Below are 72,089 nucleotides of genomic sequence, written 5' to 3' on the forward strand. Positions count from 1 at the left end.
CCCTTGACATCTTTACTCGCCTAAGTAGTATTAACTGAGCTGTTCTTGCAGCAACCATTTAAACCATCATCTTGCGAATAGCAAAGCACTGCCCAGAGACGTCGGTTTAGGTCATCATGAGGGGTTCAGCGCTACAAATGAAATCCTCTGAATCAAGCAGCATATCAAGCGGGTATAAAAAGCACTCACTGTGATATGGTAGCGAAAGCGGTCAACAGCTGCCGAATGAATTCAGTGTATGGAGACCATCTGCCGTCCATAGCACCCGATAAAGTTAATCGCTCTCGACAAACCAAAGTAGTTCTTGCTAAACTAAATTTCGGCAGATGCAGCAGCCTTAAATCCTAGTGAGCTAGCATCTGCATCTGTCACCTTTTCATCTGCCCCACCAATCATAGTCAAAATACTACCAGACCACTCGGAACCCACCCCTCTTAAAATTTAAAATTAATTTCAATCAAATTGAGGTTTTTCTTCACATTACATTTTTATTTCAATACAATTGCATGCATATAAGATGTGTTTATAAAACATCATATCGTTTTCTACAATATATAAAAAGTAATAAGAGCGCAACATTTGCCAACATTTCGAATGAAATCAATAAAGATTTCCCATTTGAATACCCTTTCAAGTAGATTGTGACAGTGTGTGGGCGTGGCATGGGCGTTTTAAACAAATACTGGTGCATAGATACATATGTATATAGATAAGAACTAGTTACTACAAATGTACGAGTATACGGTTACTTTGTAATTGCGACCATAAAGAAGATTAGACAAGATTTATGGCTAAATTAAGTTTTGTGTGTATCACTGTTTCTGAGGATTTGCTAACGACACTCACTCACTAAAGAGGTCCTTGAGGTTCTGCCCCCCGAATAATAGGGACCATGAGGGTGTTGAGGTACTACAAACTAATAAGAGGTAATTTGTACATAAAATAAATACTTGGTGCATACATAGAGTGGGTGGGATATATTTGTATATATATATATAGATATGCGGGGGCTAGTAGGAGGTAGGATAACACACAGATACCCAAGAAATGCATAGGTCTATGTGTTAACCACAATCGACTACTATAAATTCTACTAAACGTTGGTTAGCTATGGAGTAAAGAGTTGACTAAGTTATTGCTCATCATCCAAACGTATGGCATGATTGACATGGCCACCACCAGCGGCTTCGGTCGGAACTACCATTAGTTCAGGTGTATGCATAGCAGAGGAGTTGTTAATGTTCTCCTTGGGTAAATTGGTCTCAGTATTCATGCTGATATTGTTGGTGGTCTTGCTGGAATTGATCTTCAAAACGCGATGTTTTTGAACAGCATTGACAATGGCTGAGATGATAATGCCCAAGGCAAGAGTCAATAAACAGCCAAGCATGGAATACCACATATAGCTAAGTTTAAATATGGGCCAATCACTGCAACAAAATTGAAATTAGTTTACATTTTCTTAAGCCAAAATCCAAACTTTGGTTACTTACGTAAAGCCACTTTCAACCGTCTCCACCGCTTCTCTACGCACTGCCGACAATATCAACGAAGTTTCAGTGGTATTAACCAAACAATCACAATTTTCCACCGACAATGGCAAATCTTCAGGATCCACATTCGAAATCTGAGCCACTACACCAATGAAAATCACAATGACCAAGGCTGAGATGCCACCGTAGAAAGCACCTTTGGTATTGGCATTCTTAAATGCAATGCCCAAGACAAAAAGGCCCAAAGTAACACCTCCAATCAGGCCATTGAGCGTAAGCGTAGCTTGTAGAACTCCACCCAAACGTTCGACAATGAAGACCAAACCAAAAGACAAAATGCCATAGCCCAAGGACATCCATTTGGCATAGAGAGCACCCTTGTCGGGTGAGATTTTGATGTTCAAGCCATTCACCAATAAATCCTCACAGGTTACAGCCGATAAGGAATTCAAGGCAGAGGCCACAGTTCTAAAAACAATTAAAATTATTATTGAATAAAAAATGCCAATTCACTTAGTCTTAAAACTCACCCCAAACTTGCTGCAAAAATACCCGCCACAAATATACCTGCCATGGTATAAATATGCTCATACGTACTGATGATATAGTAGGGTAATAGCTGATCAGTAGCTGTAATGCGCCCTGCAGTCAAGGGATCGCAATCGGCATAGTGATTGAACACCATTAGACCTGTGTAGAAGTTCAGCAGGAACACCACCACCAAACCCAAAATGGCAAAACCCAAAGCAATGCGTGCCAATTTCAATGATTTCAGCGACATACATTTCTGCACCGAAGCCTGATTGGTACAGAACAACGAGGTCCAATAGAAGAAGCCACCAATGACCACCGACCAGACTGTATGACGGGTTGTGGGATCCATGTTGAAACTATAAATTACAGAAAATGTTAGGGGTATTAAAAAAAATTCTTCCCAACTCAAAAAAAAAAGTGCTAAGTTCGTCCGGTCGACTCTTTTATACCCTCTGCTATGGATCGCATTGGTCAAGTTTTTTCCCCGATAGCTCTTTATAGGAGACAAAAGATAATGGATAATATTTTCTATGCTATTGGAGCTATACCAAGTTTTGAACCAATTGGGGCCATACTTGGTTTGACTGTTGAAGACTAAAGTAAAAGTCATTATGCAATATTTCAGCCCAAACAGAAAAGAATTGCCACCTACCAGGGCTAAGGAATCGAGAGATCGGTTTATATGACAGCTATATCAGGTTATGAACCAATTCAGACCATATTTGTAGCGTATGCTGAAGGTCACAGCAGAAGTCGTTTTTTTTCACGTAACCAACACGCAGGGCATGTCCCCTATATATGCAGTGCATTGCGTTGGCATTTAAGGAAAGTTAAGGGTAGGAGGGGGGGAGAAAGTGAGTAGTGTTTGTTGATATTCGTCTTAAATTTCTGAACGTCAATGTCGGTGGAAAAGACATTAGCCGGAAGTCGGTTCCACATACGAATGGTTCGGGCGAAAAATGAATTTTATCGGTAGTGCTAGTTCGCTCGACTGGCCAAACGATTGCAAACGGGTGTGAGTTCCTGGCAAGTCTTGTATTTCTGGTGAACATCCGAACGTCAGGGATAAGAAGACGAATATCCATGGAACACACGCCATGAAAATTACGATAGAGCAATAGAATGCTACCCACATGCCGACGAGGTTCAAGCAAAGCAATAGAGTTGGATACTCTACTGTCCCCAATCAACACCATCGCTCTCCGTTGAACACGGTCAAGTAGCTCCAAGTATGATTTTGGAGCTACTGCCCATATATGAGAGTTATATTCCATCCTCACCCTGATGTAGGTAATATAGATATTGAGAAGATCAGAAGAGGTGAAATATTTCTTGTACCGCTTAAAAAAACCCCAAACACTTGAATGCTTCTTTCGACACTTCGAATCATGTTTTGACCAACGGGCATTACATTGTATCTTTATGCCCAGAACATCAAGAGAATCTGATTGCTCAATATCTATACCGTCGATAGATATCGACGATTGTAGTGGGTTAGTGAATCGCTTGTGAGATAAGAAACAGCACTGCGTCTTCTGTGCGCTAAAGTCTACTCCATTCATTCTACCCCACTCGGAAATGGCCAACACATCCTGGGAGAGCGTCTCATCCATAATGCGCCTCCTGTCCACAATTTCTTGAGGACTGGGCCTATGGTCGAATGAATATGAATGACACTGACTACTGTCATCGGCAAATAAGTAGACTGGATTCGAAGTCTGACCCAATAGATCGTCAATGAAAATAAGAAAAAGGGAAGGGAAAGGACAGAGCCTTGTGGCACACCTGCCGTCAATATATACTTATCGGATGAGAACCCATCTACAACAACTCGTATAGTGCGATCTCTGAAAAAGCTCGATATAAATCGAACGAAGTTATTACCGACTCCAAAAGCGATAAGCTTTGATAAAAGTGCACCGTGCCAGACCCTATCAAATGCCTTGCAGATATCCAGAGCCACGACATTAATCTCACCAAACTAATGGATAGAGCGACTCCATCGTTCCGACAGAAGTGCCATGAGGTCACCCGTAGAGCGATTTCTGCGGAACCCATACTATCTGTCGCTAAGAAGGCCATTGGACCCTAAGTATCTGACAAGATGATGGTTAACCATACTCTCCATAATCTTGGAGAGCGCAGAGCATATCGCAATTGGCCGGTAAATCGCAGGGATGTTCGCCCTACCTTTTTTGGGGAAGGGCTGACCGTTCGCAACCTTCGAAGGCGCTGGGAAAACTCCCGCACGGTAAGCAAGGTTGAAAAGGTTGCGTGGTGGACGAGCAAGCGTCGAAGAACACTTACAAAGGACAAGTGTTGATATATCGTCCGGGCCCGGAGATGAATTAACGTCGAGATCCGCAAGGACCCTTTTAACTCCACGTGTTCGAAAGAATATCTGAGGCATCGAACTAAGTACACTATCAATCAAGGGGAGTGGTTGATTGCTAAATGGCAAGGAAAAATCTCCTACAAACATTTCAGCCAGTAGATTAGCCTTATCAACCGGGTCAGTGAACACCTGATCATCCTTAAGAAGAGTTGGGATTGCCGATGGGTTGCCCTTTACTCTTTTTACGAATGACGAAAAGCTTTTGCTTCGGAGAAGCAATAACTTTGGCACGAAGACCCTGTTCGTAAAGAAACTTTTCGTGTCTAAGTACTCTGGCACAGCATTCGGTATTGGCGTTTTTTTTTTTCAGACGCCAAATCCTAAATGCATCCTGTTTTGATCTGACAGCATCTCTGCAAGCCCGGTTAAACCAAATTTTATCTTTTGATTTAACCGATCAATTTTTAGTCGGAATGAACGATCTCATTCCTATTAATATTACTTCCTGCACCATTCCGGCGGCAGCATTTACGACACCATCGCACAGTAGAAGATATCGAAAGAAACCAGTAAAAATATGCCGTGTGAAAACGGGTAGAGATATATCTTTGAAATTTGTAAGGGTTAGAGCTGAGGTGTTAGTGTGATCGTGTGCAAAACTTCAAGGTCCGGTGGCCTTTTGGCAGGCCCTTAAAATTGTTGACCTCGGTATTTAAAAAATTTGTTGGGGCTGTCAAATCTTTGATCAATAACCTGATATAGCTCCCATATAGACCGTTCTCCCGATTTTACTTCTTGAACCTTTACAAGCCGCAATTTTTGTCCGATTTGGATGAAATTTGGAAGTAGTGTTTTGTTATGTTACTTGTTCTCGCTAACACCTCAGTTCTAACCATTCCAAATTTCAAAGAGAAATCTCTAGCCGTTCTCACACGGCATATTATTTACTAGTTTTTTTTTCGATTTTGTCCCATTGTGCGATGTTACATTGCAGCAATGCATTTGTTTTAGACAGATGGCATGAATAGAGAAAAATTTGACATTTGCAGGCTTTTATTAAATATCCCTCCGTCTGATCCATCGGTGGGATTGTTTTTACCATAAGACTTACTTGAAAAATTCCAAACGATCTCTTTCGGCAGCAGTCTTGAAGATCTCAGCAGGTGTGCCACTATAAAAGCTACCCAAGGCAACAACCAAAATCAAAGACAAAGCCAAAACTGCAGCCTGACAAAAGCAAAAAAAAAGTTTTAGATTAAATGCATTTTCATTCGAAATGTAGAAAATTTTACCTGGAAAGAATCAGCAATGACAACAGCTTTCATGCCACCCTGCGATGAATAGAATACACAAACAACATAGATAAGCACAACAGCAATTTTTGTATCCAAACCAGTTGCCTTGGAGAGGGCAATGGCGGGTGCCAAGACAGCAACTGCTGTGTAGAAGCACATCTGAAAAGAAAAACAAAAACGAAACCGGATTAAATTTTAACAAAAGGAAAATTAACGAAAAGGCCTTAAAATCCTTTCATCCTGTACAAAATTTTCAAAAAACTGTTAATGTATATATAATAAGTTCCTAAAAATATGCTACATTTTATGTTAAATATATAAAATGTTTACCAACACTGAAAAGTATAACAGTCACAGAGAGTGTGATTGCAATTTTCACCAACAGATGGCATAAGTGAATCACATCAATGGGAAATAATAAGCTCCTAAAAATATGCTAAATTTTATGTTAAACGTTTACCAACACTGAAAAGTATAACAGTCGCGGAAAGTGGTATGTTGCAATATTTGCCAACAGATGGCATATGTAAATCACATAAATGTACACAGTGATGTTTTTTTTAAATTTTCCCATTTAAAGCGTGGAAGCTTAAAACATCAGTTCGGTTTTTAAAAACCGGATTTTAATTAAGCTTAATTAAGTTCCTTAAATTCGCATTTTTCGGGTTTTTGATAAATCGATTTCTAACCAAAATTAACCGGTTTCTTATTACACAGAAACAACATTTGGCCCAAAATTTTATTCATAGGATTTTAGCAATGAAAATGCGCCAAATAGCCAAAAGTTTAAAATAAAGAAGATTTCTTCAAATTTTATTTCAGATTTATTTACGGACGCGACTATTCGTTTAAAATTTCGATCGAAGATTGATTTTTATTTTACTTCACAGTAGACTCTCCAATTATTATTTTTTAAAAAATTATGTTTTTAGACTTGGCATTAAAATGTACAAAAACTAAACATTGAAAGAAGCTCCTATTTATAAGTCTACCTTGTATCTTTAACTCAGGTACATGGTCAAATTCCTAACTTTAACGATATTTTGACTTTCATTTTTGACTTTTGTCTTTAACAGGTTAGGTTAGGCTGAAACGAGGGTGCGGATATTAATTCACCACCTCTTTTCAGCCTACAAAACCCCTTTATCCATGCCACGCCACTAAGTTACTTCATGTCTGGTACTTTGTCCCCACCTAAGTACCTGTATCTGTTAACCGCGAAAGCCGGGCAATGACGTAGGAAATGCTCAAAGGTCTGATCATCTACTCCACAGTCTCTACACATGCTATCACTTGCCGCGAGCTCGTAGTCTTATGTGTACCATTATGATACCGAGAGCTAGATTGACCTCCTTCTTACCTCCTTTCAGTAATAGCCTCGTCTTCTCACGAGCCGAATCCCCCCCAAAGATTTTCGTCGTCCTACCGAGCTTTTGTCACCCACGCCCTAAACAGGGACTGCATCGAACCGAAAGGTTTCAGGTTAACCAAGTTTATTAATGGCAGTCTCTCTCTCTCTCTCTCTCTCTCTGAGGACCGACTTACCGGATTTATTTTAGATTATTTAAGTATATCTTACCTGCAGCACATATAATACAGCGCCCAAAACGCGAATTTCCTTGCCAAAACGTATACCCAGATATTCATAACAACTGGTCAATTCCATTTTGAAATAAATCGGGTAGAAAACTTTGACAGCAACCGGTATGACAAAAACCATGGGAATAACTGCATACAAAAAAAATTAAGTTTATCTTATTGTTCTGCCATGTCCACACTGCTTACTTACCAATCAATACAAATTGTGATCCCTGAAAGTACATTTCCGATGGATTGCCCAACAACTCAATAGCTGTTATGAAGCTTGTGGTCAAACTCAAAGTAACCGGAAATATGGACATTTCGGAACCAAGCAAAAATTCATTCGATGAACTGCCCGATTTCTTACAGAATCCATAGAAAATGCCAATACCCAGCGATATGACTAACATGGCCAATAACACAGTGTAGTCATAGGGTGAAAATGTGGCCTTATGCGAGGGATTACTGCATTCCTCCAATGGCTCATCAACCAGCGGCAGTATTTCGGCAGTCTCTTGTTGCAAACTTTTCAACAACATTGAAGCGGCCAATTTAAAGTGGGGATTTTCATTCGAAGAATCTTCACCACGCACTATAACATATTCGGAAATCTTAGGTGGATCAGTAGCCGTTTCAAATGTTTTCACCACACTCGATGTTGGCAGAGCCAAACACCCAGCTGTGTGGGCCAAGGCGCACAGAAACAAAAGTTTCAATATGGCCACCATGGAAGCAGACATTTCAAGAGTTTTAAAGGGGAAAAATGGTCTTAATTGATATTCAGTTTTTGCAACACAAAATTTGTGTATTATATCTTGGGTGGTGATTATGCTTTGGATTTCCCTGAATTTGTTGTGCTGATAGTTCTGGCGTTGTTTTGATTTTTTTGTATCGGTTAGTGGGGGCGAGTTATTTACATCTCCGTTAAAGCTTCGATTAGGAATGACAAGTTCAAGTTATTTTGCGATAAATAGTTCAGTATGCTGCAAAGAAAAGAGAAAATGATCATTTTCAAATTAGTTAAAAAAATGAGAAATTTTTTCTTTAAATAAATTGAACACCTTTTAATTAAAAAAAAATCACTTGAACTACATGATTTTAATGTCTTTTTAACACATTTCACTCCGCCTAATTGATATGCCGGTTAATCGAAAAATCGCTTAATTGAAATACAAATTTATGCCAAAAAAGTCACAATTCAAAGAGATTAAATCCGCTTAGTTTGACCAATGTTGCGATTTAACTAATAGCACTAGTTACAGCAAATATTCCCCATAATTTTTTTAATTCCAGATTTTTCAATTACAAATCCTTTAACTTACTGAAGTTCTGCTAATGGAAAACATTTTTAATTCTTCAAACTACTTGAACCGTCTTCCAATTACCCGGACTTCGCATTATTGAAAACGTCGGGTAATTGAAACATATTTCTTGTATTTTGCTGTTGCCAATTAACCGGATTCGATTGTATTTACTTTGCTTCTACAAAAAGAGAATGCTACATGCAAAACCCACCACTTAATTCACCACGATATCCTAACAAAACATATGAGTTGGTAACTCTGTTACCTCAGTTCGTGTACATTTCTAATCTCTGTCGGTCGTAACTTAAAGCAGTCTTTGAATTTCGTTGAAACTAACTATTTAAAATTCAGCAAATATTAAATTTTTTTTAAACCGCAGCGTTTTAATTAGCCCATTAAAATATGTTAAAAAATGGTTTCGAAAGTTTAGTTTTATTAAAAGATGTTAAAGTTGTTGCAAATCATCAACAAAAATTTGTGTGTGCATGTGCTTAAGGCAGATCGTGGTGTATTTAAAAACGTAAACAAACAAAAACATTGGCGAGAGAGCATAAAAAGGTGAACTGCGAAATGCAGTGGGAAAAAAACCCTTAACGTGAGCCGATAAACCGCAGCACGAAAAAAAGGAATGTGAAAAGTGTGGGTGACATCAGGAGGCATTTTTTAATGAGCAAAATGTTTAAAATGACCATGGTAGGTTAGGATAGAGTGGTAGACTATTTTCAAAAGATAGTCAATTAAACTATTTTGGTCCATTGTGGTACCAAAGTAGCAATAGACTAGGCCTCTAATGGGAACCGAACCCATGTCCCACAATAGTAATCCCAGCACGCTACTAGGTTAGGTTAGGTTGAAAAGAGGGTGCAGATATTAAGCTGCCTCATGCCACTATATACATATACCTAAGCCAGTAAACGGCTTGTTATGCGCTCTAAAAACTATAAAGTAAAAAGAAAATTTTTAGTTAGGGGTTCCGTGCTACTTACAAAATCCCTGCAAGCCCTACACATGCTATCACTTGCCGCACCGATTTTACATAAGTGAGCTCGTTGTCCTATGTGTCCCGTTATGATAGCAATAGCTATACTGACCTCCTTCTTACGTCCTTTCAGTAATAGCCTCGTCTTCTTACGATCTGGATCCCCCCATAGGATTTTCGCAGTCCTACCGACCGTTTCGCTGTTCCACAGTGTTGCTTGCACATTTGTCGCCCACGCCCTTAACTTAGACTGTGTCCACCCGAAAGGCTTAGGGTTCACCAAGTTTTATAACGACAGTCCTCTGGCCTTCACCGCCAATTCATCTACCATTTCATTCCTCCTTACTCCGTTATTGACCGGCACCAAAACGATGCCGATTTTGCCATCCTCAGAGAAGACGTTTATCTCCTTCTTACACTGCAAGACCGTTCGTGACCTTACCGTCCTAGTTGTTATTGCCTTATGGCAATTTTACTGTCCGTAAAGATGTTCACACTCGACGTCCTCGCGTAAGCACTACACCACTTCACGCATTCCATGATCGCCCGGATCTCCGCCTGCAGGACCGTATTATGGTCAGGCAGACTAAAACAGATCTCATTCCCTGTGTTCTCAATGGAGACCCCGAGGCCCACTCTGTCTTCGAGCTTAAATCCATTCGTGCAACAGATGTTCCAGATGGCAATACTAGGGTTCAGTCAATTCAAGACTGTGCCGCTGGCAGCAGTGCCTCGCACTCGACTTGAAGGTTCATCTCAGGTATCCGATTGGAAACCTCTTACCTGGAAGGGAAGGAAACCTGCCATCCTCAATCCATTCTCCCATAGCCTTAAGTCTCATAGCCACAGTGGCTGCCTTACACTTAATCTGTATGTCAATGGGTCGGATATCTAGAGTAGTCTCCAGTGCCCTGGTGGGCGTGGTCCTCATTGCTCCGCCTATACCAAGACAACATGTTCTCTGAACTTGTTGTATGGTCCTTATGTTGCACTTTTTCTCCATAGCAGTCCACCAAACTAAAGAGGCGTAAGTAAGTATTGGTCTTATCACGCTCCTGTAGAGCCTGTGGACTATCCTAGGATTCAAGTCTCATTTTGAGCCTTCGGCCCTTCTACATAGCACCCAACATCTATGAGCCTTTTCAATACACTCCTGAATGTGATACTTCCAAATTCAGTTTCCTGTCCAAGATCACACCTAAGTATTTGACCTTGTCAGATATCGAAATCGTCTTAATGAGGAAACGTGGTGTGTTAAATTGGTCCACCTTCGTCTTCCTCATGAACAGGCATATTTCAGTCTTCACTGGGTTAACATTGAGACCTCTGGGTCTAGCCCAGTCATATGCAATATGCAAGACCCTTTCCGCCCTTCTGCATAGCTGGTTCGGATCCTGACCCCTTAAATGTATTATAACATCGTCTGCCTAGCAGACGTGTTCAAATCCTCCCTCAATCAGCATCCGTAATAGGTCATTTATGGTGATCAACCATAAAAGTGGTCCCCCTGTGGCGTGCACTGTGCAACTTTCTCCCTTGCATTTATGCCATGGGACACACAATGTATCCAACTGTTCCTTAGCATATGGTTTATCCAGTCTCTAAGGACCGGGTCCACCCGGTACTGGTCTAAGGATTGGATCAGTATGTCAGTCCGCATATTATTAAAAGCCCCCTCGATGTCAATGCATACCGCCAGTGTGTACATTTTGGCATCGAAGGATTCTTCTATTTTATGCACAACCTCGTTCAGGGCAGTCTTCACTGACCTTCCCTTGATATAGGCTTGCTCTTTGTATTTGAGCAGTTCGCTGGATGTCCTATTATTTATCATGGTGTCCACAATATGTTCCATGGTTTTGAGTAGAAAGGACATATAGCTTATGGGTCTGTAGGCCTTTGGTGTCGCATAACTTGCCTTGCCGGGTTTGGGTATAAATACCACCCTTTCCCTCTGCTAGGCTTTCGAAGTAAACGCAAGTCCCAGGCACGCTGTGATAATATTGGCCAGGTGGGGCTCCAGATACTTTGTCTCCTTCTGTAGTAATGCCGGAAATATTCCATCAGGTCCGGGAGACTTAAATGGTTTGAAGCTCCTCAAAGATTCCTTCAACATAAATTCCAGTATTATAAACCTTTGATCAACATCATTATTCCAAGATTCCGGTGTCCCTGTGAGTACCGTCGTATCCTGTGGAAAATGGGTTTTCATCAAAAGCCTCAACATGTCCTCCGTTGTCTCTGCTCTCACTTCCATGTCGTCTACTAAAGTTTCAGTTTGGACATGGGTTTTTGAGAGAAACTTTTTATCTTGGCTGCGTCATTAACGCCATCGACCTGTTCGCGAAAAGCTTCCAGGATTCATGTTTTGTCGCTCTAGGAACCTTAATGTATTCCTTGAGCCGTGTTTAATACACATCCTAAGAAACTTCGGTGTTTTTACGGCGTGCTCTGTTATAAAGCCTGCGGACCTCTTTCCCATTATTGCGAATCTTTCCGTTCATCCAGGGTTTTTCTTGGGCTGATTTCCTTTCCTGAAGAGGACAACTATCTTCGAAGGACCCCACCAGTGCAGTCGTAATCCAGTTAATATTTTCGTCAGTGTCTTCTATGCTTGGACAATCTAAATTATCTTGCCCAAGTCTTCTTCTGAGTAGCCTTCCGATTTTTGTCCAATTGGTTTTCAACTTATTCCGGAAGCTTATCAGATTCGGCGCTGGCCGTGCTATTCCAAACCTAATGTGGCGATGATCAGAGAAAGAGTGTTCCATGGAGACCCTCCAATCCTGAACCTCATCGATTAGACTTTCCGAACATATCGTCACATCTAAAACCTCCTCCCCAATCCTATTAACAAAGGTAGCGGTGTTACCAATATTAAGTGTTGCTAGGTCGTTTGCATTCAAGAATTCTGCCAGGGCCTGGCCTTGCTTATTAATGTTGGTACTACCCCACGAAATGTGGTAGGAGTTCGCATCGCACCCTATTAGTACCCCGTTTTCTCTTTGTTTTGCTTTCCTCACCAGTCGTTGCAGTTCCGACGTGGGTGGCGGTGTCGGAGAGTCGAAAGGCAGATAAAGTAACAAGTTTCTGGACTGAACCATATCTACTTGCAAGTATTGTATGCTAAAACTGGTACTCGGCGGAGGACTTGCGTTATTTGAAATATGGTTCAGTGCAGAAACTTTGTTGCGGGTTGTCCATGGCTCCTGCGTTATTTGAAATATATCTTTTCCCCAGAGATGTCAACGTCGGATGCAACAGTGGTGAGACAGGGAGACGGTGGAGCATACCTGGCCGTCTCTCTGTCTCACCACTGTTGCATCCGACGTTGACATCTCTGGGGAAAAGATATATTTCAAATAACGCAGGAGCCATGGACGACCCGAAACAAAGTTTCTGGACTGAACCATATCAACTTGCAAGTATTGTATATGTATGCTAATGAAAAGATATATTTCAAATAACGCAGGTCCTCCGCCGAGTACCAGTTTTAGCATACAATACTTGCAAGTTGATATGGTTCAGTCCAGAAACTTTGTTCCGGGTCGTCCATGGCTTCTGAATTAAGGCATTATGTGTATATGGCAGCTAAATCTGGTTACGAACCGATTTTGACCATTTTTGACACAGTTATTGAAAGTCAAAATAAAACAAACCAGATAATAATTGCGCCCTCTACTGACCCAATGAGTTAAGTTCCGAGATCGATTTATATGGCAGCTATATCAGAACGTAGACCAATATGGCCCATTTATAGTCCTAACTGACTTACACTTGTGGAAAATTTTGCATCCTTTCGACAGACGGACATGGCTAGATCTACTTTACGGTATACCCCTCATCCAATGGTGGAGAGTATAAAAATGTTTCGATATTTACACTTTGTTGAAAATTTCCTAGCAATCAAGACCATTTGTTTGTTTTGAAAATTGAGTCGTTTTCATTAATGAATTGATGTTGTTCCTATTTCAGGTTCCTAGCTGACCTAATAAGAGAAATTGTCATTTATTCCCAACTAGCCACAGACAAACAAATAAAAATAAAGAAATATTTTATCTCAATAGCATCAATTTCTTTTATCGTTTTTGATAATTCCCTGTTTAATTGGCCGGATCATTAATTAATTGAAAAAGAAAATAAAAATACAGCACCTCACCCCACCCACCCCACAAATTAAGTATTGAGTGACCAAAGAATCGGTAGAGCAAAGTAAGTGCGATAGTGATGATGATGTCGTTTGGATTTAATGGGATTTCGAGCAATTTTAATTAATTTCAGCAAAATATTTTCAAGTTCAATATTATTTCCTTACAAATAGTGGCTTCGCATTTTGTCGAAGTGCGACATATTTTCATACAATACATGCATGGCGGGGTGCTTAAGATGGTCGCGCGTATTTATGTAAGTCAATGATCTTCAATTAATTAATTGTCACTTTGCGAAAATGAAAAACGAAACAAACAAACACTAAAGGCGACATGAGTTCATGCATTGATGCTCCAAACAAGCAGCGACTAGCAATTTCATAGAATTTATATGAGAGACGCTGAAATTCTAATTGCCAAGCGGCTACAGGCGCTTGGATCTGCAATAAGTCTGAAATAATTCTATACTGCCACCACCAATTATCGAACTCCTATGGACATCTTTGGCGAATGGATTAAATTAAGAACATGAAAGTCAAAAAATTAAAACAATTTAATAAAATTCAATAGAATGAAGAATGAATGAATGAATCTATGTATGTGTCACAACTTGGTGATACTTATCGGCTGTTATTGTCCATAACCGACATTTATTGATTGTAATATGATACTGATAGCTAAACGGAAGATCGATCGATGGTGGCTTCCAAAGTGGCAAGACCAACAGCCTGTATTTCAGCGTTGGTTATGCCCTTATTAATTACGTCGACATTTCTGAGTATGAGATGCTGGATTGATGTCAATAGACTTTGAGGGACAAATAAATTCTGGAAATTGAGATGGTGCTTCGCAAATTAAATGATAAAAAGGACTGTACAAAAGCTAGTGAAACCAAAGGAATTTAATAACTACAAAAGTTTTTATGGCGAAGTATTTGAGTCGTTATGCCCAGGCTACATGTCGCACAGTGGAATAATGCAAAACGTCTGTCATTGACTTTAGGGTAATATCGGCAAAATGTATTTTCATTTTACAAAAACTTTTATCTAAAAATGTAAAGCGCATTAAGTTTGTCCGGGCCGAATATAATATATCCTCTTCCATGGATAGCGTGGGCCAAGTTTTTTGTACGATTTATCTTAACAAGAAGATGGGCAATAAATAGATAAGAATTGCTTTTCGCAGTCTCCGGCTAACAACAAATCCACAGCCAAATTCATGGCTAGTTTCATGACACTTTTCGGTGTCGTTGAGACGCCAATACCGATCCATCGCACTTCCTGTCAGGCGGTAATATCAGCCTTGTAAAGAGTGGTTTTTTAAGAGCTATATATAAAATTCAGAAAAATGCCTGAAATCTTTATTTTAATCTATAGCACGGTCCTATTCAGCAGGAGATACAAGTTGCCTAGAGTGGAACCTGTCTCCTTGGGAGGAGAGAATGTTCCATTTACAGAAAGCGCATAATACCTGAGTGTTTTGCTGGACGGTAAATTAAACTTCAATTCCAACATTTTGGAAAGGCAAGAAAGGTAACTCTTGCCCTATACACCTGCAACAGAGCCATTGGCAAAAGTTGAGGGGGGTTTAGACCGCGCGTCATGCATTGGGTTTGTACTGCAGTTGTCCGACCTATATTGCTATATGGTTTTGTGGTCTGGTGGACGGCGCTTCAAAAGTCCACCTACTGCTCAATACTCTACTGAATCCAAAGGATGGCTTATATGTGCATCACAGCAGCACTGAGGACGACAACATCGGATACACTGAATTTAATGCTACATCTAATTCTACATGTACATCTAATGCTACATCTGGACATTGTGGCTAGAAAATCGCTGCTACCACTGCCGTGAGTCTAAGGGAACTTTCTCATGTGGCGGCTACGGACACTGTGTTATCCTTGATACAATGTCCGATGTTCCAGGGTGTGTGGATTGCACCCTACCTGAGCCGCTTTGAATAAAAAGTACTGTCAGCTATACCTGATAGAACCGATTGGAACTTCGATATCCCTGGTAATAGAAGTTACATAGACTTCTATGCGGATAGTTCTAAACAAGACGACCAGGTGGACTTTGATGTTTACTCCAACTAGAACTAGAACTAGAACGACCACTGCAGTGTATATCAAGCGGAGATCCTTGCAATTAAGGAAGTGGAGGAATGACTAAGATATATTGTCATAACGGCGATTAGCATAAATATCTTCTCAGACAGCCATTATTTCCCTGGAGAAGGTATTTCTGTCGCAGATCTCTAACGAGATGGCTGAACAGTTCTAAATTCACCTGTTCTCGGTGCCGGGTCACAGAGATATCCCAGGGAATTGTAAAGCAGACGAGCTTGCGAGACTAGGAACTACCCTACACATTCCAGGGAAACTGGAATCTGTGGGTATGCCTCTAGCGACATAGTAAAGATAGTCTAAAGGCGGCAAATTGACCGATCCCGAACGTGAAATAAAATGTTCACCGTGTTCGCCTCTTAACAAGTTCATTGTTACGCGTGCTGTGTGGCATGTGGCACCGTCTTGTTGAAACCACATGTCATGCAAGTCAAGCTCTTGCATTTTGGGCAAAAAAAATTTGAACAGCATCTCACGATAGCTCTCACCATTCACAGTTAAGTTACGAATTGCATCATCTTTGAAGAAGTACGGTCCAATGATGCCACCAGCCCATAAACCGTACCAAACTGTGACTTTTTCTGGATGCATTGGTAGCTCTTGCAATGCTTCTGGCTGATCTTCACGCCAAAATCGACAATTCTGCTAATTTACGTACCCATTGAGCCAAAAATGAGTTTCAATGGAAGAAGCGCGCGATGAACTTTTATAACAGAGCACGCATTTTGATAAGAAAATTTAATAATTTTCAAACGTTGTTCGTTTGTAAGACGATTCATGATAAAATTAAAAACACGAAACGTGCGTAAGCTCTTTAAACCAGTGTTGCCAAAGGATAATAGCTAAAAAATCACCCTTCAAAAGAACAAAAGATCACCATCTATTCTTTTCTTCTTTTGAACGAAATGAATTTGTGAGTTAAAAAGATTCGATCAAAAGTAGCTTATATAAAGCAAAATAAAGAAGGACATACTACTTTAGTTTGACTCAAATCGGTCCAGATTTGGATATAGCTGCCATATAGATCGACCTCTCGATTTAAGGTCTTGGGCCCGTAAACTACTTTAGTTTGACTCAAATCGGTCCAGATTTGGATATAGCTGCCATATAGATCGACCTCTCGATTTAAGGTCTTGGGCCCATAAAAACCGCATAAATTGTCCGATTTCGCTGAAATTGAGGACAGTGAGCTGTGTTAGGCCCCTCGATAAACTTTTGAAGATGGCCCAGATTCGGATATAGCTTAAGCCCGTAAAAAGAGCATTTATTTTCCGATTTCGCTGTAATTTGGGACAGTGAATTGTGTTATGCAATTGGACATCTGTTTCCAATTTGGCCTAGAAAGGTTCTGATTTGGATATAACTGCCATATAGTCCGCTCTCGCTTAACGGTCTTGTGCCCATAGAATGTTTTGTTCGATTTCGCTGTAATTTGGGACAGTTGGTTTTGTTAGGTCTTTCGATATCCTTCTTGAAGACGGTCCAGATCGGTCCAAATTTGGATATAGCTGCCATATAGACCAATCTCTTGATTTATGGTTTTGGCCCCATAAAAGGCGCATTTATTGTACACATTAATTTGACACAGTGACTTATGTAAGGCTTTTCGACATCCGTGTCGTATATGGTTCAGATGAGCCCATATTTGGATACAGCTGCCAAAAAACCAATATTGAACCAATCTTGAACAGTGACTGGTATTTATTAGACCACTCAATGTCCGTCACGAATTTGGTCCAACTCGGACCATATTCGGATATAGCTGTTATGGGTGCATAAAAATGCATTTTTCAACGGATTATGACTAAAGGCGGTTCACATATATACCCGAGGTGGTGGGTATCTAAAGTTCGTCCCGGCCGACTTAATGCCTTTTTATACCCGCCACCAAAGGATGGGGGTATACTAATCTAGTCATTCCGTTTGTAACACCTCGAAATATTCATCAAAGACCCAATAAAACATATATATTCTTAATCGTCTCGACGTTCTAAGTCGATCTAGCCATGTCCGTCCGTCCGTCTGTCGAAATCACGATAGAGGTTGAACTCGTAAAGCAATCTGATTGAAATTTTGCACAAATACTTAACATCGATGTAGATCGTTGGGGAATGCAAATGGGCCATATCGGTTCAGATATAGATTGAGCCCATATAAACCGATCTCCCGATTTGACTTCTTGAGCCCCTGGAAGCCGCAATTTTTATCCGATTTGCCTGAAATTTTGCATGAAGTGTACCGTTATGACTTCCAATAACTGTGTTAAGTACGGTCTAAACCGGTCTATAATCTGAATTAGCTCCTATATAAACCGATCTCCCGATTTGATTTCTTGAGCCCCAGGAAGCTTTAATTTTCATCCGATTTGGCTGAAATTTTGCACAAAGTGTTCCGTTATGACTTCGAATAGCTGTACCAAGTACGGTTTAAATTGTTCCATAACCTGATATAGCTCCCATATAAACCGATCTTGGGTCTTGACTTCTTGAGCCCCTAGAGGGCGCAATTCCTATCCGAATTGGCTGAAAATTGGTATGACGTGTTTCGTTACGACTTTCAATAACTGTGCTATGTTTGGTTCAAATCGGTCGAAAACCTGATATAGCTGCCATATAAACCGATCTAGGATCTTGCCTTCCTGAGCCTTCAATTCTCATCCGGTTTGGCTGAAATTTTGCATGAGTAGTTTTGTTATAATTGCCAACAATTGTGTTAAATATGGTTGAAATCGGTCCATAACCTAATATAACTGTCATATAAACCGATCTGGGGTCTTGACTTCTTGAGCCTCTAGAGGCCGCAATTCCTATCCGAATTGACTAAAATTCGGCGTGACGTGTTTTGTTCGGACTTCCAAAAAATGTGCCAAATATTCTTCAAATCGGTCCATAAACTGATATAGCCGCCACATAAACCGATCTGGGATCTTGACTTTTTGAGCCTCTAGAGGGCGTAATTATTATCCGATTTGGCTGAAATTTTGTACAACGGCTTCTCCCATCACCTTTAATAAACTTGTCAAATATGATCTGAATCGGTCTATAGCCTGATACAGCTCCCATATATACCTATATACCTATTTTACTTCTTAAGCCCCTAAAGGGCTCAATTCTTATTTGAATTGGCTGAATTTTACAAAACGACTTCTACAAGGGTCTTCAACATTCAATTCAATTGTGGTCCGAATTGGACCATAACATGATGTAGCTCCAATCGCATTGCAATTCTTTTCTTTTATCCTTTGTTTGCCTAAAAGAAATACCGGGATCCATACGATCCATGGTGGAGGGTATATAAGATTCGGCCCGTCCAAACTTAGCAAGCTTTTCCTTTTTGTTTTTGCTTCTAACGAAGATTGGTGAGTTGAAAAAATTGCAAACAATTTTTTGATTATTTTATCAAATTTTCCATTATCACAAGCACCGAATAATAAAGGGCAAATAACAAAATTTCCAAAGATCCTTTCACGTATTACAATAATCGAAGAACTGAAGAAATTTTGCAAGTAACACAAAGCTAAATGACCATCAATACCAAAAAATTTACCACGTTATGGTAATGCTTAAGAAAATTCATAACAAATATGTATTTCAAACGGAGACTTGAAGACAAGTGAACAGCTTTGGCTGCTTAATGCAATGGGCGGTATGTCATCAAGCCGTAATGTGGGCCAACACTCCCTAGTGCGGTGTGTCTTCCATAATTGAAAGGTTGACCCATTTGCGCAAGCGATGACTTACTTTAAAAACACAATACAGAAGAATGTTATTTAAGGTATGGAACACTACCGTTAAGATTTTCTGCTTCAAAATAATGACCATTTTATGCACTCCTTCTGTAGCCTCGAACTGAAATAAATGATACCAAATTTATGGACGACTGCAACCATACCATGAGAAGGCCTGTCTGCGAAGAGTTGCTCTTCTCCATCTTAAATTGACGTCAAAATATTTGGTCAGTCTGCGCCAATGGAATCACTTAACATGCATTCGACTGCACTAGCAGTAAAACATTTAAGAAACAAATCGCAGCAGAATGCCAACAATTTATGTCGCCTCCATGCAAGATTTTGAGATACTCTTTTGTTTCCAAGAGTCAAAGTCGCCCAACGCCAAGATTCTCTTTCTCTGTGTCTTGTACATGGGTAGCCACAGTCGGCTGCTTGGCTGCCTGCATTTGCTTGCTGGTGGTGCCCATTGCTTCTCTTTGCAGGCAAGGCAAAGCGAATTTATCTGGTTTATGGCAGATACTACCAGACATACTGGCACGAGCCAGTTTGGGTAAGAAAGCGGAAAGATACTCTAACACACATGCATATACAAAGATTGGAGGCCTCAAATGCGACTGGCATCCATTAACCAATCATCCCACCAATGAGCTACCCATTTGGCGCCCGCTTCCACACAAGACCAAGTCAACCGGCAAACAACACACTACCATTGAATTCCAAATGTGGCGCGACCGTAGAAACACAAATTTCACACCGCAGAAGAATATCAACAAAAATTGCTGATCGTTCATTCATTTCATGTTCACCGATATTAAGAGGCCAAAAATCAAATAATGGGGGGAGGGAGCTCAAATGATGCTCTGGCACGTGAGGTGGTCGTGTGAACCTTTGTTTTGCTTTTGGCTGTCTGTTGACTTTTTGTGGTGTGCGGATGGACAGACAGATGTGTATTTGGACGCCTTAGATGACATTTAGCATGGCTTTATGAAATTCTTAAAAGGAAAAATATGGCTAACTGCTCAAATACTTCAACAGTGTCAAATGAAATCAATTTCACGTTATGCATAGAAGAATATTAGGATCTGCCTATAATTGATAATTTCCGATGACTCATAAAGCACCATTGGGGAACATCATCAAACTAATTGGCCTTATTATTCATTACGTTTATGTTACGTTTAACTAATTATTCATAATCATAGTATTCCGCTATTTGCCAATTTTGAAGCGTCTTTGTGGTAAGGTAGACTGCGCATCAATAGTCCAGTACTCAGCCGGATCCAAAGGATGGCTCGTTTTTACATCACAGTTGCACAGAGGACGACAAAATCTGATACACTAATGCCTTAGGACATTGTGGCTCGACAAATTGCTACGACATCTGCGATGAGGCTAAGGGGGCTTTCTCTTTGGACATGCGACGGCTACGGACACTTTGTTATCCTTTATACATTGCCCGATGTTCCAGGCAATGTACAATAGATTACATATTGCCGAGCCGCTTAAACAAGCTTTTGCTTGTTTAAGCGTTAAGTTCGACCGAGCCGAATCGTATATACCCTCCCCCATGGATTGCATATGACACGTTCTTTGAATAACTTTTTCAAATACAACGGAGAAACATCTGCAGAGACAGATCGAACGTACTGGTGCTAAACTACCACATTTAAAATTTCAGCCAATTAATTGCATCCCTTAGAGACCCAAGAAGTCAATTCAAGTGATCCGTTTATGACAGCTATGTCAGGTTATAAACGAATTTGGACCATACTTGGCACGGCTATTGGAAGCGATAGCAAAACTTAAAGTACTTAATTTCAGCCAAATCGGTTGGTAATTGCGCCCTCTAGAGGCTCAAGAAGTCAAGATCCGAGATCAGTTTATAAGTTTATAGCTGCATCAGGCTATGAACCGATTTGAACCATTCCTGACGCCGCTATTGGAAGTCTTAACAAACCATCTCATGTTAAATTTCAGCCAAATCAGATACGAATTGCGTCCCCTTGAGCTTCAATAAGTCAAGATCCGAGATCAGCTTATGGGGCAGCTTTATCAGGTTCTGAAACGATTTGGACCATTCTTGGCCCAGCTATTGGAAGTCAAAACAAAACACCTCATGCAAAATTTCAGCCAAATGGGATAAGAGTTGCGCCCTCTAGAGGCTCTCGAAACTCAAGAAGCCAAGATCCGATATCAGTTTATATGGTAGCTATATCGAAACATGGACCGATATGCCCCATTTACAATCCCAACTGACCTACACTAACAGGATGTATTTGTGCAAAATTTCATGCGCCTAGCTTTATTACTTCGAATGTTAGCGGACATGGCTAAATCGACTTGAAATGACAAGACAGTTTGCGGATAGTGGAATGCCCCATACGGAGTAGCTGCAACGGCAGTCGCGGACAATCAGCGGTATTGAGCGGAAAGTCTCACTGAGAGGTCGAGCGGCACCGGCTCTTGATCAAATACTGGCTACAACTACAACAACAACATAGTCCCATCTGGAGCGTATAAAAATTGTGCACTACTATTCCTGAAAGGACCGATTGGAACTACAAATCACAATGTCTTTCGAACGCGTAAAGCTAGCCGTCATATCGTTTCAGATTTGAGCCCCTACAAGCCGCACTTGTCATCCGATAGGGCTGACATTTTTGCACAGAGTGTTCTTTTACGACTTTCAACAACCGTGCCAAATACGCTTCAAATCGGTCAATAATCTGATATAGCTCCAATATAAACCGGTCTCCCGATTTGACATCGTAAGCTTCTGGAAGCCGTTGCATGCAGAATCGAAGTTCTGAAGCCATTATATATTTACAAAATTAAATTTATTACAAAATACCAGCGCATTTGGAAAATAAAGGATGTCAAAATTTCGATTTTGCCTAAAAATCCGAACTCTAGTTATGACCAACAACTGTGCCAAGTACGGTCCAAATCGGTTTATGCTTATTTAGCCCCCATATAAACCAATAATCCTAGTTGGGCTCATAAAAGCTTTCATTTTTGCCTGGTTTGGCAGAAATTTTGTACATAAAGTAAAACTATGCCCTTCAGCTAAAGCCGACTCCAAGATGGTTGAAGGAAGACAGGTGCGGTCGCAGTTCCATTCTGGATGCTATTGATGCCGTGGGTAGACTGAGAAGTATCTCCGACTATCTGGCACCGGTACCTATTGGGACTAAGGCATTCAGAATTCGTTTTCCCGCGAGGAACGAATGGAGAATCGGGGGATGAGACCTCTATCTTCACTGATGGCAGCAAGATGGATTCAAGGACTGGATTGGGTGTCTACTCCGACGCACTTAGCATCGGTATATCTCTGATACTACCGGACAAGTGTACGGCCTTTCAGGCAGAGGTCTGTGCCATTACAGAAGCCGCAAGAGAAATTCTGGTAAGAGATCTACCGCCCTCAAAACACAGGATTTATGTGAATAGAATGATGCTGCTCAAGGCCTCGGGTTCGAAGGCGGTGAGTTCGTGGTGTGTGGCTATCCCTGGATAGGTTCCGGATTCACGATGTGACGCTTATATGGGTTCCCGGATATGAGGGGATTCCGAGGAATGAAGGGGTTGATGATGCGTCGGGCGAACCAGGAGACTATCGAAAATTTGATCTATTCATGCCGGATCTGCTCACCTGCCTAAGAAGGCTGTTCTTCTGCGATCTGGGTGACCTTGCTAACGTAGCAAGATTTGTGAACAGAACGGAATGGTTCCGACGGCGGGTGCGATAAATTCCGGCGAAGATACATACGCGCTTGCGTGAGTGATAGGCGTTTCACCTCCCGCTCTGGTTCTTCATTCTTCTAACTCTTTTAATCGTGTGTAACCTCTGGAAATGGTCCGAGGTCTCACTTTTTTCTCTTCTCTTTCTTTGGGCCAAACTGGACTCCGTATGAACTCACCTATGGTGGGCAACCCATTCAACCTTACCTAACCATAGTGGTTGGTTCCCAAGATTCCTCCCGGCTGAACTTAGAACGAATCTGAATAAGAATTACCTCATTTTAATACTCAAGGCTTCACATCAAGACAGAGCTACCATATAAACGGTAGCTATATCCGGTTATAGATTCATTCGGGCCGTAATTGGCACAGTTGTTGGAAGTCGTAAAAAAATGCCAGCCATTGTGCAAAATTTCAGCCAAATCGGATAAGAATTGCGGCATGTAGAAGCTCAATAAGTCGGTTTATTTGGCAGCTTTATCAGGTTATGGAACAATTCGGACCATACCAGGCACAGTTGTTACACATCATAACACAGAGACTTAAGACATGTAATCTGGATGTCGGTTTATATGGCATATATATCAAAACATGGACCGATTTGATAAGAAGTATTTTTGCAAAATTCAAGCGCCTAGCTTTTCTCCTTCGAAAGTTCGCGTGTTTCCAACAAGCAGAAAGATGAACGAACGTGGCTAAATTGACTCAGAATGTCAAGAGTATCAAGAAATTATACACTTTGTTGGGCATCAGATCAATATTTCGATGAGTTACAATTCCGCTTGTAACCGTTTGGAATAAGTACACCCCCATCCTATGGTGGAGGGCACTTCATATGACACTTGCGTGCCATAGCTCGTAATTGTCATATATCGTACTCGTAAATGTTGTCTGTTGCTTACAAACAACAAGTCATTATCGAGCAACAAATGGATCGACCAGCCGGCCAATCAGTCAACCAATCCAGCAATTCTTCAAGACGCCGACGCTGAGGCCTCATCAATTCATGTTTAACTACAATTTAATTGTGTCTGATTGTTTTGCATTGTTACTGTGTTTCTGTTACTGTTACTGATTTTGATTTGTTTGTGTTGATATAAATTCAATTTCAAGCAATAAAAAATGAACAGAACTAATTCCTTAAAAGGAAAATTTTCCATGGGCTCGCGCTTGATGTAAATGTCACAGATAAATAGTGAAAAATGGCAAAATTTCACCCAAGCAATGGGACACATTGAAGGAAGCAACTGAATAGTTTCTTACAAGAAAAAAAAACATGCTAAGTTCGGCCAGGTCAAATCTTGGGAACCCACCTCCATGGTGGGTTCATGTGTACCGTACGTACAAAATTTCTGCCAAAAATTGAAGCTTCATGGGAACGTAGAAGACTAATCAGTAAATCGGTTTATATGGGAGCTATATCACGTTAAACACTGCTTTGGATCATACTTAACACACATGTTTGAAGTCATAACAAAACACACCATGCAACATTTCACCCAAATAGGATAAAAATTGCATTTCCCAAGGGCTCAAGATGTCAAATAGGGCGATCGGTTTATATGGGAGCTATATCAGGTTATTGACCGATTTGAGCCATACTTGGCACGAACGTTGGAAGTCATAACAAAACACAACATGCAAAATGTCAGCCAAATCGGATACCAATTGCGGCCTCAAGGGGCTCAAGATGTCTAATCGGGAGATCGGTTGATATGGGACCTATATCAGATTATAGACCGAATTTGACCGTACTTTGCATGGTTGTTGGAAGTCACAAGAGAATACTACATGCAAAATTTCAGCCAAATGGAATAACAATTGCGGCTTCCAGGGGCACAAGATTTCAAATCGAGAGATTGGTTTATATGGAAGCTATATCCAAACCAAACCGATATGGCCCATTTGCAGTCCCCTACGGCTTACATCCATAAGAAGTATCTGTGCAATATTTCAAGTAGATATCTCTATACGTTCGATCGCTATTGCGATTTCGACAGACGGATGGACATGGCTATATAGACTAAGAACGCCAAGGTGATCAAAAATACTTTATGGGGTCGCAGATCAATATTTCGGGGTATTACAAACGGAATGACTGGATAAGTATATCCCAATCCCGTGGTGGTGGGTATGAAAAGAGTTCGGGACAAGAAATTAATATAGTTGTCGTTTTTTGTCCCATTTTAATGGTATGTGCCTAAGAAATTCTTGTACCTGGCAGCCATTTGTATGTTGCTCTAAAGATTTTTGTCATTAGACATGAAAGTATTTTTGTACTTAACTTTAAAAATTGTCACTTTCCAAGGTTAGCTTAAGCATTCTACGTAGTAGTCAACGACAGGGAAGTCAACGAACATAAGCAGAATTTGTGGCTGGAACACTTGGACCAATGTAACTTAGTTACCAGCGTAGGCAAGTTGTGGTCTACTTTTAACTCACCCTCGAACGCCGGTAGGTGGGATGAGAGGATTTCAGTTACTTTTGGCGATGTGACTGTGACTAATCTGAAGAGCTGCACCACGTTGTTCAACCGCCATTTAATTGTGCATTTGCAGAGTGACAGGGCTAGGAGAAGAGCCATTCGTTGTATCGGTGGTCCTGAGCCGATGCATAGCCATCACAATTTACTGTGGACGAAGTTACGAATATCATTTGTGACGCGAAGTCATCCAAGGCATTGGGCCCCGACAGAATTTCTATATTGATGCTGAAGAATCTGGATTTGCCTTACAACTGTCCTCATCCTGTCTTTGAAAACTCTTATAGTACCCGATGTCTGGAATATGGGAATAGTGGTCCCGCTTCTGAAGCCTCGAAAGGTCCGGAGTAAGGGGGAGTTGTACAGACCGGTCTCCCTTCTCTCACCAGTAGCCAAAACGCTTGAGGGACTACTCCTCCCGAGCCTCGTTGGAGAATTTCCATTCGCATCAGCATGCTTTTCGAAGACTGCATAGCACTACAATTGCTTTGCATGTCAGCAAAGCACACATTTGCCGTGGCTTCAATCAGCACAGGCCATGTGATAGGATGGTCCTCGCAGAACTGGACCTATGGAAGGCATGAGTCCCGAATTGTCTACGTCGTTGCCCGTCTTTGTGCAATTAAGGGATAAGAAAACACAACACCGTAGAGTAAAACAGGGAGTTCACCAACGCGGTATGATACAACCGGCACTGTTTAACCTCTACCTATCCTCCATTCCACCCCCTCCAGACGCCAAGGGGATAATGTCAAATGCGGACCATTGTACGATCATGGCATCAGAACCCCCAACCAAACCATTGATGAGCTCTGCGATAGGTTAAACGACTACCTCAATGAACTTGCCACTATTTTCGCTGCAAGAGATTTGAATATATCTGCCACCAAATCTTCAGCCACATTACTCACAACAGATACGCGTGAGGTGAATAATGAGGTGAATGCGAAAGACGATGGAGAAACGATTCCGACCGCCAAGTGTCCCAAAATACTTGGTGTCACAATTGATATGGCACAGCAATTTGCGATAAGGTCAAAAATTGAAACAAGGTCCTCAATTCACTTGCCGGCAGCACTTGTGGTGCTGAAAAAGAAATCTTGTTTACCATGTACAAAGCCATTGGCCGGTCAGTGGTTAGCTATGCAGCGCCAGTGTGGTCTCGTCAGCTCTGTGACACGCATTGGAATAATATTCAGATCTGTCAGAATGCCGCCTTTCGAATTGCGACAGGCTATCTCATCAGTTCTCACGTACACCACCTCCATCATGAGACAAAGACCGTTCCCCTGCAAAGACATAACTGCACGTTATCTAAGCAATGCCTTCTGGCCTGTTATAGCAGGGACCAGCCGAATCATCATCTCATGGATAGGTACCCGAAGCCCAATAGCTTTTAGGTGGATCTACATGATCTAGAGCGTAAGGTTCAGTGCTACAAAAGAGAACCTCTAGATCTAACGGCATATCAAGCCAGTCTAGACAACATTTATGCAGACACAGTAGCGTTAAATAGCTATCGGGTGAATGTTATCCTTGAAGAACGGCCTTCCTTATTGCACCTGAAGAAATTTACCTACCCCGGTTAACCCAGAGTAGTTCTGGCTCAATTACGATCCAGCAGATGCAGCCGACTCAACTCCTACACAGCAAGTATTGATGCCACATGACACACGTCACCTGTTTAACTGTCCAACCAGATCCATTCGTCTCGGACCTAGATACCTCTGGACGCACCCCACCTTAGTCGCAGAGTTCTGGATCTGGATATTCAACAGAATTAAGCAGACGAAAGATTGCATACAACTCACTGCTACAACAACAGCAACAACCTAGCAGCTTAACATACTGACTGCTCTTTGCTCGGTCAAAAAAAAAGGAAAAATGTTGTGTGGAGAATGTGTCTATAGCAGTGACAAACACACAATTGCAATTATGTGTAAACCCATGGACTTGCTTGGGATTATTTGCTTTTGTACGTACACAATAATGTGCAATATTGTGAGTATTTTTGCCCATCACTGGTCTATGCGCTCAAATACTCAACCTTTCTCCCTAGTGGGAGAGACACAAGAGAATAATTATTGGTTCGGTAAACGAACAATCGTTTGTAGCTATCGAAACACTTTTGCCAATAAAGATTTTTGGTTTTGGAACAAAAGAATTGTGCTCTTACAGTAAGCGAAGCTGCTAAAGGATTTACAATAAACAAAGTTAGTTACGATTATTAAAGCTACATTTATAGCCAACGTTTGATATGTTAAAGCGAAAAGTTACACAGTTACTATAAAAGAAAAACTTCCCAATAAAAGTATTTTGTTTGTGGTAAAAATGTTCCAAACGTTTATTTTTTTCGTGTGCAGGAATTTGCTGCCAAAATTGTATTTCTATAGAAAAGTTTTTAAATACATCTTAAGATATTGAATCATCTTAGTACACAGTGCACAAATAATATAAAATGTATTATAAATATAAAAATGTTCGTTAGGAAAAGGTTGTCGTCCAGCACCTTTGATATATTAACTGAAAACCTCAAAATGTTTAAACAACTCAAACTGTCATGTGACAACATAATAACTATAATTAATGCTTAGCATTCTATACACACATAATAGTATATAAACTGATTTATATAAGGACTTGTTATACCCACCTCCATGGGATGGGGGTATACTAATCTAGTCATTCCGTTTGTAACACCTCGAAATATTCGTCTAAGATCCCATAAAGTAGGTAGGTATCTTGATCGTCTCGACGTTCTGATTCGAAATATGTCCATGTCCGTCCGTCCGTCTGTCGAAATCACGTTAGCGGTCGAACACGTATAGCTAGCCGCTTGAAATTTTGCACAGATACTTAATATTGATGTCGCTGCAGATTGCAAATGGGCCTTATCGGTTCAGATTTAGATGTAGCTCCCATATAAACCGATCTCCGATTTGGCTGAAATTTTGCATATAGTGTTCTGTTATGACTTCCAACAACTGTGCTAGGTACGGTTCAAATCGGGGTATAACCTGATATAGCCCCCATATAAACCGATCGCCCGATTTGACTTCTTGAGCCCTTACAAGCCGCAATTTTTGCCCTATTTGGCTGAAATTTTGCATGTAGTGTTTTGTTATGACTATCAATACCTGTGTCAAGTACGGCCAAAATCAGTCTTTAGCCTGATATAGCTCCCATATTAACCGGTCTCCCGATCATCCTTGTTCGGTTCCTAGAAGCTTTAATTTTTGTTGATTTGACAGAAGTTTGGTATGTAGAATAAAATGTTGCCCTCCACCTTAATTTATTTTGTATAAATTTTTAGCAGAATCCATGGTGGCGGGTTCCCAAGTTCCCAAATAAAAATGATTAAGGTAGTAAAGTATCAACGCAAGATTATCGAGTAAATTGCTCAGTTGGGCCGTAACAACCCCAAGGCGGTAAGGTCATGGATGCTCTTGAAGTGTAAGAAGGCAACTGGTACCATCTCTAATGACATACATGCATCACATGCTTTGGTTACGTGGCCATAGCAGAGTAATGTGGAATAAAAGGTCAGAAGTCTTGGCTGTAAGAGTCTAAGGACTGCTTCCATGAAATTGTAGCACTGTAGAGCCAACTTAGGGACCTAGACAGGAATGGGTTTGGGGACTAAATGAGAAGCACGAAATTTATAGCATAGATTATTTTCGACGTAACTTTTCATTGTTTAAAACACGCAGAAAGCCTATTACCCGTATTGTCTTAGGTGTATACCAATAGTCACAAACCTAACATTTTTGAAAAAAATCCTATCAGCCACCATCAATAACTTGAAAAAAATTCTGTTCTATTTTAATTAACAATTTATCATTGTCAAAGGAAACATCCAAAAATTCTAAAAATGTTTAATAGTTATTTGAGCGTTTTTATGTGTTTTTATATAGGAATTTTTAAAACAAGTTTATTTAGCAAAAAAAACAGACTTCAAACCCATCATAAATACATGAATGCGGCCGTTATTAATTATCATCATTATTAATCATTATACCCTACACCACTACTGTGGTAAAGTGTAGTATAACTTAGTGCATTTGTTTGCAACAGCCAGAAGAGTGATAGAACCATTGATAAGTACTCGCAATGACTCAAGTCATTTTCGATTGAGATATGTCTGTTTCTCAGTCGGTCCAGCCTGACGTCAGTCCAAGGTCAAATCAATCACCCAAATAGGATTGTAATAGCGCCCTCAAGAACCTAAAGAAGTGACAGACCGATTTAGACCACACCTACCACAATTGCCATACCAAAACATTATGTGTAAAATTTCAGTAAAATCGGATAAAAACCGATTCCTCTAGAGGCTCAAGAAGTCTAATCTGAAGTTCGGTTTATGCAAAACATTATGTGTAATATTTCAGTATAATCGGATAAAAATCGAGTCCTCCAGAGACTGAAGAAGTCAAATCTGAAGTTCGGTTTATGTGGCAGATATATCACGTAATTCATCGATTTGGACCATACATGACACAGTTGTTTGAAGTCAAAACAAAACATATCGTGCAAAATTTCAGCCTCCCTTTAGAGGCTCAAAAAGTCTATCTAATGATTGGTTTATATGTTAGCTATATAAAAACATGGACCGATTTGGCCTATTTACAATCGCAACCGAGCTTCACTAATAAGAAGTATTTCTATAAAATTTCAAGAGGATAACTTTATTTGTAGGCGTGCTTTTCACAGACAAATAGACAGACGTGCGGACATGGCTAAATCGACTGAGAACTCCAAGACGATCAAGAATATATGTATGTACTTTGTTGGTACAAACGGTATGACGATATAAGAATACTCCCATCCTATGGTGAAGGCTATAAAAACAAAACGAAAACCTCGAACACCATTTCTGATTCTTCAGACCGCTCAAAAAAGTTCGGCCGGGCCGAATCTTGGGAGCCCACCACCATGGATTCTGCTAAACATTTATACAAAATAAATTTAATTGAAAGGCAAAATTTTATTCAACATACCAAACTTCTGTCAAACCAGCAAGAATTAAAGCTTCTAGAAACCGAACAAGTTTACTTGGGCGCTATATCAGGTTATGAACTGATTTGGACCGTATTTGGCACAGTGGAAGTCGTAACAGAACACCGCAAGCAAAATTTCAGGCAAATCGGACAAAAATTGCAGCTTGTAATGGCTCAAGAAGTCAAATCGGGAGATCGGTTTATATGGGAGCTATATCAGGTTATTAATCGATTTGAACCATACTAAAGAGAGTTATTGGAAGTCATAAAAGAACACAACATGCAAAATTTCAGCCAAATCGGACATAATTTGCGACTTCCAGGGGCTCAAGAAGTCAAATTGGGAAATCGGTTTATATGGGAGCTATATCAGGTTATAAAAGGATTTGAACTATACTAGATACAGTTTTTGGAAGTCATAACAGAACACTACATGCAAAATTTCAGCCAAATCGGCCAAAAATTCCAGCTTGTAAGGGCTCAAGAAGTCAAATCGGGAGATCGGTTTATATGGGAGCTATATCTGGTTATAAACCGATTTGGTTTGTATTTAGCACATTTATTGGAAGTCATAACAGAACACTGTGTGGAAAATTTCAGCCAAATCGGCCAAAAATTGCGGCTTGTAAGACCTCAAGAAGTGAAATCGGGAGATCGGTTTATATGTGAGCTATATCAGGTTATAGACCGATTTGGACCGTACTAGGCACAGGTTTTGAAAGTTTTAACAAAACACATGGGTAGATCGACTTAGAATTTGAAGTCGATCAAGAATATATATACTTTGTTGGGTCTCGCATTAATATTTCGTTGAATTACAAACGGTATGACGAAGTAAATACACCCCCATCCTATGGTAGAGGGAGGGTATAAAAACAAAAAGAAAAGCTCGAACACCATTTCTGATTCTCCAGACCGCTCAAAAAAATTCCATTGTTTACTTTTATCACTTAAAATAAAAAACCATTGAATGATAGACAGGATTTCTTACTCTAGACACAATGAGGCATGAAGGTGTTAGAGTAAAGGCATAACCAACAGAAATGAAATTATCAAACAGCTATTGCAACTTGTACTACTTTGGCAAATTAACGAGAGGTAATGTTAAGCTTCAACAATGATTATTTCATTTCGTTATCATTTCACCAGAAATGTGTCAAATCTTGCTAATTTTTAACAAATTAATAAATGATAATAACTGTTGGTGTTTGAATTGACTACGTCAAATCCTATGTTGACTGCTGATTGATGTGCTAATTTATAAAGTCTATAAAATCTGATAAAATAATTTGGTTATGCGGTATACATTTACCTTCAATGCTCAATTTGAGTTAATAAAAACTGAATGGAAAAAGAGACAAAATCCGTCATTCATTGATTCATAGAAGCTTTATAACTAAATATAGTGAAAGCTCTAATTGTCTGTGGTATTTCATGTTCTCCATAAACATACAGAGAATCTGCCTTGACTGTGGTATCCATTAAAACCCATCTTGTAATGATCACTTTATCGAACTGGGGCCTTTCTTTGCAAATCATGAAAAAATATTCCCTAAGGGTAAAATTTACATTTTCTTATTGAAGTTTGTACATTGTTTTAACAGTTTTTTTTTTATACAATTAAAATTTGCCGACTCATTTCAATAACCAAACCTGTCTGCTAACATGCATGTATAGCCCAACTTGATAGGGCCATATGTTATGAGCACATATGGTTATTTGCTTAAGGCTAATCCAAAGTATCCACAAACATTTGTATACCCTCCACTATGAGATGAGGGGTAAACTAATATCTTCACTCTGTTTGTAACAGCTTGGTCTAAGATCCCCTAGAGAATATGTATTCTTGATCGTCATGCCATTTTAACTCAATCAAGCAATGAGTTAAAAGGTTTTCTGTTATTTCTTCCGTTAGTCTGTCTGTCGTAAGCACACTAAAGGTACGTTCAGATTAGTCAAATATTTTACCCAGCTTGCTTTATCATTTTGGCCCAAAATATGTCAAATTCACACTCTCTTGGTTTGTATTCACCTGAGTCACATTTATCATATACTAGAAGGAAGATGCCTTCTAGTACCTACCGTTGAACCATCCAGATTCCTTTAAAAGCCCAACAACTTGCGAATGTTCACATCCGCTAAATCAGACAGGTTCTCAAAAAAATGAGAACCTAAAGTGGAACTCCTTCTAACATCTAGTGCGGGACACGCACAGAAGGTTTTCTATAGTCTCTTCTTCCTCGATATCCCTACAGCTTCTGCAAAAGTCGTTGCTGGCAACCTTCAGTCTGTCAGCATGCTTTCCGATTAGACAGTGACCTGTCATGACGGACACAATGATTGAGACGTCTGTTCTAGCCAATGACAGCAAAGCAGTAGACCTCTTCAGGTCTAGGTTAGGACACATAGTTTTGAAATGCTCACAGCCCCTTCTCTGTGACCATCTATCACTCGTTGTCCTTAGGGCCTGGTTCTGAAAACTTAGCTTACATGTTGCTAGAGGCATACCCACAGATTCCAGTGTCCCTGGAGTGTGTAAGGTAGTTCCTAGTCTCGCAAGCTCATCCGCATTACACTTCCCTGGAATATCTGTGGGGCACCCAGAACAGGTGAATTTTGAACTGTTCAGGCATTTCGTTGAGAGATCTGCGACAGTCGAGGGCGGTTTTTGTGTTCAGAAATATTGTACGTTCTCCAGGGATTTAATGGCTGCCTGGCTGTGTGAGAAGCTATTTATGCCAATCGTCGTAATGACATTATATCTTAGCCATTCCACCACTTCCTTAATTGCGAGGATCTCTGCTTGATACACACTGCAGTGGTCGGGTAACCTTTAAGATATGACCGGTTCTAGATCTTTAGAGTACACCCGAAAGCCCACCTGGTCGTCTAGTTTGGAGCCATCCGTATAGAAGTCTATGTAACTTCTGTTACCTGAAACATCGGATATTGTATCAAGGATAACACAGTGTTCGTAGCCGCCACATGGGATATCGTAGTTCCAAACGGTTCTATCAGGAATAATGGTACAGTAATAGTAATTTTTATGAAAAAGCGCCTCAGGTAGGGTATAATCCACACTGCCTGGAACATCGGATATTGTATCAAGGATAACACAGTGTCCGTAGTCACCACATGACCAATGAGAAAGCTCCCTTAACCTCACGCCAGTGGTCGCTGCAACTTGGGTAGCCACAATGTCCGGAGGCATAAGATGCAGCATTAAATTCAGTGCATCAGATGGTGTCGTCCTCAGTGCGGCTGTGATGCAAAACAAGCCTTCCTTTGTATCCGGTTAAGTATTGAGCAGTAGGTGAATTTTTCAAGCGCCGTTCACCAGACCACAACACCATTTAGCATAATAAGTCTGACAACACACATTTATCTAATATGAATACAAAATCAAGAATGTACGAATTTGCCATATTTTGGGGGAAAATGAAAACAAGCAGGGTCAAATATTTGACAAATCTAAACGTACCTTTAGTAAGAATTTCATTACATTTTGTCTTTAAGAAAAATAATAATTTGAGGCAGCCCTAACATGAAAACATTTTTTATACCCACCACCATAGGATGGGGGTGTACTAATCTGAACATTCCGTTTGTAACACCTCGAAATATTGATCTAGGACCCCATAAAGTATATATATTTTTGATCGTCTCGACATTTTGAACAAATTTTTTATACCCACCACCATAGGATGGGGGTATACTAATCTGAACATTCCCTTTGAAACACATCGAAATATTGATCTAGGACCCCATAAAGTATATATATTTTCGATCGTCTCGACATTCTGAGTCGAACCAGCCATGTCTGCCCGTCTGTCTGTCGAAATCACGATAGCGGTCGAACGCGTAAAGCTATCCGCTTGAAATGTGGTATCCCAAGTGGTAGCTTTGAAATATGATTTTATGTGTAAAAAAAAAATTACAACTGTGGATCTGAAGGAGACCCGTTGCCTTGAGCATATTGATAGCCACCTTCAAAATGCTTGATATTATGGGGCAAAACAAAATCGTGCTCTAGCACAATGCTGATATTATTTCACGGTCCGCCCCTTAAACTACCTTTAAACCGGCCATGTTTGCCTACTATGGCAATAAATAATGGGTATTTGATAGTAGAAAATGAATTTGATATCCAATTTTGAGGCCCACTGTTGGGGGGTCGTCTCACCCCATAAACTCCCCCTAAACCAATGGCTTTTGGGGCTCAAATGAAAGAAATTTAAGAGTAGAGCACGATGCTGATATGCAACCAATAATGACAACATGGGGCTCAAATTAAAGGTATTTGAGACTGATATATGACGGTCCACCTCACCCCGAGTGGGAGTAGAGCACCAATATGACATCCACATTGGGCCGAAATATCTAAAATGCCGATGATCGTCGTGATACTATACATCAGGAAAACCGAGTCCTTTCATTTGTCCGTCGAAATCTCGCTAACTTTCGAAGGAGTAAATGTAGACGCTTGAAGGTTCACTTGAAATGGTCCAAATCAGTCCATGTGTTGAGCTTTGGAGGGACACAATTTTTACCGATATAGATGAAATTTTACATATGCATATGTTTTTCTGTTGTGACTTACACATAACACGACTTACACTTACATAACTGCCCTAGAAACCGTTTTCCTGATTTTACTTTTTTCAACAAATTCAAAGCTCAAGTTTATCCAGATTTTAGAGAAGTTTGCATCTATTATAGCTTCCAACTACACTAGTTTTAGTTTAAACCTAATGAACTTAACGATTATTAATTAAGTTCCATGATTAGGGCACATGCGTTTTTTTCTACTTAAATATTCTAACCATATTCCATTAGTGCCTCAATATTATTTTAAAAATCAATAAACTTTCACATTGTGTAACATTTTAAAACACACACCTACATATGATACATTATTTTGTCGTCACAGCCAAAGTCGCCATTGCGTTGTGATTTCGTTCGCAAAATGTGAAATAGCCACAAACGCAATTTGTTTATTTCTATCCCTATTAAATCCAAAAAATGTCTATGTCGCCACTAATAGTCTTGACATGATGTTTTGTGTCAGCCTAATTATTGAGGTAGTAAGTCGGAAATAAATGTTTGATATTTTGCAATTAATACCCTGGTTAAGGTGATTGCATGGCGCTACGCCAATGACTATGACTATTGTGAGATAAGATGCTTCTGCCGTTGTTTGTATGGAAGCCCATTATTACAAAATGATAAAGCAAAAACAACAAGTAAGAGCGAAATAAGTTCTGGCCCGTCGGATCCTATATACCCTACAATATGGACTGCATAAGTCAAGTCTTTTGAACAGGTTTTCATAGGCAGATATGGGAGCAATATGAGATTATAGGCTAAATGTCATAGATGTTTGAGGTCATAACTTAACACTACGTGGTTAACCATTCCGCTGTCTATGGGCTCAAGAAGTCAAATCGGGAGATGAAAACTGTAGTAACTGCACCATAAAATGTGTAAATCGGGCGATCTTTATACATATATGGAAGCTGTATCTAAATCTGAGCCGAAATTGATAGCTTTTGTCTTTGGGCTAAAACAAGTGGTATATGCAATTGTTGGCGATGATTGGATAACAAATGCCATCTCCACTTTACTTACAAACAAGTAAAAGCGCGCTAAGTTCAGCCGGGCGGAATCTTTGAAACCCACCACCATGGATTTTGCTAAAATGTGGGAGCTATATCTGGTACCTCTCGACAGACGAAGATTACACTACCTACCTACCTGATACTACCCGCGCTGTTATATGGTTCTGAAGCATGGGTACGTGTGAAACCAGATGAGGCAGTGCTTGGAGTATTTGAGAGAAAGATTCTTCGTTAAATATATGGACCAGTTTGCGTTAGTGGAGAATGTAGGCGACGTATGAACCACGAGCTGTATGAGCTGATTAAAATACAATGGCTGCGTTAGCTAGGTCTTGTTATCAGAATGGATGGCGAAGCAAAGAAGTCTTTTGAAGGCAAACACGATGGTACATGCAAACCGCGAAGACCATAAGCTCGATGGAAAGATCAAGTTGTGGGAGACACCTCGAAACTTGGTGTCATAGATTTTATTGGGTTGCCCAAAAAGTAATTGCTGATTTTTCATATAGTCGGCGTTGACAAATTTTTTCACAGCTTGTGACTCTGTAATTGCATTCTTTCTTCTGTCAGTTATCAGCTGTTACTTTTAGCTTGCTTTAGAAAAAAAGTATATTTGATTAAAGTTCATTCTAAGTTTTATTACGAATGCATTTACTTTCTTTTAAAAAATCCGCAATTACTTTTTGGGCAACCCAATAGAATGAGCACAGAACATCAAGGCGCTTAAAACGCTATTCTACGTTCGGCTAGAGGAACAAATATTCTGTCATAGCAAATTAAAGTAAGTAAGTATATCTGGTTATAGACCGATTTGGACCGTACTTGGCGCAGTTGTTGAGATTCATAACAGAACACTATGTGCAAAATTTCAGCCAAATCGGACAAAAATTGCGGCTTGCAAGGGCTCAAGAAGTCAAATCGGGAAATCGGCAATTCTCACAGTTGTTGGAAGTCATAACAGAACACTATGTTCAACATTTCAGCCAAATCGGATGAAAATTGAGGCTTTCAGGGGCTCAAGAAGTCAAATCGAGAGATCGGTTTATATGGGAGCTATATCAGGTTCTTGACCGATTTGCGGCGGGTTGGTAGATGGTTTTTTGTCTTTGTTATGGATATTGTTATATGTTGTGAAGAGTGCTTTCAACAACAAAATTGTACTTTGGGTCGTTGAGATTCAACATAAATTGTTGCAGGAAAATTAACAACTTTCATAGTTGTTTCTTCAACCAAAGTTGTTGTTTTTCAAAATTATTTTTATCTGTTTGGATGTTAGAATAAATATGCAATTGTTTTGATTAAAGCGAGCTCTATTTTCATCAGACAAACGTCTACAATACATGTTGATTAAGGTAAGGATAATACAACAGGCTCAGAGAACACGTTGTCTTGGCATAGGCGGAGCGATGAGGACCACGCCCAATAGGGCACTGAAGACTATATGAAGACCACGACTATGAGACTAAGGGCGATGGGAGAATGGGTAGAGTAAAGGATCAGGTCATACCATCATGGTTTCGTCGAAGCAACGATAGGAATCCTGGAAGGAATGGAAGAGATTTTGGATCGGATACCTGAGACGACACTTGTGGTGAGAGCCAGCCACTGCTGCTAGCGGCACAGTCGTGGATTGAAGGAATTCTGGTATTCCATCTGGAGGATAGAGTGGGCCTGATAAACTTCGTATGAATATCGAACGCGAAATTACAGCAGTATCAGCCGATTTATGCTTGCAAATCGTTGTAAATTAGGTTCAGCGTCTGGACTTCTGCAAACATACCCATAGTGGCTACGCAAAAGAAATCGAGTTCCATACATAATGGCAACGAACGTACATTCACAGAAATAAAGAATTTCATTGAAATCCATAACCGTTTTTGTTTTATTTAAACAAAAAATTTTTGTAGTGCTTTTATTTAAAAACCAATAACATAGCTATTCTTATCCATTATCCTACTAAGTAAAGTCCACATCGGTCTATAACCTAGTACAGCTCCCATATAAACCGACCACCGTAGCGCAGTGGTTAGCATGTCCGCCTATGACGCTGAACGCCTGGGTTCGAATCCGAGAACATCATTAAAATTTTGAGCAGTGGTTTTCCCCTCCTAATGCTAGCAGCATTTGTGAGGTACTGTACCACTTGGTATGGCAGCCATGTAAAAATTTCTTCACACAGAGATGTCGCACAGTGGCACACGTTCGGACTCGGCTATAAAAACGAGACCCTTTATCATTGAACTTAAACTTGAATCGGACAACACTCATTGATATGTAAGAAGTTTGCCCCGGTTCCTTAATGGAATGTTCATGGGCAAATTTGCAGTTGGGAAATTAAGCAAGCAAACGATATTCGAGATGAAAGGTTATGTCCGTTAAGAACCGTATTCTAAAGTCTTGCGTCTTTGGCTGAGTAAAGACGCAAGACTTTAGAACAAGGATTAGTTTTGTGGACAAAAAATCCCCCACAACAACCCAAAAAGCATGCATTGGAAAAATAACATATAGTGTGACAAGGTGTCGAGCTTGTATAGGGTCATACTTACATTCTCAACGCGTTTTCGCAATGATTTCGATATAAGTATAAACTACCAATGTTTGGCCCTAGAAGCCTTTACACCTAAAGGTATCCGATGATAACCATCTTAACTAAGAGGTTTTTGGATTTCATAACAGAATACTGCGAGCGAAATTTCAGCCCAATCGGATAACAACTGCGACTTCTGGGGCTCAAGATGTCATATTGGGAGATAGGTTTATACAGAAGCAATATCAAGTTATACACCGATTTGGACCATACCAGGCACGGTTATTGGAAGAAGAAACAGAACAGAGTGCAAAGTTTCAAGAAGTTCTCAAGAAGCCTAGTCGAAGGACCACTTAATAAGGGAGCTATATCCAAATCTAAACCGACATGGTCCATCTGCTATCCCCAGTATTTACGTTGAACCCCTACGTGATTTTCACATACTGACGTATATGACTTAATCGCCTTACAATGTCAAGACGACCAAAAATATATATACATTATGTGGTCGCAGATCAATATTTCGAGGCATTACAAATGGAATGACTAGATTAGAATACCCCCATCCTACGGTGGTTGGTATAAAAATCTTTGATTTTTAGTAATCTTTTTTCTTTTTGTGTAAAAGGATTTTTTTTTACAATTTCGCTGAAATTAAAATGTAACTGCTATACTGACTCCTCCAAGCTCACAAAAGGGACAACTCATTAAGATTCTTAACTGATAAAATAAACCAAGGGACAATCACTTACCGTCTTGGAAACACCGTTTCCTGTGCCAAAATTGTTTTTTCATCAAAAAAGTCCTGAATTGTATTTGGAGTATTGTGCCGCGATTATTACGGTATTTCATTAACGTGAATTAAACACGAATCTTTACAGCAAACCGAAGCCGAAATTCAATTCTTCTTTCTTCACACAAAAACAACAACAAAAAACACAAAGCTGTGTTGTTTTGAGAGTGACCTTTTGTTATAAACAAAAGGACATTGGTCCTTAGTCTATTGCAATAGTTAAGAGCTGGATCTTCTTGCTAGGTCTATATTTTTTCTCAAACTTTATTTTTTTTTTCACTATACACTAATCCAATGTTAAGGTTTTTAAAATGTCTCCTTGACTATTTATTTATTTATGTTTTAATTTTTGTACACTTTTCAAAAATAATATAAAGATCATATTTTTGATAACATGGTTCTCTTAATCAGAGTCATTCATTTTATTGGCACCCTTTTAGGTGGTAAAATCACTAAGAACGGGAGCACCGAGAATTCTTAAGGCCCGTCTATATTTTTTATTATTAAAATATAAATACACGAAAAAAATTAAAGAAAAAAGAAACAATTAACAGCGATTTTCAATTCGATTCGATCGTTTTGACAATTTGCGAATAAATGCCTTCAATTGTTTGGCTATGCTTGGTTTTTATATTGAGCATCCATCGCACATGGAGCACAACTTTGGCTTTAATACTCATAACAAAAAAGTAAAGTTGTTGTTGTAGAAATGGAAATGCTTGAAAGTTTTTATACCTGTGTGTTTGTGTGGTGTATAACTTGTGCGGTGAGAACTATCTGATGTTGGTAATCTCCGCTTTGGTTACTCAAAACACGACTCATGGATAGCGAGCCAGTGAGACTCGTCTGCACACACACACACACATACTAACATTGGTATTATGAATGACTAGGAGACTTCGTATCGTTTTTCCGAACAAGAAGTTTAACATTCTACTTGGCATCTTTCCGTTTTGTTGGGTGATCGTATATTGGGTATCAGGGTTGCCACGTGGTTTCCGCCTAAATCACTGTATCACGCTTTTGTTATTACTTTCTTCAACGTAACACTTTTGTCATTCAGAAAATTTAGATTTAGGGCCTACGATGAACATATGCATGTCATTTTTCCACCCTCCACTCGAAATATTCATCTACGACTCTATAAATTACATATCTTCTTCTTCTTATATATAACAAGTAAAAGCGTGCTAAGTTCGACGGGCCCGAATCTTATATACTCTCCACCATGGATCGCATTTGTCGAGTTCTTTTCCCGGGATCTCTTCTTAGGCAAAAAAGGATATAAGAAAAAATTTCCTCTGCTATTAGAGCGATATCAAGATATGGTCCGGTTTGGACCACAATTAAACTACACGTTGGAGAACTGTGTAAAATGTCAGCCAATTCGAATAAGAATTGCGCCCTTTGGGGGCTCAAGAAAATAGAGAGATCGATTTATATGGGAGCTGTATCGGGCTATAGACCGATTCAGATCATAATAAACACGTATGTTGATGGCCATGAGAGAATCCGTAGTACAAAATTTCAGGCAAATCGGATAATAATTGCGACCTCTAGAGGCTCAAGAAGTCAAGATCCCAGATCGGTTTATACGGCAGCTATATCAGGTTATGAACCGATTTGAACTAAACTTGGCACAGTTGTTGGATATCATAACAAAACACGTCGTGCAAAATTTAATTCCAATTGGATACGAATTGCGCACTCTAGAGGCTCAAGAAGTCAAGTCCCCAGATCTGTTTATATGACAGCTATATCAGGTTATGGACCGATTTGAACCATACTTGGCACAGTTATTGGATATCATAACAAAACACGTCGTACAAAATTTAATTCCAATCGGATAAGAATTGCGCACTCTAGAGGCTCACGAAATCAAGATTCCAGATCGGTTTATATGTCAGCTATATCAGGTTATGAACCGATTTGAACCTTATTTGACACGGTTGTTGAAAGTAAGAATAAAATACTTCATGAAACATTTCAGCCAAATCGGATAGGAATTGCGCCCTCTAGAAGCTCAAGAAGTGAAGTCCCCAGATATGTTTATATGACAGCTTTATCAGGTTATGGACCGATTTGAACCATACTTGGCACAGTTATTGTATATCATAACAAAACACGTCTTGCAAAATTTATTTCCAATCAGATAAGAATTGCGCATTCTACAGGCTCAAGAAGTCAAGACCCAAGATCGGTTTATACGGCAGCTATATCAGGTTATAGACCGATTTGAACCATACTTGGCACAGTTGTTGGATATCATAACAAAACACGTCGTACAAAACTTCATTCCAATCGGATAAGTATTGCGCAATCTAGAGACTCAAGAAGTCAAGACCCAAGATGGGTTTATATGGCAGCTATATCAAAACATGGACCGATATGGCCCATTTACAATACCAACCGACCAACACTAATAAGGAGTATTTGTGCAAAATTTCAAGCGGCTAGCTTTACTCCTTCGGAAGTTAGCAGCTTTCGATAGACAGACGGACGGGCAGATGGACGGACATGGCTAGATCGACATAAAATGTCGGGACGATCAAGAATATATGTACTTTATGGGGTCTCAGACGAATATTTCGAGTAGTTACAAACAGAATGACGAAATTAGTATACCCCCCATCTTATGGCGGAGAGTATAAAAATCAATTTGTGTTTGTTTTATTTACGAGTAGAATACGAATTTGATATCCAAATGTGTGTCCGAGATTTTGGGGATCCACCCCTTCCCCAAAACATCCCCCAAACATGACTTATTTACTGACCATGTCTATATGGGGCTTAAATAAAATCTATTTGAGTGAAAAATACGAATCTGAAATCCAAATGTGGGACCAAGTATTTGGGAGGCCGTTCCTCCCCAAAAACATCCCCCAAAGAAGACAAATTTACGACCATAGGAATATGAGGCTCAAATGAAAGGTCTTTGGGAGAATAGCATGAATTTGATATCAATATTCGGGAAAGTGTCTATGTTGCCACCCCACCCTCATAACACCACCCAAAAAGGAAGTATATGCTGACCATTCCAATATGGGGCTCAAATAAGAAGTATTTTAAAGTAGAACACGAATTTGATATATACCTTTAAGGCCAAGTCAATGGTTGGCCGCCCCACCCCCCAAAACACCCCCAAACCGGTCATGTTTGCCGACTATGGAAATATGGAGCTCAAATGAAAGATATTTGAGAATAGACCACGAATCTGATATCAACATTCGGGACCAACTGTCTAAGGGACGTCCCACCACCATAACAACCCCCAAATAGGACGTATTTGGTCACCAAGACAATTTGGATCTTCAAGGCAAACCCCAAACCAAACATATTTGCTGACTTTTGCAATAAGGGCTTGAATTGAAAGGTATTTGAGTAAGAAAACGAATTTGATATCTAATTTCGAGGTCAATGCAAATATGGGGTTCAAAAAAGTGATATATAGGTACATGAGAATGCTGATATATTTTCAGGGCTTAGTGTTTGGGGGACCACCCCACTCCCCAAAAACACCCCTAAATCGGGCATATTTACCGACCATGTCAATGTGGGGCTCATATGAAAGGTATTGGGGAGTAGAGCACGAAATTGATACCCATTTTCGGGACCAATTTTCTGGAGGTCTAGCCCCTTCCCAAACTAGATCACAAACAGTAATTTTTTACTGACCATCGCAATATGGGGCTCAAATAAAGTTATTTGGGAGTAGAATACAAATATCCAAATGTGGGGTCATGTATTTGGGGCACCGCTCTTTCCCCATAAACCCCCTCAAAGAGTAAAAATTTCCCGACCATGCCAATATGTGGCTCAAATGAAAGTTATTTGAGATTAGAAAACTAATTTGATAACCAATTTTGGGGCCAAGTGTTTGGGAGACGCCTCACCCTATAAACTCTACTAAAACCAATGGCAATATGGGGTTTAAATAAATGGCATTTTAGACAAGAGCACAGGGCCAAGTGTCTAGGAGACCACCTCACCCCCGAAAACACTCCTAAATCGGACATTATGAGAATATCGGGCGGAAGTAAAGTCTTTTCAGAATGGCATTAAACCCTCCGAGCGAATTCTTGGTCCAATAAAGATCATATGCGATTCAGATAAAGGCACTTATATTGTTATACTGTTAGTCAAGCTGTATGCATATACTATTTTCGTAGCATGGTATTTCACTAAACAAAATATTGAACGATTAGTGTCACAATTGGAATATATTTTTGGTATATAGGTGCACTTTAGCTACCTAAGGTGGAAGATTGAACGGGTCTTTGACATTTTTATATTTAGGCATTAAAATAGTACCAGAACCAGTAGGTAAGGTTAGGTTGAAAAGAGGGAGCAGATATTAATCCGCCCCATGCCACTATGGACATTCACCTAAGCCAGTAATCTGCTTGCGCTCTAAAAACTATAAAGTAACTTCTAAAAAGCAAATTTTATCTTAGGACTTCCGTGCTTCTTACAAAATTGTTTTCAATGCCACACCCCTAAGTTGGTTCATGTCTGATATTGTGTCCCCACCTAAGTACCTGTGTCTGTTGGACGCGAAAGCGGGGCAATGACAAAGGAAATGCTCCAACGTCTCAACATCTTCCCCGCATGCCCTACACATGCTACCACTTGCCGCACCGATTTTATATAAGTGAGCTCGAGTCCTATGTGTCCCGATATGATACCAATAGCTATACTGACCTCCTTCTTTCTTTCTTTCTGTAATAGATCTGGATCCCCCCATAGGAATTTCGCCGTCCTACTGACAGTTTCGCTGTTCCACAGTGTTGCATGGGCATTCGTCGCCCACTCCCTTAACCCGGACTGCGTCGACCCGAAAGACTTCGGGTTAACCAAGTTTATTGATGGCAGTCCTCTGGCCTTCACTGCCATATCGTCTGCCCTTTCATTTCCCCTTACTCCGTTATGGCCCGGCACCCAAACAATGCCGTCCTGGTTGTTATTGCCCTTGTGGCAATTTTACTGTCGGTGAAGATGTTCACACTCGACGTCCTCGCGTTAGCACCACACCACTTCACGCATTCCGTGATTCGTCCGGATCTCCACCTGCAGGACCATATTATGGTCAGGCAGTCTAAAACAGATGTCAGTCCCTGGGTTTTCAATGCACACCCCCAGGCCCACTCTGTCCTCTAGCTTTGTTCCATCCGTGTAACATGATCCTCCAGAAGGCAATACTAGGGTTCCGTCAATCCCAGACTGTGCCGATGGCAGCAGTGCGTCGCACTCGACTTCAAGGTTCATCTCAGGTATCTGATCGGAAACCTCTCCCCTTCCATCCAGGTTTCCTATCGTCGCCTCGATTATACCTCGATGGTATGAGCTGCTCCAATCCTCAATCCATTCTCCCATAGCCTTAAGTATCATAGCCACAGTGGCTGCCTCACACTTAATCTGTATGTCAATGGGTCGGATATCTAGAATAGTCTCCAGTGCCCTAGTGGGCGTGGTCCTCATTGCTCCGCCTATACCAAGACAACATGTTCTCTGAACCTGCTGTATGGTCCTTATGTTGCCCTTTTTCTCCATAGCAGTCCACGAAAATACTGAGGTTTAAGTAAGTATTGGTCTAATCACGCTCCTGTATAGCCAGTGGACTATCCTAGGATTCAGGCCCCATTTCGAGCCTAGGGCCTTTCTATATAGTTCCCAACATCTGTGAACCTTCTCAGTACGCTACTGAATGTGACACTTCTACTTCAGTTTCCTGGCCAAGATCATACCTAACTATTTGGCCTTGGCAGATATCGAAATCGTCTTAATGAGGAAACGTGGTGCGTTAAATTGGCCCATCTTCGTCTTCCTCGTGAACAGGCATATTTTAGTCTGGGGTAACATTGAGTCCTCTGGGTCTAGCCCAGTTATATGCCATATGCAAGACCCTTTCGGCCCTTCTAAATAGCTTGTTCGGATCCTTTCCTCTTAGAAGTATTATAACATCGTCTGCAGACGGCAGAAGGTTCAAATCCCTCCTCAGTCAGCATCCGTAATAGGTCATTTATGGTGGTCACCCATAGGAGTGGCGATAAAATGCCCCCCTGTGGCGTGCCCTGTGCCACTTTTTCCCTTATATTTATGCCATTGGACACACAATTTATCCACCTGTTCCTTAGCATATGGTTTATCCAGTCTCCAAGGACCGGGTCCACCCGGTACTGGTCTAAGGATTGGCAAAAGTCGGACGGTGATGACTGTATAATACCTACCTACCCTTTAAGTACGAATTCTGAACCAATTTTGATGGACCTTGGCGGATGCTTTCGGATAGTTTATTAAATGACAACATTATTGCAAATTGCCCAAAATCTGACCAACATATATATAGGAGCTATATTAAATATAGTTGTCGTCAAGGAAAGCGTTGTGCAAAATTTTGGCAAAATTGGTCAATAAATGGGTCATATATGGGAGCTATATCTAAATCTGAACCGATTTCAGCCAAATCGGACAAAAATTGCGGGTTGTAAGGATTCAAGAAGTCAAATCGGGAAATCGGTTTACATGGGAGCTATATCAGGTTATAGACCGATTAGGACCGTACTAAGCACTGTTATTGGAAGTCATAACAGAACACTACATGCTCAATTTCAGCCAAATCGAACAAAAATTTCGGCTTCCAGTGGCTGAAGAAGTTAAATCGGGAGATCGGTTTATATGGGAGCAAACCCCAACGACCCCAAGTATTTGAACAAAATTTCATGCTGGTAGAGCTACTACCGTCCGCTATCGTGATTTCGACAGACGGACGGACAGACATTAGCCATGTCTGTCCGATCGACTCAGAAAGTCGAGACTATCAAAAATATATATACCTTATAGGGTCTTGGACAAATATATAGAGATGTTACAAACGGAATGACTAGATTAGTATACCCCCATCCTAGGGCGGTGGGTACAAAAATGGCAGAACCGATTTTCATGAAATTTTAACTGATGGTAGAGATTGGTCCCCCGGTGAAAAAAGGTTACATCATTTTATGAGATACGGGAGGGGCGCACCCTCCCATTAACCCCAATTTTCAAATGTCGTATTTTATCGATTGGAACTACCCATATTGTTCCAATCGATAAAATACGACAAATTAAAGGTATTTAAAAGTAAAGTATGATAACAATTCGATCTCAGCCATGGCAGGTATGGTTCAAATATTTGTATAACCTGATATAGTTTCCATATAAACAAACAATTATTTTGCTGTCATGACAGTCCATCTTTACTGTAGATGTAGACATATTACCTATATATTTGAAAAACTCATTCAAGGAACGTGTCTTGATCGTGTGTCGATCTATGTTGGAGGGAATATAAGATTCGGCGCGGCCGAACTTTTCTTGGTAAATTTTTTTAGAATTCTTCGTAAACTCCGATTTAAATAAGCGTTTTGTCAAAATGATGAGAAATGAGCTCTCTGGCTTCTCCATCCTCAGAATCCCAGATGCGAATCTATGTATGTGCTCGAAACAAAACAACAAATTGTCAAACTTTCCAATGGAAAGTCCGATTGGCCTAGCAACACTTGATCTTTCCTAGGCCAGAAACTTATAAAACAGCCCTCGTATTTGCATTTTCATTATTAGGCCAGAAATATATACAGCAGCCCTTGTAAATCACTTAAAACCACTATTTTTGTTTAACCACTACTGACAAAGCTGGTTATCCCATTCATTTTGTTAGCAAAAACAAAAACGGCAACTCTGTTTCCGATGGGTCTTATCTCTATTTCAAACAAAAGCGACGATCTTAAATGATACGGAAATGTCACTCTCTTTGGTGAGCAAATGACAAAAGAGAAAAGGTAAATCACCGAGAGCAGAATTTTTTCAATTACGAGTTGATACCGACACGCTCTTAGCTTAATGGAGACATATTGGCGATAGAACCGTATGTATGTGTGTACCAATAATCCGTCAAAAGGAAATGTATCTTAATCTTAAGTGAAATTCAATTCACTAATTAAGATACATGTACACGCAAACAAACAAGCGTCTGTAAAATTTATTAAAAAACAACATTTAAAGACATTTTGCGCACAATTTTAAAAACAGCAAAATGGTATTCAGCCAGAGTATTAGAAAATATTCCATATTTAATCGAGATTAGAGAAGAACTTGTCAGGATGGGGTCCATTGATATTGTAATGTGAGAACTTGGTACTTATATAAATCAATGAATAATGCGCAAAATTGTATAAATCTCGCGAAAAACTAGATCACGCTGAAAAAGCGTGTATTCAGCAAGGGTCAATATAAAATGTAGTGTAGAAAACTCTGTTCAGCCAGACTGAATTATAGTTTTCCTATAGAAAACTCTGTTCAGCCAGACTGAATTATAGTTTTCCTATAGAATACTCTATTCGACCAGGCTGAATTATAGTTTTCCTACAGAAAACTCTATTCAGCCAGGCTGAATTATAGTTTTCCTATAGAAAACTCTATTCAGCCAGGCTGAATTATAGTTTTCCTATAGAAAACTCTATTCCGCCAGGCTGAATTATAGTTTTCCTTAAGAAAACTCTATTCAGCCAGGCTGAATTATAGTTTTCATATAGAAAACTCTATTCAGCCTGGCTGAATTATAGTTTTCCTATAGAAAACTCTATTCAGCCTGGCTGAATTATAGTTTTCCTATAGAAAACTCTATTCAGCCTGGCTGAATTATAGTTTTCCTATAGAAAACTCTAGTCAGCCAGGCTGAATTATAGTTTTCCTATAGAAAACTCTATTCAGCCAGGCTGAATTATAGTTTTCCTATAGAATACTCTATTCGACCAGGCTGAATTATAGTTTTCCTACAGAAAACTCTATTCAGCCAGGCTGAATTATAGTTTTCCTATAGAAAACTCTATTCAGCCTGGCTGAATTATAGTTTTCCTATAGAAAACTCTATTCAGCCTGGCTGAATTATAGTTTTCCTATAGAAAACTCTATTCAGCCTGGCTGAATTATAGTTTTCCTATAGAAAACTCTATTCAGCCTGGCTGAATTATAGTTTTCCTATAGAAAACTCTATTCAGCCTGGCTGAATTATAGTTTTCCTATAGAAAACTCTATTCAGCCTGGCTGAATTATAGTTTTCCTATAGAAAACTCTATTCAGCCAGGCTGAATTATAGTTTTCCCATAGAAAACTCTATTCAGCCAGGCTGAATTATAGTTTTCCTATAGAAAACTCTATTCAGCCAGGCTGAATTATAGTTTTCCTATAAAAAACTCTATTCAGCCAGGCTGAATTGTAGTTTTCCTATAGAAAACTCTATTCAGCCAGGCTGAATTATAGTTTTCCTATAGAAAACTTTATTCAGCCAGGCTGAATTATAGTTTTCCTATAGAAAACTCTATTCAGCCAGGCTGAATTATAGTTTTCCTATAGAAAACTCTATTCAGCCAGGCTGAATTATAGTTTTCCTATAGAAAACTCTATTCAGCCAGGCTGAATTATAGTTTTCCTATAGAAAACTCTATTCAGCCAGGCTGAATTATAGTTTTCCTATAGAAAACTCTATTCAGCCAGTCTGAATTATAGTTTTCCTATAGAAAACTCTATTTAGCAAGGCTGAATTATAGTTTTCCTATAGAAAACTCTATTCAGCCAGGCTGAATTATAGTTTTCCTATAGAAAACTCTATTCAGCCAGGCTGAATAATAGTTTTCCTATAGAAAACTCTATTCAGCCAGGCTGAATTATAGTTTTCCTATAGAAAACTCTATTCAGCCAGGCTGAATTATAGTTTTCCTATAGAAAACTCTATTCAGCCAGGCTGAATAATAGTTTTCCTATAGAAAACTCTATTCAGCCAGGCTGAATTATAGTTTTCCTACAGAAAACTCTATTCAGCCAGGCTGAATTATAGTTTTCCTATAAAAAACTCTATTCAGCCAGGCTGAATTATAGTTTTCCTATAGAAAACTCTATTCAGCCAGGCTGCATTATAGTTTTCCTATAGAAAACTCTATTCAGCCAGGCTGAATTATAGTTTTCCTATAGAAAACCCTATTCAGCCTGGCTGAATTATAGTTTTCCTATAGAAAACCCTATTCAGCCAGGCTGAATTATAGTTTTCCTATAGAAAACTCTATTCAGCCAGGCTGAATTATAGTTTTCCTATGGCAAACTCTATTCAGCCAGGATGAGTTATAGTTTTCCTATAGAAAACTTTATTCAGCCAGGTTGAATTATAGTTTTCCTATAGAAAACTTTATTCAGCCAGGTTGAATTATAGTTTTCCTATAGAAAACTCTATTCAGCCAGGTTGAATTATAGTTTTCCTACAGAAAACTCTATTCAGCCAGGCTGAAATATAGTTTTCCTATAGAAAACTCTATTCAGCCAAGCTGAATTATAGTTTTCCTATAGAAAACTCTATTCAGCCAAGCTGAATTATAGTTTTCCTATAGAAAACTCTATTCAGCCAGGCTGAATTGTAGTTTTCCTATAGAAAACTCTATTCAGGCAGGCTGAATTATAGTTTTCCTATAGAAAACTCTATTCAGGCAGGCTGAATTATAGTTTTCCTATAGAAAACTCTACTCAGCCAGGCTGAATTATAGTTTTCCTATAGAAAACTCTATTCAGCCAGGCTGAATTATAGTTTTCCTATAGAACACTCTATTCGGCTGAATTATAGTTTTCCTATAGAAAACTTTATTCAGCCAGGCTGAATTATAGTTTTCCTATAGAAAACTCTATTCAGCCAGGCTGAATTATAGTTTTCCTATAGAAAACTCTATTCAGCCAGGCTGAATTATAGTTTTCCTATAGAAAACTCTATTCAGCCAGGCTGAATTATAGTTTTCCTATAGAAAACTCTATTCAGCCAGGCTGAATTATAGTTTTCCTATAGAAAACTCTATTCAGCCAGGCTGAATTATAGTTTTCCTATAGAAAACTCTATTCAGCCAGGCTGAATTATAGTTTTCCTATAGAAAACTCTATTCAGCCAGGCTGAATTATAGTTTTCCTATAGAAAACTCTATTTAGCAAGGCTGAATTATAGTTTTCCTATAGAAAACTCTATTCAGCCAGGCTGAATTATAGTTTTCCTATAGAAAACTCTATTCAGCCAGGCTGAATAATAGTTTTCCTATAGAAAACTCTATTCAGCCAGGCTGAATTATAGTTTTCCTACAGAAAACTCTATTCAGCCAGGCTGAATTATAGTTTTCCTATAGAAAACTCTATTCAGCCAGGCTGAATTATAGTTTTCCTATAGAAAACTCTATTCAGCCAGGCTGAATTATAGTTTTCCTATAGAAAACTCTATTCAGCCAGGCTGAATTATAGTTTTCCTATAGAAAACCCTATTCAGCCTGGCTGAATTATAGTTTTCCTATAGAAAACCCTATTCAGCCAGGCTGAATTATAGTTTTCCTATAGAAAACTCTATTCAGCCAGGCTGAATAATAGTTTTCCTATAGAAAACTCTATTCAGCCAGGCTGAATTATAGTTTTCCTATAGAAAACTCTATTCAGCCAGGCTGAATTATAGTTTTCCTATAGAAAACTCTATTCAGCCAGGCTGAATAATAGTTTTCCTATAGAAAACTCTATTCAGCCAGGCTGAATTATAGTTTTCCTACAGAAAACTCTATTCAGCCAGGCTGAATTATAGTTTTCCTATAAAAAACTCTATTCAGCCAGGCTGAATTATAGTTTTCCTATAGAAAACTCTATTCAGCCAGGCTGCATTATAGTTTTCCTATAGAAAACTCTATTCAGCCAGGCTGAATTATAGTTTTCCTATAGAAAACCCTATTCAGCCTGGCTGAATTATAGTTTTCCTATAGAAAACCCTATTCAGCCAGGCTGAATTATAGTTTTCCTATAGAAAACTCTATTCAGCCAGGCTGAATTATAGTTTTCCTATGGCAAACTCTATTCAGCCAGGATGAGTTATAGTTTTCCTATAGAAAACTTTATTCAGCCAGGTTGAATTATAGTTTTCCTATAGAAAACTTTATTCAGCCAGGTTGAATTATAGTTTTCCTATAGAAAACTCTATTCAGCCAGGTTGAATTATAGTTTTCCTACAGAAAACTCTATTCAGCCAGGCTGAAATATAGTTTTCCTATAGAAAACTCTATTCAGCCAAGCTGAATTATAGTTTTCCTATAGAAAACTCTATTCAGCCAAGCTGAATTATAGTTTTCCTATAGAAAACTCTATTCAGCCAGGCTGAATTGTAGTTTTCCTATAGAAAACTCTATTCAGGCAGGCTGAATTATAGTTTTCCTATAGAAAACTCTATTCAGGCAGGCTGAATTATAGTTTTCCTATAGAAAACTCTACTCAGCCAGGCTGAATTATAGTTTTCCTATAGAAAACTCTATTCAGCCAGGCTGAATTATAGTTTTCCTATAGAACACTCTATTCGGCTGAATTATAGTTTTCCTATAGAAAACTTTATTCAGCCAGGCTGAATTATAGTTTTCCTATAGAAAACTCTATTCAGCCAGGCTGAATTATAGTTTTCCTATAGAAAACTCTATTCAGCCAGGCTGAATTATAGTTTTCCTATAGAAAACTCTATTCAGCCAGGCTGAATTATAGTTTTCCTATAGAAAACTCTATTCAGCCAGGCTGAATTATAGTTTTCCTATAGAAAACTCTATTCAGCCAGGCTGAATTATAGTTTTCCTATAGAAAACTCTATTCAGCCAGGCTGAATTATAGTTTTCCTATAGAAAACTCTATTCAGCCAGGCTGAATTATAGTTTTCCTATAGAAAACTCTATTTAGCAAGGCTGAATTATAGTTTTCCTATAGAAAACTCTATTCAGCCAGGCTGAATTATAGTTTTCCTATAGAAAACTCTATTCAGCCAGGCTGAATAATAGTTTTCCTATAGAAAACTCTATTCAGCCAGGCTGAATTATAGTTTTCCTACAGAAAACTCTATTCAGCCAGGCTGAATTATAGTTTTCCTATAGAAAACTCTATTCAGCCAGGCTGAATTATAGTTTTCCTATAGAAAACTCTATTCAGCCAGGCTGAATTATAGTTTTCCTATAGAAAACTCTATTCAGCCAGGCTGAATTATAGTTTTCCTATAGAAAACCCTATTCAGCCTGGCTGAATTATAGTTTTCCTATAGAAAACCCTATTCAGCAAGGCTGAATTATAGTTTTCCTATAGAAAACTCTATTCAGCCAGGCTGAATTATAGTTTTCCTATGGAAAACTCTATTCAGCCAGGATGAGTTATAGTTTTCCTATAGAAAACTTTATTCAGCCAGGTTGAATTATAGTTTTCCTATAGAAAACTCTATTCAGCCAGGTTGAATTATAGTTTTCCTACAGAAAACTCTATTCAGCCAGGCTGAAATATAGTTTTCCTATAGAAAACTCTATTCAGCCAAGCTGAATTATAGTTTTCCTATAGAAAACTCTATTCAGCCAAGCTGAATTATAGTTTTCCTATAGAAAACTCTATTCAGCCAGGCTGAATTGTAGTTTTCCTATAGAAAACTCTATTCAGGCAGGCTGAATTATAGTTTTCCTATAGAAAACTCTATTCAGGCAGGCTGAATTATAGTTTTCCTATAGAAAACTCTATTCAGCTAGGCTGAATTATAGTTTTCCTATAGAAAACTTTATTCAGCCAGGCTGAATCATAGTTTTCCTATAGAAAACTCTATTCAGCCAGGCCGAATTATAGTTTTCCTATAGAAAACTCTATTCAGCAAGGCTGAATTATAGTTTTCCTATAGAAAACTATATTCAGCCAGGCTGAATTTCCCTATAGAAAACTATATTCAGCCAGACTGAATTAAAGTTTCCCTATAGAAAACTCTATTCAGCCAGGCTGAATTAAAGTTTTCCTGTAGAAAGCTCTATTCAGCTAGACTGAATTATAGTTTTCCCATAGAAAACTCTATTCAGCCAGACTCTAATCCATCTGAGTTTAGTGTTTCCTATAAAAACAACCCTATCGACTATTTTTGCTGTTTCATAGGATTTGACTGATGTCATAGTAATTCCAATTATTGATCTGATCACTGTAATAATCCAAATAACCATACAATGTTTTACGCCTTCATGTCTCCATTGTTTGTTTAAGGTTTTTTTCCGTATTTTTGCCATTTGGAAATGTTCTTCAAGCATTTCTCTAAGAAGCCGCCGAAAATGGCAAAATATTGGTCATACTCTGTCGTGGTTTTTTATGTTTGTATATCAGCCATTAATTGGCCACAATTAATTTGAAAAATAAAAGGGAAAATTGCTTTTTAATTACGGGCCGTTAAAGTCATCACACTTTGCCGCTTGGCATTTTGCTGTATCAAAATGAGAAATTATTTGATGAAAATACAAATTTATTACCCTTTGTCATCATTCTTTTAGATTTTCTCTATTTATTTATTATTAGTTTTTAATTCATTCCAATGAAGAGCAGTTGCCAATGAATTGATGTACAACATTTTCCTTGTGTCAATCTTCATGTGATTGTCATCGAGCGCATCGCGGGTGGTGTATTCGTTCATATACCCTACCCTATGAAAAACAAACTGCCCTGAACATTCCATTAAGGAACTGGAGAAAACTTCTCACATATCAATAGTTCTGTCCGATTCAAGTTTAAGCTCAATGATAAGGGACCTCGTTTTTATAGCCGAGTCCGGACGGCGTGCCGCAGTACGACACCTCTTTGTGAGGGAGTACCTTACAAATGTCACCAGCACCGCTGAAAATTATTTCAGATGTCATATGCGTACATTCTAACTACTGCGCTACGGTGGCTCCCATACACTAACCTTATAACTGAAATATTTGTGACTATTTTTATTCGGGGGAATAATCTACTTATATCAGACAAGGGGCCCATCCGTAATAACTCACTGTATCAAATTTCATCGAAATGAGATAAAAGTACGCATTTTAAGTGACTAAGACCTTAAATCGGTAGATCGGTCGGCACGGATATCTCAATGTCCCGAATTTCAACAAAATTATAGATTAAACAAGTAATAGCGTGCTAATTTCGACTGTGCCGAATCTTATATACCCTCTTCCGTGGATCGCATTTGTCAAATGCTTTTCCGGGTACCTCTTTTTAGGCAAACAAAGGATAATGGATAAAAATTGTCATGCTATTGAAGCCAAATCAGGTACCATAGCAAAAACCATTGTGCAAATCGGATAAGAATTGCGCTCTTAAGAGGCTCAAGAAGTCAAGATCCAAGATCGGGTTAAAAGGCAGCTATAGCAAAACATGGGGAGGCCACCGTAGCGCAGAGGTTGGCATGTCCGCCTATGACGCCGAATGCCCGGGGTTCGAATCCTGGCGAGACCATCAGAAAAAATGTTCAGCGGTGGTTTTCCCCTCCTAATGCTGGCAACATTTGTGAGGTACAATGCCATCTAAAACTTCTCTCCAAAAGAGGTGTCGCACTGCGGCACACCGTTCGGACTCGGCTACAAAAAGGAGGCCCCATATCATTGAGCTTAAAAAACTTAAATCGGACTGCACTCATTGATAAGTGAGAAGTTTGCCCCTGTTCCTTAGTGGAATGTTCATGGGTAAAATTTGCACTTGCATTTGTATCAAAACATGGACCGATATGACCCATTTACAATCCCAACCGACCTACACAAATAGGAAGTATTTATGCAAAATTTCAAGCTCCTGGCTTTACTCCTTCGAATATTAACGTGCTTTCCACAGACGGACAGACAGACGAACGGACATGGCTACATCGATGTAAAATGTCATGGCGATCAAGAATATATATATATGAGTGGGCCCCAGATTCTTTTTCCTTTCATTGGAGTACAATATCGTGCAAGTAGGGCTACATAACTGTTTGGATTTGTTTCTATTGACTCAAATAATTATATCAAATGTTTGCTCCACTGTCAAATAGCTTTTATTTGAGTCCCTTATTGTCGTGATTCATATGTCCCAAATACTTGAATTCTTATATAATTATCAGATATCAGTACCAAATTTTCCCGATCCCGGGGTTGGAGCGGTCCCTCATTGTCCCAAATATGATGACCAGATTTGTAGTTTACTCTAGAGCTTGCAAAATATCGATGGCACTATCCATCATATAGATATTTTACTATTTGTCTGAATATCGATTGATATTTTTCCTATCGATAGTATCGGCAAAGTAAAATTTTTCGCAAAATTTAACAAAACCAAGCGATTCAACACTGAATCTATTTGTAAGAGGGCGCATATTTATTTTTTAAAGAGGGCGATTCATTCGATTGGGCTAAAAAGTTGTACAAAGTTTTCTTCTTCTTTCACAACTTCATTTACATTGGTTTTATTCGGTCTGTTCATTAATATTGCTTCTATATAAATCGGTCTCCTGATTTTTAGTTCTCATTTTCGATTGAAAAAGAGGTGATGGGAAATTAACGAAAGTATCGATACTATTGATATTTATTATAAGAAATATCGATAATATCGAATGTTGCGATTATCGATAATTTGCCAGCTCTAGTTTACTACAAAGGAGACCTTTCACCGATACCCGTTTTTTGTCGTTGAACATAAAAACCCGTTTTGCGGATTTTTACGTAAGGGAGGCCTGTAGACAACTTGGATCAAATTCCCTTTTTAGATATGAACTCTACTTTCAAATACCTCTCATTTGATACCCATATTATCCCAAACGGTAAATATGTCCGTTTGGGTGGATTTTTTTTGGTAGGGAGGCCCCCGTCAATTTGAATAAATAATTGTATTAGATTTGTACTTTACTTCCAAATGCCTTTCGTTTGACATCCACTTTGCCCCAATCGGTGTACATGTAGAGCTGGCAAACTATCGATAATCGCAACATTCGATATTTCTAGTAATAATTATCGATCGTTAATTTCCCATCATATAAACGAAAATGAAAAGCAATTAGTAAAAGCGATCTATGTTAAATGTTAAAGCTTCAGGAAACCGAACAAGGATAATTAAGAGACCGGTGTATATGGGAGCTATATCAGGTTATAGACTGATTTGAACCGTACTTGGCACAGTTGTTGAAAGCAGTAACAGAATACCGCATGTAAAATTTTCAGCCAAATCGGACAAAAATTGCCGCTTCCAGCTGCTCAAGAAGTCAAATCAGCAGATCGGTTTATATGGGAGCTATATCAGGTTATAGGCCGATTTAGACTTTACTTAGTACAGTTGTTGGAAGTCGTAGCAGAACACCGCATGCAAAATTTCATCCAAATCGGACAAAAATTGCTGCTTGTAAGGGCCTATGAAGTCAAATCGGGAGATCGGTTTATATGGCAGCTAAATCAGGTTATAGACCGATTTGGACCGTACTTGGTGCGGTTGTTGAAAGTCATAACAGAACACTATGCACAAAGTGTTAGCCAAACCGGACGAAAAGTGTGGCTTCCAGGGACGCAGGAAGTCAAATCGGGAGATCGGTTTATATGGAAGCTATATATAAATTGTAACCGATATGGCCCATTTGCAATCCCCGTTATCTGTGCAAAATTGCAAGCGACTAAATTTACTCGTTCAACCGGTATCGTTATTTCGACAGACGGACGGACGAACATTGCTAGCTTGACTCAGAATGTCGAGACGATCAAGAATATGTATACTTTATGGGGTCTTAGATCAATGTATCCGGTATGGAGGTATTTTTGGGGGTGATACTCTCGAGCGTACTGTGTGAAAGATTAAAACCTAAAGTCAATGAGATAATTGGGCCCAATCATACCCTATACGACTTTAGACCAGGTAAATCCACCCTAGACCAGATATTCACACTGCGCCAAATCCTGGAAAAGACCCGAGAAGGACAAATTAACACCTACCATATCTTTGCTGACTACAAAGCCGCCTTCGATACTACTTTACGTTCAAAGGTATTTCAAGCCATGTCTGAGTTTGGTATCCCTGCAAAATTAGTAAGACTCTGCAGCATGACACTTGCTGATACGCGTTCCTCAGTAAGAATAGGAAAGGCTCTCGCCGAACCATTTAATACCAAACGAGGTTTCAGACAAGGAGACAGTCTATCGTGTGATCTCTTTAATATCCTGCTGGAGAAGATTATACGAGCACAAGAGGGCACATGCTACTCGCCTATGCCGACGATATCGATATCATAGGTCGGTCACCGGAAGTAGTAACTGCAACCTTTGAGAGAATCGAAAGAGAGTCAGTGAAAATGGGTCTGGCAGTAAATGGAGATAAGACAAAATGGATTGTTTCAACTCCCAAAAAGCCTTGCACAACCGAGGAGATAAAGAAAATGGAGAAAGTTGGGAACCACAACTTTGAGACAGTCAGTAACTTTATCTACCTCGGCACCGCCGTAACCGAAACGAATGACACCAATTTTGAGATAAAGCGAAGAATAATACTGGCAAACAGATGCTACTTTGGACTAAGTAAGCAGTTTAGAAACAAGGCCACCTCTCGACAGACGAAGACTACACTTTATAAGACACTGATACTACCCGTGCTGTTTTATGGTTCTGAAGCATGCGTACTTGTGAAAGCAGATGAGGCAGTGCTTGGAGTATTTGAGAGAAAGATTCTTCGTAAAATATATGGACCACTTTGCGTTAACGGAGAATATAGGCGACGCATGAACCATGAGCTGTATGACGACGATAGCATAGTTACACGCATCAAAATACAACGGCTGCGTTGGCTAGGTCATGTTGTCAGAAAAGATGAAGAAACTTCAGCAAAGAAGTCTTTTGAAGGCAAACACGATGGTACACGCAAAGACCAAAAGCCCGATGGAAAGATCAAGTGGTGGGAGACACATTGAAACTTGGTGTCAGAGATTTTAGAATGAGCGCAGAAGATCGAGGCGCTTGGAATGCTACTCTACGTTTGGCTGGTGGAACAAATATTCTGTCATAGCTAATTAATGTAAAGTAAGTAAGAATTACACATCCTATTGAATGGTATTTAGTGGGTGGGCCGTTCAGACTCTATCCCATACATGTATACCAGATTTGTAGTCAACTCCCAAAGACCTTTCAATTGATACCCATTTTGTGACGTTCGTCATTCATGACCGTTTAAGGGATTTTGGGGTTGGGGAGGCCCATAGACAGTTTGAACCAATTTCTTATAACAGATGTGTACTCAACTTTCAAACACCTTTCATTGTCCCAATTGGTACATAAGCCCTACTGGGGGGTGGGGAGGCGCCTCAGATATCAAGGAATACATTTTTATGTCAGATTCTTACTATACTTTTAAATACCTTTCATTTGATATCCATCTTGTCCCAATTGGTTAATATAGGGGGGGGGGGAGCCCCACAGATACCAAGGAATACATTTTTTGTCAGATTTGTACTCCACATTTAAATACCTTTAGTTTGATACCCATATTGCCCAAAGCGGTAAAAGAGTCCTTATGGGGGGTTTTTTGGGTGTGGGGGACCACCCCGAACACTTTGGGCGAAATTTGTATACCAAGTTCGAACTCCACTCTTCAATACCGTTCGTTTGATGCCCATATTGTCCCAATCGACAGACATATCCGTGCGGTGGGGTTTAAGAGAATGGGGAGGCCCACAGACACCAAGGAATACATTTTTATGTCAGATTTGTACTCCACTGTACTCGGTGAAAGAGTCCTGTTGGGGGTTTTTTAGGTGTGGGGGACCACCTCGAACACTTTGGGCGATATTTGTATATCAAGTACGTACTCTACTCTTCCATACCTATCGTTTGATACCCATATTGTCCCAATCGGTAAACACGTCCGCCCGGGTGGGGTTTGGTTTGGGGCGTCCCCCCAGGTTATTTGACCCAAAAATTTATAAAAATTTCGTGTTTTTGGGATACCATGAGGTGGCATAATTTTGCTTAAATCGGTGAACCCAAGTTCGAGATCCGGCGTTTTTGAGTATTCGGGTAAGTGGGAGGGTCCGCCTCCCCTTCGGATATTGAAAATGTAGTACCCCATTTTCACCGAGGACTCAAACTCTACCAAATAAATTGTTAGCAGAATCCATGTTGGTGGGTTTCCAAGATTTGGATCGGCCGAACATAGCACGCTTTTACTTGTTATATAATACATTGTATTTTTTGGGCTCATGGGTTTCTTCGCTTAGGATAAGCGCAGGAATAAAATAGTCTGCCAACGACTTCGGTTGTGGCGATTAACTGTTAAGTGGTCACACACTAACGTTTTTGAAAATTGGGGTAAGGGGGGAGGGTCCGCCTCCCCTTCGGATATTGAAAAATGTAGTACCCCATTTTCACCGAGGAATCAAAGTCTACCAAATAAATTGTTAGCAGAATCAATGTTGGTGGGTTTCCACGATTTGGCTCGGCCGAACTTAGCACCTTGTTATTGTATATAATAGATTGTATTTTTTGGGCTCATGGGTTTCTTCGCTTAGGATAAGCGCAGGAATAAAATAGTCCGTCAACGAATTCGGTTGTGGCGATTAACTGATTAAGTGGTCACACACTAACAACAACTTATAAAACTTTGCAATTAAAACTAATACGCTGTAGGGCATCAAATGGTCACTTTTGACTGATTTTAGTCCGTATAAATTTTTTTCTGTAACATTTTATTAAATATTTTATTTGCCTTGTTGTTGGCAGACATCTGTTGTAAATATTTGTTACAACCACACACCGGCAGTAACAAAAAAAATGTAAGATGCGGGCGTTAGCGGAAATAATTTGAAAATATTTCCTACTATGTGCAGTTATAATTACGAGTATCTATTAACTATTTCATATCCAATAGATCAATATGCAGTTTAGATAAACAAAAGCATGCCCATGTTAATATGCAATGCGATAATGTAATTAAATTCAATTTATATGTTAAAACAGATGTTAAGAAGTTAAAAAGGATAAGCAAATTCTAAAACAATGCAGCACTAACAATTATGCGGGAGGGTCAAAAACATTTAATATAGGACCCTGGCATCGTAACCAACTTAGAATTCTATTTGAACCATATATTAGGATTAGCAAAAGTGATAATGAAATCCATGACTGTCCGTCTGTCTGGCTAAACCACGAATGAAGCTATTCGCTTCAAATTTGGCACAGATAATCCTTTCATGGATTGAATGCATGGGTTTGAATCCTGACAAGAACATTATTTCATGCATGGAAGCCATGTAAACAATTCTCCCCAAAGGAGTAACGCCTTGCAGCACGGCCTCAACGGTACTCAACTATAACAAGTTAGGACAAGCTAAAGTCAGGCAAAACTGACCTTTTGATACCCTACACCATATTGGGTATGCAGGCTAAGTCTTCGGAATTAATATTTGCTTAAATTTGAAATATAGAACTTCGACCAAAATCCTATCGGGAATTAAATACATTGACGGACGAAACTAAAGCTCGGACTTCTGCCAGCTAGAATTTCCTTCAATAAAATTTTAAATATTGCACTTACACAATTTTTTGTTCATGCCTAATTTCCCAGGAGTTCCAATTGAAGGAAAATCTCTTCTTCTATTATATAAAAAGGAAATTGTTGCGCTTTGTTTGTTTGTTTTCAAAAACCTCAGATCTCGGAGATGGGTGCACCGATTTAAGCGAAATCTGGGGGAACGCCCCATCCCAAAACCCACCCGAACGGACATGTTTACCGATTGGGACAATATGGGTTTCAAATGAAAGGTATTTAGGAGTAGAGTACGAATTTGCCATAAAAATGTCACCCTATGTGTTAGGAGCTCCCCCGACCCCAAAAACAGGATACTTACCGCATTGGGCAATATGCTACATGGGAATCAAATGAAAAGTATCTAAAGGTTAAGTACAAATCTGTGGGGCACTCCCCATCCCCCAACCACTCAACAGGATATATTTGTTGATTGGGACCATATGGGTATCAAAAGAAATGTGTTTGGAAGTTGAGTACACATCTGTTACAAGAATTTAGTCCAAGGTGTCTACGGGGCCTCACCTAGCTTTAAAATATGATTTTGAATGTAGATAACCAATACAAAACAAGTAAAAGCTGCCCGGCAAAATGTCGGGAACCCACCGCCATGGATTCTGCCAAAAATTTTTACAAAATAAATTTAAAGCATGGGCATAATTTTATTCAACATACCAAACTTCTGTCAAACCAGCAAAAAATTAAAACTTCTAGGAACCGAACAAGAATGATCGAGAGACCAGTTTACATGGAAGCTATATCAGGTTATAAACCGATTCGGACCGTATTTGGTACACTTGTTGGAAGTCGTAACAGAACACCGAACCTAACCTACCCTAAGGACTCAAAAAGTCAAATCGGGAGATCGATTTATATGGGAGCTACATCAGGTTATAGAACGATTGGACCGTACTTAGCATAGTTGTTAAAAGTCATAACAGAACACTATATGGAAACTTTTAGCCAAATCGGACAAAAGTTGCGGCTCAAGAAGTCAAATATGGAGATCTGTTTATATAGGAGCTATATCAGGTTTTAGACCTATTCGGACCGTACTTGGCACATTTGTTGGAAGTCGGAACAGAACACTACATGCAAAATTTCAGCCATGCAAATGCAAAATTGCCCATGAATTACTGGGACAAACTTCTTACACATCAATGAGGGCAGTCCAATTCATTCAATTTTAAGCTCAATGATAAGGGACCTCCTTTTTATAGCCTAGTCCGAACGGCGTGTCGCAAAGCGACACCTCTTTGGGAAGAAGTTTTTACATAGCAAAGTACCTCACAAATGTCGGAGGAGGGGATAACCACCGCTGAAAATGTTTCTGATGTTCGCTCCAGGATTCGAAGCCAGGCGTTCAGCGTCATAGGCGGACATGCTAACCTCTGCGCTACGGTGGCCTCCATAGCCATATCGGACAAAAATTACGGCTTGAAAGGGATCAAGAATTCAAATCGGGAAATCGGTTTATATGGGAGCTATATCAGGTTATAGACCGATTTAGACCGTACTTCACACAGTTGTTGGAAGTCATAGCAGAACACTACATGGAAAATTTCAGCTCAATCGGATAAAAATTGCGGTTTCCAGAGGCTCAAGAAATCAAATCGGAAGATCGGTTTATATGAGAGCTGCATCAGGTTATTGACCGATAACCGATGAAAGGGATCAAGAATTCAAATCGGGAAATCGGTTTATATGGGAGCTATATCAGGTTATAGACCGATTTAGACCGTACTTCACACAGTTGTTGGAAGTCATAGCAGAACACTACATGGAAAATTTCAGCTCAATCGGATAAAAATTGCGGTTTCCAGAGGCTCAAGAAATCAAATCGGAAGATCGGTTTATATGAGAGCTGCATCAGGTTATTGGCCGATTTCTATCGTACTAAGCACAGTTGTTGGGAGTTATAGCAGAACACTACATGCAAAATTTCAGCCAAATCGGACAAAAATTGAGGACTCCAGTGGCTTAAGAAGTCAAATCGGGAGATCCTTTTATATGGGAGCTGTATCTAAATCTGAACCGATTTGGCCCATTTGCAATCCCCAATAACCTACATCAATATTTAGCATCTGTGCAAAATTTCAAGGGGCTAGCTTTACGTGTTCGACCGCTATCGTGATTTCGACAGACGGACGGATGGACGGATATGACTAGATCGAATCATAATGTCGAGACTATCCAGAATATATATACCTGATGGAGTCCCAGTCCCAATATTTCGAGGTGTTACAAACGGAATAACTAGATTAGGATACCCCCATTCTATGGTAGTGGGTATAAAAAGAAGCCTATGCCCAATTTGAAGGCTATCGGATGAAAATTGCGACAATTTTGTATGGACAGACAGACATACGGGCGAAGCTATGGGTTTATATCTCTTCCTTTTGGCTGTTACAAACAATGTTAAGATAATACTCTGTACCACAGTAGTGTTGTACGGCATTAATATTTATGCGTATTAGAATATATTAAGATTTAATTCCCATGGTATCGAGAGCACAATCACAAAAGAAAAGTGCTGTTTGCATAACCTGTAAAAATTAATTTTGTTCTACGTTGTCGTAGGCCCTCAAATGTGGTTTATCGCTCTATTAGAAAAATATGTAATTCACCGCTAGTGACAAATTGGAGTAAGGAATCGTGCCATGTTACATAAATATACATATTTTGAGTGCTCACTTCATTAAAACTATGGTATGTTAATTAGTTCTAATCGCCAATTTGTAAAAATAAAATCTTCTTGAAAATGGGTAAAATCTTGCATATTCAGTTTATCATTTCGCTAATAACACAAAAACATATATCAATTTTCTATGCTATAAAGAATATTTAATGCGTTTATCTACAGCGAAAGTTGACAAATACCCACCACCATAGATGGAAAGTCATCATCCTATTTTGTTATAACTCCACGTTTATGTACATAATTATATCCAAATATGGGCAGGTCTTGAACACTTTTGATTCAAGTGCAGAGAAGCCTAACACAAGTCACAGGTTTCAGCGAAATTGACTAAAATTGCTTTTTATAGGACTAAGTCCCCAAATCGGCAGATAGGTCTATATGACAACTATATTTAAATACGGTACGATCTGGAAGGCAATTGGCAGAGATGTCAAAAGATCAAATATAACGCACTGTTCAAAATTCCAGCGAAATCGTGTAACAAATGCGCGTTCTAAATCTTAAATCGGAAGATCGATCTATACCATACTCGGCACGGGTATCGGGAGGCCTAACACAACTCAATGTACCAAATGTCAGTAAATCAAAACTCTTAATCGGCAGATCGGTCTATGGGGCAGCTATATTCAAATATCGTTTAATCTCTATTCCAAATGTCAGCGAAATCGGGTAATAAATCTGCCTTTTGTGGGATTAAGATCTCAAATCGGCAGATCGATCTATGGGGCAGCTATATTCAAATATCGTCCAATCTGGACCATATTCGGTTACTACATCGGGAGAATTAATACAACTGGCTTATCGAAATTTCAGCGAAATCGGTTAATAATTGTGCCTTTTGTGAGGTTATGATCTCAAATCGGCAGATCGGTCTATACGGCAGCTATATCCAATACGATCTGATCTGGATCATATTTGGGATGGATATCAGAAGCCCTAATAGAACCCACTGTTTGAATTTCAGTGAAATCAGATAGTAAATGGGCTCTTTTTGAGCCTAAGACCCTACATCGCAAATCGGTGTATATGGCAGCTTTGTCAAAGTATGGTCCGATTTGGACCACAACAACTCATTGTTTTAAATCTCAGCGAAATCTGGTAGTAAATGCGGCTTTTATGGGCTTAAGACCCTAAATCGTCAAAAAGGTCTTTGTGGTAGCTTTTCTTAATAAGGGCCGATCTGGACCATATTATGTGCATATGTCGAAAGCAAATGCGCCTTTTAAGGACTTAAGACCCTATATCAGAAGATCGGCCTCTATGGCAGCTATATCCAAATATAGACCGATCTGGACTATATTTCGGTAGGATTTCGTCAAATAGATCTACGTGGCATCGTATCTAAATAAGGGCCGATCTGAACCATATTCTGTGCATATGTCGAAAGCAAATGCGCCTTTAAAGGACCTAAGACCCTATATCAGAAGATCGGTCTGTATGGCAGCTATATCCAAATAAAGACCGATCTGGACTATATTTGGGTCGGGTGTCGGGAGTGTTAAGACCTTATATCGGAAGATTGGTCTATATGGCAGCTATATCCAAATATAGATCGATCTGGATTGTATTTCGGTCATATGCCAGACGCCTTAGGACCCTGTATCTGAAGATCGTTCTATATGGCAGCTACATCCAAATATAAACCGGTCTAGACTATATTCGGGTCGGATGCCAGGAGTCTTAAAACAATTCATTGTGTCAAATTTCAGCGATATCGGATAATAAATGTGCCTTTTATGGTCTTAAGACCCTATATCTGATGATAGAACTATGGGACAGCTATATTCAGATTTAGTCCGATTTTGTCCATTCCAGAACTTAACCTGCATATGGGAAAAATATGAATCTGTCCCAAATTCAGCTTAACATCTCAATTTTGGAAGGCTGTAGCGTGATTACAACAGACGGACGGCCAGATTGTGGCTAGCCAGAAGACATGGTGTTTCAGTCTCCGATTAACCACATATACACATCCAAATTCTTGCCCAGTGTCATGACAAGTATAGTATAGTGCACTTCCTGCACGCAACGTTTGGGAAACTTTTACGACAAAAAATACTTTGATCACGAAGATTTGCTTTTATTGCAACCGTGTAAAGTTTCGCTTCAACATATCAAACGTTAGCCATAAACGTAGTATTATTGAACTTAACTAACTTCGTTTATTGTAAACCCGATTTGGACAATATTCGACACAAAGGTATGAAGGTCTATCAAAACTCACTGTTTTAAATTTCATCAAAATCGGATGAAAAACGCTTCTTTTATGAGCTCAATACTCTATTTTGGAAGATCGGTCTATATGGCTGCTATATCCAAATATGGTCCGATCTGGACCAGAAATGGGTAGGGCTCTACCAGATCTCACTGTGCCAAATTTCATCGAATTCAGGTAACAAATGGATCTTTTATGGCCTCAAGAAATACCGACGATACCTTGAATAAAATTTTCAAAAAAAATTTTTGTAAGTCCAATAACTCATAAACCGTTAGAGGTATACTAGACATTCCGTCCGTAGCTTGCTAAACATTCATTCATTTTACACATTTATTCCTCGGACATTCATTACAAAACTAGGGGAAGAATTGTAATTTTCCTAAAACACAAATTGAGATATATTTGATATATTTGAAAAAAAAAACAAAACAGTTAGAGATATCTTAATTGTTTTGATTTTTTGCAGATAAAAGTGTCATTAATAAATAAAAAATAAAAGGCGTTAAGTTCGGCCGGGCCGAACTTTGGATACCCACCACCTCAGGTATATATGTAAACCACCTTTCGTCACAATCCGGTGAAGAATGCATACCTTATGCCCTACAGCAGCTATATCGAAATATGTTTCGATTTGGACCAAATACTAATCAGTACAAGTCATTGTTCAATTGTGTATAACAAAATACTGGTCTTTTTAGTAGCCATAACTAAAAATAAACCGATCTGAACCATATACGACACGGATGTCGAAAAGCCTAACACAACACAATGTCCCAAATTTTGTCAAAATCGGAAAATAAATGCACCTTTTGTGGGCCCAAAACCTTAAATCGAGATATCGGTCTATATGACAGCCATTTCCAAATCTGGACCGATCTGAGCCAAATTGAAAAATGATGTCGAAAAACCTAACACAACTCACTGTCCCAAATTTTGTCAAAATCGGACAATAAATGCGCCTTTTGTGGGCCCAAAACCTTAGATCGAGAGATCGGTCTATATGGCAGCTATATATTCAAATCTGCACCGATCTGGGCCAAATAGAAGAAGGATGTTGAAGGGCCTAACACAATTCACTGTTCCAAATTTCAGCAAAATCGGATAATAAATGTGGCTTTTGTGGGTCTAAGACCCAAAATCGGCGGATCGGTCTATAAGGGGGCTATATCAAGATATAGTCCGATAAAGCCCATGTTAGAACTTAACCTGCTTATGGACAAAAAAAGAAACTGTGCAAAGTTTCAGCTCAATATCTCTATTTTTAAAGACTGTAGCAGGAATCTTTTCCCTGTGATATGTTTCTATTAAGCTCTCTAGAGTCTTTAGCATGTTTTAATAAAGCTCCAATATAAACCAATCTTTCGATTTGTTTTCTTTGTTTTATCTTCCTGGTAGACCCCTTTACTTTCGCTTTTAGGAAGAAATCGACCAACGCGTTCCTTAGTGTAGCGTGTAAAAGTTCCGACTCATTATTGTTTTTTATACCCACCACCATAGGATGGGGGTATACTAATCTAGCCATTCCGTTTTTAACACCTCGAAATATTCTTCTAAGACCCCATAAAGTAGATATATTTTTGATCGTCTCGATGCTCTGAGTCGATCTAGCCATGTCCGTCCGTCCGTCTGTCGAAATTATGATAGCGGTCGAACGCTTAAAGCTTACCACATAAAATTTTGCAAGATACTTAATATCAATGTAGGTCGTTGGGGAATACAAATGGGCCATATCAGTTCAGATTTAGATAAGGCTCTCATATAAACCGATATCCCGATTTGACTTCTTGAGCCCCTGGAAGCCGCAAATTTTTATCGATTTGGCTAAAATTTTGCATGTGGTCTTCTGTTATGACTTTCAACAACTGCGCCAAGTACGGCCCAAATCGATCTATAACCTAATATAGCTCCCATATAAACCGATCTCCAGATTTGACTTCTTGAACCCTTTCATGTCGCAATTTTGTCCGATTTGGCTGAAATTTAGCATGTGGTGTTCTGTTACGACATCCAACAACTGTGACAAGTACTGTCTAAATCGGTCTATAACCTGATATAGCTCCCATGTAAACCTTTCTCTCGATCATACTTGTTCAACTTAATTTATCTTGTATACATATTTTGCAGAATCCCAAGCTTCGGTTCCCAAGCTTCGGCCCGGCCGAACTTAGCACGCTTTTACTTGTTTTATAATGTTCTTGTTTTTTATAAAACTGTACATTTTTGACAAAATCAATAGTAAATCGATTAAATTTATTCTTTACATTTAAGCGATTATTGTAATTAAGCTGGCTATACCGGTCGCAACACCGTAATACCCACCGTTAATATTCCATAACACTTGTGGCTAAGCGGCTGGCTAGCAAATGTTCGATTGTCTGCCACTACGTCATCTTGGCATTACGCATTCATTTGCATTATTGATGAAGTAACAATACGTAATTATTTAATGGGTTCAAAGAAATGTTTATAACATTTTAGACCAGTTTATTGGTGTTTGTTGTGATTTTGAATTTTCTAAATTGTTTGAATATGCTTTTCTTAACAGCTCATGCGCACACATGTTGCGCACACATGTTTTTCGATATGCATCATTGCAATGCAGCAAATTTTCTCTGACTTCTGGGATTCTCTTTCACTCTCCTCGCTCACACACACACTCAAACTAACTTCTTTAGCTATACGCCTAGATCGACAACTGTTCCACAAAATGCGCAATTTTGAGTACCGTCTGTAGTTTTTTTTTTAACTGCTTCGAACTGCATTACGGCAGTTTGGTTTAGGCGCTGCAAGACATTACAAGATCTATAACAATAGCGTATTGTAATGCATTGTTTTTATTGCTTAATACGTAGAGTGGCAATGTGTGTTAGAATTTTCTCGACAGATAAGAAATTTAACGTGTAATGGCTGCTACTATGTTCGTTTTTAACCGTTGAAAACCCTTTTTTCCGCGATTACTTTTTGAAACAATGATAAAGTAAAAATTTTTTTAAAATTTTACCAGAAGTATGAAGGGAATGTCTAACTGAATGAAATCAGCAAATTTTTTTGCTTTAAAATCTATTATCTAGAAAAAGTTATCGGCGAAAAATATTGCGAAAAGCGAATATAGTACCAGCCTTAAATAGGGATTGGATGTACAGCTTGCTCGATTTCAATATATTGGGTTGCCCAAAAAGTAATTGCGGATTTTTTAAAAGAAAGTAAATGCATTTTTAATAAAACTTAGAATGAACTTTAATCAAATATACTTTTTTTACACTTTTTTTTCTAAAGCAAGCTTAAAGTAACAGCTGATAACTGATAGAAGAAAGAATGCAATTACAGAGTCAAAAGCTGTAAAAAAATTTGTCAACGCCGACTATATGAAAAATCCGCAATTACTTTCTGGGCAACCCAATATATTCCTTGACAGCGCGAGAACCCTCTATGTAGCCGACTAGGTCGTGAAGGGCTGTTTCAATGGAGTTGCCTTTACTATATGCATGCTGCTGCCGCGACTGGCGATCTCCAAGGATCTTTGCCCTAAGATATGTTTCTATCAACCTTTCAAGAGTCTTCCCTAAGGAGGGGTGTTCTCGCCGATTCTATGGAACCTAGTGATTAACGAAATCCTGATGGATCTCGGTGGGGACAGCACGAGGATTATCGCTTATGGGGACGACATCTTGCTCCGAGGCAGGTTTCTGTCGACAATCAGGGAGATCATGGAAGGGTCACTGAGGAGATAATCGCGATGAGCTACCAGATATGGATTGAGGACCAACCCAGGGAAGACGGAGCTGGTGCTCTTAACGCGTAGACATAAGATACCGGGGTTCAGTCTCCCGTCCTTTGATGGGGTCACCCCGCGGCTGTCGAAGGGGGCGAAGTACCTAGGCATAGTCCTCGATTCAAAACTATCCTGGAATACCAAGGAAAGAAGCCGTAAGGCACTGTGCGCTTTTTACTCCTGCAGAAGGAGGTTCGGTAGGATGTGGGGGCTAACTCCCAAAATGATTTATTGGATGTATACGGCCATCGTGAGACCAGTGCTGGCCTATGGAATACTGGAATGCCGTAGAGAAGAGGCCGCGTGCGAGTGAGTTCGAGAAGGTCCAGAGAGTACTGGCCTATGGAGTACAGGTATGGAAGAATGCCGTACAGAAGAGGACGCGTGCGAGGGAGTTCGAGAAGGTCCAGATACTGGCCTGCGTCGGGGTCACAGCGACACTTAGATCCGCATCGCAGGTAGGCCTGCAGGCGATGCTGAACATGCAGCCTATGCAAATGCAAATTCTGCCTATGAACATTTCACTTAGAAACGGGGGCAAACTTCTCACATATCATTGAGTGCAGTCCGATTCATGTTTAAGCTCAATGATAAGGGACCTCCTTTTTATAGCCGAGTCCGAACGGCGTGCCGCAGTGCGACACCTCTTTGAAGAGAAGTTTTACATGGATGTACAGCTTGCTCGATTTCAATATAGTTTTGTATAATATTGAAAATTGGATATGATGGTTGAAATGCCCGAACGAGGCATGGGTTGGCAAAGTCCAGGTCGCTCCCTCATCTAAACTACGGACACAGATCTCCCCGTGGTGGCAATTAGGGCAACTTCCTTTAGTATCCCTTTTAGGTAGCAAGCTAAAGCTGTTGTATTTTTATACCCTCCACCATAGGATGGGGGTATACTCATTTCGTCATTCTGTTTGTAACTCCTCGAAATATTCGTTCAAGACCCCATAAAGTGTATATATTCTTAATCGTCATGACATTTTAAGTCGATCTTGCCATGTCTGTCCATCCGTCTGTCAGTCGAAAGCACGCTAACTTTCGAAGGAGTCAAACTAGCCGCTTGAAATTTAGCACAAATACTTCTTATTATTGTAGGTCGGGATTGGTATTGTAAATGGGCCATATCGGTCCATGTTTTGATATAGCTGCCATATAAACCGATCTTGGGTCTTGACATCTTAAGCTTCTTGAGAACGCAATTTTTATCCTATTAAGCTGACATTTTGCACATATCGTTTGAGTATGACATCTATCAACTGTGCTAATTTTAGTTGAAATCGGTCCAAAACCTGGTATAGCTGTCATATAAACCGATCTTGAATCTTGACTTTTTAAACCACTAGAGAGCGCAATTCCCATTCGATTTAGCTGAAATTTAGCATGACGTGTTTTGTAATGACTTCCAACAACTGTGCTAAGTATGGTTGAAATCGGTCGATAACCTGATATAGATGCTATATAAACCGATCTTGAATCTTGACTTCTTGAGCCACCAGAGGGCGCAATTCTTATCCGATTTGGCTAACATTTTGCACGACGTGTTTTGTTATGACTTCCAATAACTGTGGCAAATATGGTTCAAATCGATCGATAACCTGATATTGCTGCCATATAAACCGATCTTGAATCTTGACTTCTTGAGCCACTAGAGGGCGCAATTCTTATCCGATTTGGCTGAAATAACTGTGCCAAGTATGGTTGAAATCGGTCCGTCAGCTGATAGAGCTGCCCTATAAACTGATCTGGGGTCTTGACTTCTTAAACCACTAGAGGGCGCAATTCTTATCCGATTTGGCTGAAATTCTGCATGACGTGTTTCGTTATGATTTCCGACAACTGTGGCAAATATGGTTCAAATCGGTAAATAGCCTGATATAGCTGCCATAGAAACCGATCTGGGATCTTGACTTCTTTAGCCTCTAGAGGGTGCAATTTTGGCTGAAATTTTGTACAACGGCTTCTCTCATGACCTTCAACATACAAGTCAAATATGGTCTGAATCAGTTATAGCCTGATATGAACCAATCTCCCTATAAAATTTTGATAAAATTTTCCTAGAAATAAAGTTTTTGACAAAAATGCCCTGTTAGTAGTTTGCTTGTGCTTTCGATTCCCACCAGAGACATTGGGCACGTTATGGCTATCGGTACATCCATCATAGACCATATATGAACACTTCGGAAATCGCCCTAGAATGCTTTATTTGACAGTCCTATACCTTATTCAGTTAAAATAGGAAATACCCTCTATGAACCATTGAATACCAAACTAGGTTTCAGACAATAAGGGAAATATTGGTCCAAGACCCCATAAAATATATGTATTTTTGATC

At 39.5% G+C, this 72,089-nt stretch overlaps 2 protein-coding genes across 2 annotated transcripts; both read right to left on the reverse strand.

Annotated features, from left to right (window-relative positions):
• Positions 1–462: 462 nt before the first annotated feature.
• On the reverse strand, positions 463–7,983 carry LOC106086172 (sodium-coupled monocarboxylate transporter 1). Its single transcript, XM_013250727.2, has 7 exons — positions 7,447–7,983; positions 7,237–7,385; positions 5,655–5,816; positions 5,474–5,589; positions 2,024–2,383; positions 1,494–1,961; positions 463–1,430 (listed from the first exon to the last, which is right to left on the reverse strand). The coding sequence occupies exons 1-7, from the start codon at positions 7,976–7,978 to the stop codon at positions 1,133–1,135; spliced, it is 2,085 nt and encodes a 694-aa protein (XP_013106181.1). The 5' UTR covers positions 7,979–7,983; the 3' UTR covers positions 463–1,132.
• A 148-nt stretch (positions 7,984–8,131) lies between these two features.
• Positions 8,132–40,290, reverse strand: LOC131998580 (uncharacterized). The gene is made up of 2 exons (XM_059371080.1): positions 39,645–40,290; positions 8,132–8,221 (listed from the first exon to the last, which is right to left on the reverse strand). Exons 1-2 carry the CDS (start codon positions 39,742–39,744, stop codon positions 8,214–8,216), a joined length of 108 nt encoding a protein of 35 aa, XP_059227063.1. The 5' UTR covers positions 39,745–40,290; the 3' UTR covers positions 8,132–8,213.
• Between the last annotated feature and the right edge of the window lie 31,799 nt (positions 40,291–72,089).

Source organism: Stomoxys calcitrans, chromosome 1, assembly GCF_963082655.1.
Source record: "Stomoxys calcitrans chromosome 1, idStoCalc2.1, whole genome shotgun sequence".
NCBI lineage: Eukaryota > Metazoa > Arthropoda > Insecta > Diptera > Muscidae > Stomoxys > Stomoxys calcitrans.

Bases quoted from the DNA above. Each gene is read 5' to 3' on its own strand.
- LOC106086172 (XM_013250727.2), bottom strand. From the start codon at position 7,978: ATGTCTGCTTCCATGGTGGCCATATTGAAACTTTTGTTTCTGTGCGCC. The intron at 7,386-7,446 runs GTAAGTAAGCAG...TTTTGTATGCAG, and splicing joins ATCACAATTTGTATTGATTG to TTATTCCCATGGTTTTTGTC. The intron at 2,384-5,473 runs GTAAGTCTTATG...TGTAATTTATAG, and splicing joins GATCGTTTGGAATTTTTCAA to TTTCAACATGGATCCCACAA.
- LOC131998580 (XM_059371080.1), bottom strand. From the start codon at position 39,744: ATGAAATACCGTAATAATCGCGGCACAATACTCCAAATACAATTCAGG.